Raw genomic sequence first — 71,852 nt, 5'->3', positions numbered from 1 at the left:
CTCATAGCTAAACATTTCAGTCAGGCTTTCAGGGTTGCTTTTGTTCTTTTTTTTTTTTCCCCCTCTAAAAACCTGCCAGGGAAATGCTGTGCTAACACGTTAGCCAGTGCTCGGCACATGAAGGGAGAAGGGGGGGAACATACAGGCACCGAAACCCAGAGGTCACCGCACCGATGAGGAGCACAGAACAGGCTTTGTGCAGATTTGCCCTGCCAGCTCCCTTCATTCTTGACTTGAAACACTTGCTGATAATCCACTCCTTGACCTCTCCTACACAGGATGCAGTGTCACTATATGGAAGCCATATGGAACAAAGGGATCGCTCTCAATACACGCTGAGCATAAAAAATAAAGTTTACAATGGCACCGTAACCACGGCAGCTGGGTCGGCTGTTTGCCAGCGTGCCCTCATGTTGGCAGCTGAAAGCTCGTGTGCCTGCTATGATAAAGCGTGGCATATCAAGCTTTATAACAGGCATTTCAGCCACAGGATGTGTTTGTACCTCTCTCTAACGAAGCTAGCTCCTGAATTTATTGTCCAGCTTTTTTCTCCCCCCCTTTGAATAATCATTAAAACTGTGAAATGCTTTCTAGAACATGAGAAACAGATATGATTCTTGATGTTCCTGTTCCTTTGAAGGAGGATACCTGGTTCCCATTAATAGCCTACGTGTTATGGGATGGAGCTATGGACAATTTGCTTTGTAGTGATTGCAGATTGGAGTACAAAGCTCAGGAATACTCAGAAAATACGTTGAGTTTCTGCTCCAAATGTTTTAAACATGCATGCATATCTCACGCCTAAAATTTGAAATACCCCGTGATTTGCCGACAGGATTTGAGCGACTCCCGCCAGGATAAAGGACCCACTTGTGTTTTGGGGGGAAGAAAGGGGAAATCAACTGAAAAGTCGCATTACTTTGCAAAGAAACGGTAAGACTCAAATTTTGCCCCTTCAGTACAGAAATGAGTATAAGGCTTCAAATAAGCCTGAGAAGGATGGAGCTCCATGTAAGGTTTTGACCTTCTTGTTCCATATTTCTTCACTAATCTGTCTCTAATAGCAGAAAAGATGTTCTGGCAGATGCAAAAGCCACCTGAGGACCAAATCTGAGCCCATGTTTCCATCTCACTTTTATCGACAAGGTGCTAGTCATAGCCTGCCCTGCTTTTCCAGTGCTTCTGGAGCAGATGGCTGGAGGCAGATTACAACCAGCGTCTTGTCTCTACACTTCTTTGCCTTTCAGGAAGGTTTTATTGGAAATCTCATCTCCTCCCATTGGTTTGGTCCCGTGCCAGCTCCAAATGAGAAATGGCCCATTTCCCGCTTCATTTCCCCTTCAAATTTCACAGGGAGTGCTTGGCGGTTTTCAAACCAAGCCCTGCCCAAAAAGCCCAGCACAGGCTAAATCTGTAACCAGCATCAAACCCCAGTCATTCAGCCCAGTGCTGCCGCACCGGCACCACTGCAGGGGAGACCGAGTTTTGCTTGTTTTCCGCATGTCTGGCAGAAACCCTCCTGCCCACGGCAGAAAGGAGCACACATACATTTTCCAGATCATCTAGATGTCTGATAGTGAGAAATTTCTCATCATATGGCAGGTCACAAGCAATGGCTTCCTCAGCAAGAAGAGCCAAACCCTCTCCAATTTTCAGCCAGGAAGAAAGGGGGGTTGGTTTTGGACCAATTATTCAATTATTAGGCTTAAGAGTTCAGTATCCCTTAGGAAAACGGTAGAGAAAAATGCGATGGGTTTGAAAGCAGAGATTGAATGACCTTCCTCGCACACAGATCCCAGCTTGCTACTCCACACTTTCGGGTGGCAAAAAAAAGGACAAAAATGTGTCTTTTCTTGTAAGCTAGCAGCTGACCTCAGCGTAGCCTGAGGGCATTTTAAACCTATCTCTGCCTTTATTATGTGTGTCATATGCTCCTATTCATCCTTTGTAGTTTAAAGCAAAAATGACCTTTTATAGCTATCTAAAGCGTAATTTTGCTCATGTTCTCCACTCTCACCATTTGTTTTGAGTTAAATATCAAACAGATGTGCACCCATTTTTTAAAAAAATGTTTAATATTAGAGAGCATGCCCTCATATAAGACTAGGAAAGCCTTTCAGGGAAATAAGCCTTTCAAATAAAAAGGCATATTAGTAAATTTTAAGGTGATTTTAACTGTATATTTTCAAGCATTAAAGGAAACAGATCCAGCAAGCCATAAAGTGACAAGTGGGAGGTGGGGAAAGATATACGGTACTGGTTTGAAAGAGGAATTAGACCTGGAACAGGGTGGAAAAATCCACCTACCCTGGAGCTACTTGGATTCATGGGGTTGGGGGTAGGGACGCTGGAGCAAGGGAGGGAGGGCTGAAGACTGGAAGGGGGCATCAGCTCCATCCTTCACCCCCTGGCAGGCACAGGATGCCAACCGTTAAAACCACACCCCAGAGAAGGTGGCAACATCCAGTCTCGTTTTATATCTCACGACGAAGAGGTAAACAGCAGAGAGGGCAGGTTTTTCAAAGCCCAAAGCCAGCTCTCAGTTTCAATATTGCACTGTGGCTTCAATGAAGGTATCAATCAGCTCAGTAACAGCTTTGCTCCGGTTCCCCTCCTGACTCTGCAGCGCTGATGGTGCAGGGCTGCATTAAACATTTCACATCCCCTAATGCTTCTTGGCATTGCACATATTTAAAGTTCAGAACTCAATTACCTGGCTCCCATGATCTGCAACAGCCATCTCCTCTGATGGCTAATGCTGAAATTAAAGTACTTCCATGTGGCTGCTTGAATTTCTTCTCCTGTAGGAAAGGACTTTCTCTGCTGACACATGCCTGCAAATTACATTTCCATTTGGCACCAAAGGCGGTTTGCGTAGCATTACTCTATTCTGGGGCTATTTCATTTGCAGTTTGTGGCACTGGGGAGGAGAGCTGATACCTCTGGTGTTTTACAAAACTCGGGTTGTGTCTGCTGGTACGGTCCAGGAAGATGTAACTGGTTATCACTCCATTAGCCTGCTGTAGCAGTACCTGAAACCCTGAATAATCTGAAGCCATTTTCCTCAATGACCGCTTAAAGGAAATTATCCTGTTTCCATCCACTTAGCTTTGACAATGCAACCAAGCGCAGGGGTCTGCAGGAATTGGAACTTTGAAGGCTTGGGGAAATAACTGTCTCGCTTGCTCTCTCTCTCTCTGTTTCTTTTACAAGCCCAGCTGCCAGCTTGCACACCCACAGCAGCCTCACGGATTCAGCTGTTTAGCTTCACTGCAGTAAATGAAATCTGCTTTCCTCAGCTTTGGGCAAAGGAAAGGCCATTTCTGTCTCTTTTAATCCCTTTATTTCTCACAAACAGCTGAAGTGGGAATGGAGCAAAATTTATTTTCAGAAGTATATCAAAGCTCTGGGAGGTTTATTCCTGACTCTGCCACTGCACTACTTTAATCCAGGCATATTTGTTTCTCTGTTCCCCTACGTAGTTAAATTATGAAGTCTACGACCACCACCTAGGCCCAGCACGGGGTCATCAGCCACTGAATTAATGCTAATTTTGATTGTGTTCATTCAGAAAAGAGCAGCCCAGCCCTTTAGAGGCCTTCCAACCTGATCCATCGCCCAGCAAGTCAGTGGAACTGAGGTTGGGTCCTTCATGATTTAATCTGGGAAGGAAAGCTAGCACAAGTGAGGCTGGAGAATGGGAGGAGCAGAGTACACGGCTGCATTATTAAGGCAACTCAACTCACAACCCAACAGAATTCAATACTGTTTTTTAAATTCAGTCCATTAAATCAGGACAACCCAATAAAACCAGCTTTTCACCCTAACTATTGAAAAAGAACAATGAAATTATCACTTCTTGCTGGACCTGTTACTCAGCTCAGTAGGATTTTCCCATCCTTCACTGAGAACGAATGCAGCGGCTGCCAGAATGTCAATGTGTGGTACTAAGCAATGAGAATCATTTAGATTCCAAACCATCGCATCCTAATCCTTGCCTCCCCACCAGCCGAGTTATTCGTCGGATAACCAGAAACACCTGGGTACAAGGAATTTCCTGCTGCAATTCAGCCTTAATTTCCTCAGATAGTAAAAACCTAAGGCTCGCAAAGGTGAAAGAAACCAGCAGTCAATCAAGTAAATCACCACCACCACCGCAGCAGTGATAGTACATTCTAAATTAAATTTTAATTCCCACCTGATGGTTCACCGGGAGTTACTTTTATACGAACCATTCATCTGACCCACCTTTGTATTTCAGGCGATTTGCTGGGGTCCCATTAGTTATTAACACCCATCCGAGTTCCAGAACAGCTTTTTTCTGTGTTTGTGATCAGAATCGAAACGAGAAGCAAAGAAGGCGAAGTCTGTAGGTATCACTGGACAGATACATTAAGGCGACCCAGACAATCTTACTGTGGAAAGCAACGAACAACAAAAATGCCAAGAAATCTCCCAAGTTCAGACATGAAGTATAAACAGGGCAGGTTTTATTTTATTTATTTTTGGGTTACCAAGTGGTTATAATGTTTACTGGGATCATGCCTAGAGATTAACTTTGCCACCTCTCCTCGTGCTCAACTGTCTCAGCAGCAAAAATATCTGAGAGTTTGGCACAAACTTTGTGATGTTAATCCTCAAAGAAGCTCTGACATGAATTAGAAAAGGTGATCAGGGCTGAGGCAAGTGGGCAGAGTTGTCTGGCGGAAGGCAAGAGAGGGCATTTCAGGCCAGCACTTTCAGCCTCTCAACACCTGGATTAATTAATTAAATAAATAAAAGTAAACCAAGTCTTTAAAGCCAGATTTTTAAGAGGGATATTCATGGAGTTTCCATTTTTACATGCTCAGCACGGCATCTGCAGTCATTCCTGTTTGCAGTTCTGCCAGATCAGTCAAAGCCACACGCACAATTAAGGGATGTTTTGGTAAAATTTACACCAAAAAAAAAAAAAAAAAAGTTAATTCAATAGAGGATTCACCCAAAACTGCTGACATTCCTTTTTTCTTCTCAGTAAATCTAAATATGAATATTCACAAATGCCTAGGAAAACTAGATTCTTTATCCTAAGAAGACACATTGCTACGCAGCTTCCTAACGCATTTGAGGACTATTGAGACCAGGAAGCTGGCTGTCTTTGCTAGGCAGGGTACAACAGCCTTACGGGCTGCGCTAACAGACAACTGTCAATGCCAAACGAGTGAGATCTCCCCAGTGAAGGTGCTGTTAGGTTTTATTGGCAGGACCCACAGACAGGCATTTCAACAACATGCATTGCAGCTCCAGCATCCCAGCCACCAAGAAACGTAACAGCACACTTCTGTGGTGGGAGGCCCTTTGCCTTCTGCGGGAGGAGAGAAATATAGCTTCCTTGATCAGTTCTGTAATTATTTTGAGCTAACAAATGTTGTGGTTATCAGTGTGAATGCAGTAGCACCTTTACGGAAGAAATTTGCTCTGACACATTGCAATGTGAGCCTTTTAAAGAAAATGTTATTTTAAAATAGTCATATTGTAAAAGCAAGAGCACGGCAGCTGGAACATCTATTTTCAGTGGCTCGGTAACAAATTTTATGCACCGGTTGCCTCTTACATCAAGATCAGTGCAAGGCAATCGAGATCTTTCAAAACCCTGAGCCGCTGCAATGAAGCAGATGTCGGTGCCTGCAGTAAAGGGCAGCGTCAAACCAAAAGTAAAAAGGGAAAAATGCCCCTACAACAAAGGCATAGGAAATTCTGCTACTGCAAACTAGGAAGCAGCATGGGATGTTATGGCAACAACTGAGTAGCGTTCTGCCAACTTGAAATTCATGTTGGAAGACCGGAATCCTGCACTCACAAGGAGAACACAAAGCAGACACCACGTTCAGGTCTTCATCCTTTCTGATTTCTGTCATGCTACAAAGCTGACCACAGCCAGCAAAGGCTCCCAGAGTCAATGTCACCATTGCATCTTATATGTACTGCTGGGACCTTCTGAAGGAGGAGGAAGGTCTTGAGCAGATGCCTCTGTAGGGCCCAGCTCCTCATGGATCAACTAACTCTTCAGGACCTTGTTCAAGTGAAGCCAACAGAAGACCCGTCAAAGTACAAGGGCAACATTTCAAATCCACTTGGTCCCCATTGCTCAGACCAAAACCCGCCAAAATGACAGGTCAAGATAAGCCCTGGTCTTGAAGGGGAGAACACCTGTAGTGAAGAACAGTTTCCACAGACCAACTTCCAGCCTATGACATGCCCATCTCCCAGGCAGAGTGTGCGTTTCATTACTGCTATAATGAAACACGTCTACACGGATGACCATGTCCAACAAACAGACTCTAAGAAGGGAAGGGTAATGTGTTGGCTGAACAAGGTCTGCATCAGGAGTAACAAACACAATCACATGAAAATAATTAGCGCTCTGTCTCAGGGGAGGAGATCTCTCTCCCCTTTTTCAAGCATTTCTGTATATCCCTCCCTTGCAGTTAGTCTGGGCAATTTTTTTAATTCATAAACTATATTCTGTAGGTGGGATTTTCCAGCCTCCTGGCTGTTTATAGCAATTAGGGTTGCCTCTGTAGTGATATCATGTCTATTTTAAAATGTTTATAACTCACTACTTTGACCAAATATCAAAGCATATCTCTGTTGCCCAGCAACAGAAAAAAGCCGGCTGCTGTTTCCTGAACAGAAAATTAGGAGTGTAATCACCTAATGTCATCCTGTTCACTGATAATTAAGCAAATTATGTTCAAGGAAATGCCTTATATTAAGGTTACAGCAGTGATTTTTGCTTCCACCTGCAGGATCAGATCTTGGCTCCTCCTCTGTGGTTTGCTGAGCAACCTGGAAAACTTAATGTTTGATGAAAAGTGTTACTCCTAAATCCTTGTCACTCAGGACAGCCTCAGAGCTGTAACTCCAACCAGGTCATGAGAGAGAGGGAGGAATCACTCTCAGACCTCTTGAAATTCATCCCAACGCCCCAACAACAACATGAGCCTATGAGAACTGTTTGCAGCTATTTTCTCCAGGTCTTCATTGTACTCGCTGCTTCCCATGGCCAGCAGACCTACGCCCGCAGCTCAGTGACACACCAGTAATGCTCCTTGAGGTCTGCCCTTCCCAATGGTCCTCTTGGCCTTAATTCAAGTGGATTGACTCCTACGTGTCGCCAGATGCAATGTGCTCCAGTAACAGCTATACATGGTCTTACGTGGCACTGATGATCCCAATGAAGCCTGGTCCCATTGTGCAAAAGATGACGAGAACTGGGTCCTCCAGTGCTCTCCTCAGTGCCCAGGAGAGGAAGCCAAGGACATCCTGAACAGCTTAGAGTCTTCATAAAATGAGAGCAATTAATTTTAATCCCCACTAGATGGTGCAGGAAGTCAATAAATGTCAACCGTCCTCTAACACTGGACTTGTCTTTCAAGCGCTTCCATATTCCACTGCAAATATCTCATCAGATGGTTTCTTTCATGAAGCCCTAAGCAGGGCTTGGACTGGAATCTGAACAGCACCTGAACTCCCTGCCATGCACCAGAAAGAGTTTTTAAACACCTTTTGGGGATAGTTCTTTGTGTTTGTACAGCACGTTATTATTTTGAAGACTAATAAAAACAATACTACTAATAATACCCATATAGGAATTATTTATAAGACGTAACAGAAATCTAGTTCTGCTGTCATTCAGAACTTCTCTATGGGATTTAATAGGCAATTGCATCCTTTTTCTATAATAGGATGGTTTAATGTATCAAAAGACAAGATCTGTTGTCTTATAATTAGATTATAAATGATTTGAAAGTACAGACTGTAGAGCTTCTAGTACAAATGGTCTAATTCATGGTTAAAGATCTCCAAGATGCTGGGATAATATAAAAATGTACGTAAAGATAATAAAATCCTGATGGATTTTATAATTATTTTTGTCTTGCAAGATTACAATAGCTTCATACCCCTATTTCAGTCTTCTGAATCTCACGCTATAAACCAGAGGGGTCTTTCAGGATCAATATGCAAGTTATTTAGAAGAGTGTTTGATGCACATATGACTTTCTGTAACACTGACACATGGCAGCATGTAGATCTAAAACCAACAACTAAACATGCACACGCTTGGGTAAGGATGAAAGAGCGAATGAACATGGCAGATGTTAGCTGGATCACATAATGCTTAGCTGGAAGGCACTCAGATACTCTTTGGCGATGAAGGTGGAATAACATCCTGTATAGATGAGAATGCAATTTACCCAGGGAACAACAAATAAAAAAACACTGCACCATACTCATGAAATGAGCCCTCTCTCTTCAGTCCTAAATTTTGCCATGAGGCAGTGCTCCCAAATATCTAAATCTATATAGGTTGGATGAGTTTCCAGCTCTCGGAACACAAATCAAAAACAAAGAGATAATGAGCCAAACAGAGACATTAATTATTTTTTATGTTGTCATTTATTTTGAGACATTTCATTAATGTCATAAAAATATATAATATACATTTTCAATAAAGAATTCAAAGTACCACAATCAAAGATCACATGACCTTACTTTCATTATGAGAAGTACCTGGATTCAATAAAAAGAGGACATAGCTTTATCCTAGACATAAATTTGGTTCAGGCAGCAATATTGAGAAAGGTTAAATGGTAAAGAAAACTAATCTCTTAAGGCAATATGAATCATAGGAAAAGAGGTTGTGGTAAAGCGATAATAAAAATCACAGCTGTAATTTGCTTCTTACAGAACCGATGCCTACTAGCTGATGTACAGCACTGCCGGTGCCTCCACACCACGGCGACGGACTCATAGACGTGACCGAGCGGGGACCGAACCTGCAGCGTTTGTAGGTCATGCATGGGAAGTGAAGGTAGGGGTAGATGCAATCTGCACCATATTAAGCATAGAAGACCTCCTTAACACGGCTGGCTTGCAACCTTCCAAGTGTCACTGGGGTAAAATACCATGACCACATCGTCTTCTGGTGTCAAAGGGTGCAGCAGCATCGTTTTGGTGGAGCTGTGCCAGTTTACCCCAATGGACAACTCCGTGCCAAGTATTTCCAATTAACGTAGTTGCTTGTTTATATTTTTGAAGCCCGTTTAGATTAATCAAAGACAGTTTAAGCCTTGTCCTTTACTCTTCACTGTTTATTCTCTTTGCTCTCAGCCTGAAAACGAGGCCACACCAAACAAAGGAAGTTGGTTTTATTGCCATTTGTACAACCGTTTCAGACCCTGATGTGTGCAAAATTTGAAGTCAAACTGCAAAGGCCCACCTCTTGGACAGCACATCGGGATTCTGGAGCATTAATTTACAGACACAGAGAGGAAGCCTTCACATTGTTCTGCTCTGCTTTTCAGTTGTTTCCATTATTGTAAACCTTGGCATGTTTTGGGTTTTTTAATAGTCTCTTTGAGGGGGGTCAAATTTGATCTGAAGAAATATAAAGTAACTCTTCCGCTAATGCTCAGACGCCATTCGGAGGCAGCTAATTTCTGCGTATGAGTGCTCGGCACGGTGGTACAGGCTTGCCACAAAAAGGCCTTTAATTGTTTGAAGTTGAAGCAACTCTAGCTCTCTGCTTTTTCTACAGGACATGATAAATGCTTCTAGGAAGGAATGAGCCAAAACATAAAAAGGAAAAACAATGTCCTTGCCCTCCAGATTTATTCTGGTTTACTTTAGTCTTCTTGAGTCTAAATTGGAAAAACACAATAATGCGCAGCAAGGCTGTCAACCCGCAGTGAAAACAAAGGCTGTGCTTGAAACCGCTGCTTCCCAAAGGGTGGAACTGCAACATGTCTTCACAGATTCACAAAGGAGATGACTCTCCTATTAGGAAAATGCAGTTTGGTTTCCCTCCTGGCATCAGAGGAAGACTTGCTTTAGACTACCATTCTGAATGACCGCGCTGCTGAGAGGTTTATGAAGAGAAGACTTGGAATAAATCTGCTTCTTTAACAAATCAGTTTGTCCCTGTATTTTCCTGATACCTATACAAAAATCTTTGCCACACATGCATTATCCTGCTATCAGCTGCCTAAAGCCATAATAAGCATCTCTGGGATGCCAAAGGCATAGCTCCATCTCGTATCTGAACCTCTTTGATAAAAACCTTAATTGCACAGGCTGGAACTGAGTTGGCTCATGAGGAAAGGCTGCTACTTCCCAGAAATAAAAATCCCACCTCTGTTACTCACCAGCTGGATGTGGACAGCTTCAGCTCATGTTCCTAATAATTTTCATATATGGGCATCAACCAGACTATGAAATGGATGAAACTCGAACCTCTGGCAGTGAGGCCTCTCCGGATTTGGTGCTCATACAGAAAAAGAGAAAGAGCTGAGTGGGACTCAACTGTTTGAAGCTCTTGAGCAAAGCAGAGACCTCCTGTCATGCTGGCTCTGCATGGGATGTGACCTTCTGTCATGCCACTCTCCTGCACCCTTAAACTTGCAGTAAAATATTGGACTTATTCATGATTTCTCTAACCCTCTGACTATTTATTGCCAGACCCTGCAGAAAGAGTTCCAGCATCCCTTCCTTCATTCCCATTTCCCTGGCAGCTCTGCAGCTACGTTCAGGATTTATTTCTTCTTGAAAGTACAGACTAAGTCCTAGACACAATCACTCTATATCACTGCCCTGCGCAGAGGTTGTCTTCACATTCTGCTACATTCCCTGCAAGTTTCTATATTATTCTAACACCGAATTTTTAATTACATTAACTCTGCTTTTATAGCTGTTAGCTCATCTGATAACCAAAATATGGTCATTGGGGTTGTACATTTAAGTGTTTTAATGTAGTACCATGCCTGCTGTACACCTTCTGGAGGAACAGACACAGCTAATGCTGTCTGGATACCAGGAGTCCAGGAGCCAGGGAGAACGCGGTACGCTGGGATGTTTTACACAATCCAGAGCACTGAATAAAGCAAAATAATAAATACCTCATGCAATACACAGCATGTACTGCCTAATAAGAAAATACACATCGTCAGGATGTATATCTGACAGAGGTCTTTATTCAATAAAATCAGCAAACTCTCTTCCGATGAATCCTCTTGCAGCCCCAATAGCTTAAATCTGCTCATTCCAGCTGCAACGTTATATCCGTTTGCTTCTCACGCTATAATCCCCCTTCTAAACAGTCTATGGCAATTCTTACATATTGCAAACTGATCACAACCTCCTCATTTTAACTTCAGTAGTTAACTCAGTCAGTAGCAAAACCTGGGGCTTCCCCTTGCCTTTTGAACAACCGCTTTTCCTGGCCGTTGAGCTATTTCCTGAATTTAAAGAAAGGAGCGCTGCAAAGCAGAGCTGCATTTGTATCACAGCAACCTACAGCACAGCCATCTGCAACGGAACGGCACACACGCACGCCGCAGCGACGGGAACAAACGCTGCTCTCTGCAGCAGGAGGTGAACATTTCACGAACACAGGTTGGGGAGAATAACCTAAAAAAAGCAATAGCCCTTGGTGACGAGCTACCACCGGTCTCCTGCACGATTAAAGCTACGTGATACAGGAGCACAAGCTTCTGCACAGAAACAAGGGCCCTTTAACAAGAAAAAACCCTGAGTTTCCTAGAAACCAAAGGTGATGATCTTCTATAATCCTCTCCCGTGGCCAGTTCCCCATCTTACATTCCTCCCTCCTCATTCCCTCTGACTAGTAAAAGTCAGCAGAGATGTGATAATTATAAAACACTCATTGTCTGCTTTGTCTTCAGATTGAGGTGACGGCACGGATCTCTGCGGAAAACAGAAACTCACTGCTGATGAAGTAATTTTAAAACCATCTGTTGTAATTTACTGACTAATGAAGTGAAGGCTTGCTCTCCCCAGCCTCGCTGCAATTTGCCATTTTTTCGGCACATACATAAAACGCCCCTGACCTCTTCTAGAAGCCTCCGGGTGCAATGGCACACAGCCACGTTGTAGTGTTTCAGCCCTACGAGGTGACCATCCAAACTCTCCTCACCCCTGGCAAATGTCAAATCCCCAAACTTAGTTTGACCCTCACTGAAAAACATCACAATAGAGCCAGTTTTGCAATACTCTATGAGTAAACCCTCTCCCAGCGGCTGGTATGCTGGCAGTAAAGGAGAAGATCACACAGAATATACAGCAAACCCAAGCAAAACTGCAGTTCATGGCAGAATTGATTGATGGAGGTTCAGATGCAACTCAAAAGGTAAAATCTTGTGTTACCTCAAAAGGTAAAATCATGTGCTACCTCACCATCCCTTCTTTTTTCTTATTTAGCAAATCGCCATACTTGATGTTTAATTCCTTCCCTCTTCTCTTTTTTTAATGCCTGTTCATTTCTTTTGATGTCTTGAAATAAAAATCAGTGTGCTGGAAATACTGCAGTTAATATGTGAGAATCCAAGCATCGCATTACTAGTGGGATCCCATCTGATTCCCCGTGCATCCCATTGATCTCATACCACATACGCTGGCAGCCAGATTTTGTTTAGAAGCTGAAGAAAACAATAAGAGAAAAGTTTATTTAATTAGAAAAAGAAATAGCCTGATCTTGGCAGTATTTCCCACTTATAGTTTAGGGAGGTTTATAGCTTGCCAGTAGTTGCAGCCTTCATCCTTTGCACATTTCTCTTCCTTTATGTCTGCAACTCCTTTCCATACTGGCAGGTATAACAACGTTGGGACTGTAAGCACTGAAGTACACAAGTGTGCTGACATCAGGCATGAAGCATTGCAGCGGAGGACTGGGAAGGCATTTTATAGCGTATCGTTTCAGGAGTGGAACGCCATATATTTCCTTTGCGTTCCGTAGCTTTTCTTTAAGAAGCCTTCATGGAGTGAGCTGCTGATTCAGCATTGCCTCCTGGCGAGCTATGAGAGCGTGACGATGTGAAACTGAAATGCTAGACCCGGGGCTGGAACAGATCCTTAGATCAGCAAAGCCAATCTGCTATGGCAGAAAGCACTTCATCCAGGCCTTTAGATTACTGAGGTTTTCTAGGGTGGCAAGCAAAATACCATTGATTTTTGCATCCAGTGAGACAGCAGGAATAAACCAGGACTCACTGAGACCACCCACGGAGGGATGGCCTGCTTCCTGAAATGCTTCCCGGCGTTATTTATGACCGCCTCCATGGCCATGGCGGCTCTCCTTCTCCAGCACCAATTGCCAACTTCCCTTTTTTTGGTGCTTACTATGGAGAAAATTCTTTTTGTCAGGTGAAATGTACTCACTGAGCTGAGGGTATTTAGTAGTAAATTCTTGCTAGGGCTTTGTTTAATGTTACTTGGGTCTAGCACAGTTTGTCCATCTGCTGCCTAGCTGCTGCATCCCTTATGGGTCCTGAGATGCTCGTTTTATAGCTCCTGTTATTTCCTTCTCTCTTCTAAGGCATTCTGCTGAGCAGGTGCCTGACCGATTTGTCTATATGAGTCTGTTTTCAGATGCAAGGATCTGAAAGACATTTCCGTTCCTCCAAACGCCTGGGCATTTCCCAGCAGTTTTTCTGCAGCCTGTGGCATCTGCTTTGAGCTTTTTGTGGTGCTTTGCATCTCTCCTTTAGGTCCTTTGTTACAGGTTTAGAGTCACCAGTTCAGGAACAGACCTGCTCTAGATTAAAGCAGTAGTTTTTCTGTAGCCTCTACAACTGAAAATTCAGCCTGTATATTCTCCTTCAGCATTCTGCCTGTAATTCACATTGTCTCTGCAGCAATCGGGTTGTGTCATCATGCGCTTTTAATGGCTGCCAATTCCCTTTCTCCTCCTGAATAGCTCGGAGGAAGTCAGGGTAACCTGGCAGGCCCTGATCTGCCCGTCTGCTTTGCTTTCCTTTTCCTCTTTGCATGCTCCTGCCTGTTTTTGTGTCCAGTATGACTTTACATTTTACAGACTGCATCTCCGTGAAGTTCTGCAAGCCATTCCCGTCAGGAAGGTGCGAAATTTCACCCTTCATATCACCACAGTATGGAGTAACCTTTTCTTTTTCTTCTTTTTTTTTTTTTTCCCTTGAAAACTGTGACATAAGGACTTCCCTGCATGCCAGTACTGCTTACATCTCTGTTAGCCAAGGCAAAACCCATCATTGTTTTTCTTCACAGTCTTACACACTTCTTACGCTGATTTCTGGATAACAGCAGAAACGGCCTCCAGAGCAGAATGCCTTATCATAGCAGCATTTATAAATCATGTCTCGTCTTTAACCTTAAGCCAGAACTCATAGTGTAAGATAAAGTGGTGCCAGACCACACAGTTCATCTCTAAGATGGAGGTATAAGCCTTGGAGTCTGGCTCCGTTCCCGGGCAGATGCCAGCCATAGCCGTATCCGGCTCAGAAGGGTCGGCCAGCTCTAGTTTCTCTTGCTTTGGCTGTTGTTCAGCACTAGATTCATAATAAAGCTTACTGACAGATGCAATAAACCCTTCTCTCATCTACCTCCCATTGCTACCAATGCAGCATTATGATTTTTGTCAGATATTTCTTGACCCTCTCATCTCTTTCAGTGCTTAATGTAGCTTCTAGTGAAGCATTGCCATCAAATCCTACCCTAATCCTATTTTTTTGCCATCAAGGCAAAAAAAAAGCTTAAATTGGGAATTCGGTTCATCTGAGTGCTCCTTCTCCCTTCAAGTCTGTTCAAGTATATATAAAATTGACAGCTGACTTTTTTTTTTGTTGTTAATTTACACATAGTGACAATTACCTAGCAGTCCTCCAGATTACTCCGAAGTCATTGCGAGCGAGTTAATAAACCACACGTGCCATCCTTGCACTAGCAGTGTGGCCTACATATAAATGGTCTGACAGCCGGTGGAAGCTTTAACAACCCAACGCTCTTCCAGAACTGTCAGTAAGAGGCATTTCCAGTAGCACAGTTCCAGCTAAGTCTTAATCAGAGTCTAAAGCTCTGCCGTTTAAATGCGATTTAAACTCCACCTGCTGGCTGAGCTCCTTAACGGCATCATGTCTTCACGTACAGATGGTAAAGGTGCTTAAAGATGCTCCCCTTTCAGTGGTAAGGGGCTTAAGAAAGATCTCATCATACATCCCACTAAGAAAACTACTAGGCCGAGACTTTCTAAAGTGATTCATGATCCCTATAGCTCTGTTTAACAGATACTTGTCTAAAAGATCTGATTTGCAAAATCACTAATCACATTTGGAAATGTTGGCCGCAACAGCCCAGAAATATTCTGACCCACAAGTGGGTCTGAGGAGAAGCAACAAACATCAGCTCAGTTAAAAAAAAAAAAGGAATATATTTCATGAAAAAGGCTTGAAATAGTGGTTTGAGTGACCGGATGTTGCTTTCTTTGCCAAATCCACTTCCCACAGATATATTTCAAGTAATTGTATAACACTGGACTTCACTAATTGTACGTACACGTGCAGAACACGATGCATGCGCGTGACGACAGGGGTAATGGGGTTGGTGCAGAAAGCTGACAGGGACTTCTGTTGGGACTCCTGCATGCCTACGTTTTTACAAAACTATACACCGAAATAAAATTAGGATTTTCTTTTCTTTTCTTTATTTTAGTACCTTAAATGCAACTTCATTGGAAAAACAATCTATAGTGCAGTTTAAGAATATGAGGTGCATTCAGGAGAAATGCTGTGCGTGAGTAAATGCTTCCATGTGCGATAAGGATAATTTAACATAAAACTACACATCTCTCATTTTCTCAAAACTAGCCAGACCTTAGAAAAATGTTATGATATTAATGAGACAGAAAACTCTGAGAATTCAGCATATAGCATATAGGGAAATCAAAAATTAATTTAAGAGGCATATCCCCAAGCTACAGGGGTTATTCACAATAATCAGTAGTCAGGAAGTCACCAAATACCAACTATTTTATTCTCAAAATAGTATATATAAAAATCTAGATTTTCATTTGGTTTCATATTCATATTACATATTCATTTATTATCCAATAAATAGTTTATGTGACCGTATTTCTATTGTATGAATTGTTTGGAAAGTATTCACCACAACTATCACCCAGAGAATGCTTGACTTTCCATAGTCCAATTTGTGGGACAGGCCAACGGACACTCGAGACTCATTCTGCTTGCCTGCTTGATCCGCAAGCTTCAGAATGTCTCTCTAAGCACTTCCAAACAAATATCCTGGCTATTTCTCACCAATATTCACCTCAGTGCTTTCCATAAGCTATTCTTTGTGCACAAAAATGTCACCAGATGAATTAACATGAGGCAAGTAAAAGGGAATAACATATCTCAAAAGGAATTGTAGGGCTTTATGTACATAAAGCCACAAGGAATACTTTTTCCACCAAAAAAAATATGTATTTTTATGTTAGAGGCACCTACTTATTCTCATTGTGTCTAGTGACATAATATGAAGATGACAAAAATAGTCTGTCTCACATCTCTAGACTTTTGCTTGGGCTCAGCACAGTGACATTTTCCTTGCTCTGTAATGGGTAAAACAACATGGTTCCGTCTTCTTCCAGGTACTACATGGAAGGCTGTGTCAAAGCACAGAAGGACGGACCTGTCTGCCCCATGATACACAGTTAGTTGATGCTGGTTACCCCACCAAAAGCAGCACGTGTAAGCACCATCATATTGCAAAGCCCGATGGGGTGGGGGGGGAAGGCCAAACCCAGCAACAATCATTGTGTTTCTCATTAACATGTGTAAACTCTTTAAAAGCACAAGTTCTGGGTAGTTGTCAAGAAACCAAGACTTTAGTTAGAAATAATTAGTTATGGTTCATACCCTCAGCATCTGTTCGCTGTCAGCCCCCACGGCCTATCTGGAATTAGCAGGAGCAGCTGACGAGGCCTGGCCCACCGGAGGGGTAGCCAGGGCTGCAGGAGATTTCAGCTGCCAAGAGCCTGGGGGTGCAATACGGGTGACTCCCGTAGAGGGAGATGTTGCTTTGTTTCCTCCTTATTTTAAAGTTTTTATCTGTCCGTGCCATGGGAAAAACTTCACGTGCTCCTGTCATCACGCAGCCACTTCTCAACAGGTAGGTTTTTAAGATGAGCAAAGCATGCACTAGAAGTTGTCATTCATGTCTATTACTCAATTTTTTTCCATTGTCCTCATACGCAGCTTTTCTTCAGATTTCTACTCCACAAAGACCTAAAGATAGACTGTTACAGAGTGACAGTAGTGTCTTGGCAAATCTTGGTGACCCAGCATTACTAAATTTACAATTCATGACTGTTTCTTTAACCTGTCCTTACAACATTTCCCAAAGGGGGATGGAGACAGAAACTGTCCTTATGAAGCGACATGGCTACTGCGTTCCCAGCGCTACCGAGCTTTGGGACCTTCAGCAAAGCCCAGCGTGAGCACGTCACCCGGCACTACTTTTGACACAAACACGCAAGCACAATTTGTATTTCTGTGTCCATCACAAATAAGCATCCAGCACCGTCGTTTCCTTATTTCGTCCCCTTCTCTCTGCACAGAGAACATACAGAAATAAACAGAAGAAACAATGGTCTCTCTGATATGACTGTATTTGTGAAGTTCAGTTTATACTGAGGACGTTAGCTTCTAGTAAGCTTTTGTTTGCTCTGACAGTTGGTGATCTTGCTGTCTGCAAGAGAAGTTTTGTTTAATTTAAAGAGTGGGGTTTGTCTCACGAGATGGATCTGAGAGCCCCTGATTTCATTGCTGCCTGGTATTACGGTGGGCTCTAATTCTCTTGACTCCTGCATGAACTATATTCTATATAATGTCTGTTGTCCAGCACAGGAGCTTTTTAAATTAATATTCCTCAGAGAGGTGATCTGATTTTGCTTTTGCAGGCAAAGAAATGGGTCCGCTTTAAAAATAACCTCTTATTTGAAATGATGTATCATAGTGCTCTCATGCAGAACAGCAGTTAGTAAAGTATTCCATAGCAACGGCCACATCTTAATAGAAGATCATCTCCTGGACATCTCCCTCTGCATTTCTGCAATTACCAACTATGTCTCCTACCACCTGCAATTATATAGAATCCCTCTGGCAACTATTGCTATTGCTTACATGGAAAATTAATGTTGGGGAAGCAATGGGATTTAATAACTAAAAATAAGAAATATGAGTTATTACTACAAGACGATACACCAAGCTTTTTCACCAGCTACCAGGAACCATCGAGCACATCATCATGAGATGTAATCTTGAATCCTCTGGCTTAATAATACAAATCATAGCTCTTAGATTTAATACTTCCTTTGCACAATAACACAAAACTTTCCCCAGCCACTTGACATTAAAAATGCAGCCATGCAAGAGGCCGTTTCGAATACCAGAAAAGAATGAACTGCTTTGCTTAATGCAGAGCCTGGACTCGGGTCGTGCTCAGAGCAGGAGGCTGGCTGCACGAGAGGCAGGCAAGGGTGCCTGTTCTCCGTGTGCTCCAGGGTGCTTCAGTTTTATTTTAGAGCACACTCCTTCCCTATTGCTGGGAAACAGGCATTTACGTTTCCTGATGTCACTGTGTCACACCGCTGTTGGGTTACTGCTTTTATAACTCAACACAGCATTTAGCTTTTATTTGGCAGAAGCAGGTTTTGAAGCGCATTATATCGGAGGGAAATATCCCTTATTTACAGATTAATTATGATCTTACAGATTAGGGCATTTTTTTGAGTCACAGCATCCATTAGCTGTATGAACGGTGTAACAGCCTGGGTTAAAAAGTGCAATTATTATAGTGGCTCTCATCTTCCAGATTTAAAATGGAAAATGTTTGCCTTACTTTAAAAAAAAAAAAAGGTGGCAATTTATTTAAAACATTTTCAATGCTATTAAGCATTTTTTTTCATAGGGGGCATAAGTATTGATAAAAATTTCCATAGCTGATATTTCTCTAGAAGAAAGGAATTAGTAAAATGGCATAGAAATTTGAAAAAATTGGTTGGCACAATTTTCATTTTTGGGAAAAACCAAAAGGTAGCTTGCTTACAAAAATTTGGAACAAAAGAAGTAAATTATCTGTACTAACTTATCTCTCTCTACCAGCCTGGGAAATGAATCCCAGACATCCACTTCTTGTGCTCTGAAAGTATTAATCTCACCATAACGTATTAGCACCAGTTGGCACTGCTGCTACACAACAACACGCCTGGCGATAATATAGAGTCGACAGTGCCTTGGGAATGTTGAGGCAGGAACAAATAATTGTTTCCTGTGTTCAGGAGAGGAGGAATATCCTCACAGTTGTCATGCCTTGGATGTCAAAGCAAAGAATGACTATCTGAAAATGGAATTAATTCTGTTCATCTGCGGTAGATAAAGGCTGAGCATAAAACAGCAGCTCACTATGACAAAGTCAGCTGTCAGTTTTTGAAGTGCGCTGGAAACCAAACTGCAGTTCTCTGTTTGTATAGATAATGAAGATAAAAAGAGATCATTACGATCAATGGCTCTGACCCTGCGCAAAACAGGTATCAAAACACCCCGTGGTTCCAGCATCAGTTTGTGGTCGATCTCCCTTGCAGAAGCTCCTGATCTGGATGGGCTGATTTCGAATAACGGGGAAGCTGCGTATCTTTGTGCTGGCTGGAAACCAGAGTGAAGTGAAAGAAAAGTAAAGACCGGTCCCACGCACACCCAAGTATTGTAGCGGGGAACTTCTCGATATGGTAACAACCACGGTGGATTACAGCAATCTGCTGGAAGGCCAGTGTCAGCCCTCTGGAAATCACAGTTAACGCTCCGCAGGGACAGATACTAGGTCTGTGGGCTGCATTATGAGCGTGATGAGCACCGAGTGGATTTGATACGAGGTCACTGTGCCCATCTGATGGAGAACACAAGAATGTCAACAGCATTACGCACGTTACAGGTACATGTACAGGTACATGTGACTGTCACCCGACTGTAAGGAGTTAACTGAAGCATGGATTAGCGGTATAGCCTGCAAAAAAGAGAGGAGGCTAAGCAGCTGAAGGAGGTTCAGATAGCCCCTTCAGAGAAGTAGGTCATGCCTGAGGAATCCGGACTTTCTTTTGACCATGTGAAGGTAGAAGGAAAACAGCAGGGATCTGCTGGCTGGGCACACCACATCCTGAAGAGGTATTTCAGCAAACTGAAGCAACCTAGGACAGGATTGCATCCTGAATATCCAATATGATAAACACACAATGACAAATAAACACCAATGACAAACGAGGTGACGCATTCAGAATTCAGATAGCTATCCCAAAGAGAAAACGCTTATCTAAGTTTAAGAGGATTACCATCAGCCACAACCCTTCCCACGCTGCTCTGCCCCCTCCCAAGCAATATTTCTTCTCCACCACCTATGCTGCATAAACAAGTTAGGTGTTTATATTCTCAATCACTCAGAACTATCTTCTGCAAATAGTACCCTGAGGTGGCTAAAATTGATTATAGAGTCAGGGTGTCAAAATGAAGTAAGAGTACAAGAATGTAAGAATATGAACTGTTTATATTAATCATAAAGACAGTGGAGCTCTGGAAAGGTGCTTTTTATCATTCTATATATAAATAAATACATCACTAAACTGGCAAAGGGAATAAAACCTAAGCCAAGGTTTGTTTTAGTGAGGTAGTTTATGGAGTGTAGTTTCACAGAGTTTTGTAGCAACGCTCCCTCCCAGACATTCGTGACACCCTGTGTGCTTTCAAAATGGGCACTCTTTGCAGCCCCAGTAGATGTTCAGTGTGATAAATTTGCGCTTTGGTGGGAGGTGAGACAGTCAACGTTAACGTTAAAATGATCAACAGCAGTCGCCCTGCTAGCACGCTATTCCATGGACAAATTGTTCAGACCCTCCGCAAACTCTGGCCACCCTCAGTCCAGAAATTCTCACCAATTGTGTGTTGAAGGCTTTCTTCAAAAGCAGAAAATCCAGAGACTCCCTGTAAAAAGCAGACAACATGAATTATGAAGAATTATGACGTAGAAGAGCATAGAAAGTGACCTATGCTGGTTCCCCAGATAACTCCTTCTATCTGCCCTTGCAGGTCAGCTCCCTTCACCTTGTAGCCTTGTATCAACCCCATTAGACGATGTTGTGGGTTCTTTAAATTCCACGTGGGCCTTTGCAGCTCATCATGTCAACAGAGATATTTGGGGGTTGTTTGGGGTTTTTTTAAATAAAATTTGTGTGGGTGACAGCAAAACGGAGTGGGAAGAGCCAGGCGTTGGAGGACCAGTTCTGCTCGGTGCTCTGCACAGCGCATGGGAAGGTTTGCTGCGTGGGTAGCACTACCCGCAAGGAAAAAGGGAGCGGAGCTCCGCTGTGGCGTGAACACGGAGGAAGCGAAGGTGGGAGGGAGATGGTGCGTGTGGATGGGAACACAGGGAAAGCAGAGTGTGTCCTCAGCTGTGTACCACAAGCCGTGGCAGATGGCCCAGTAAGTACTGTATCCACATCCTTGGGTGAGGGATATCAGGGACTGTAGGGTACTTTACCTAGCAGGGAGTCTTTGTTAGGCAAAACTGCGTGCCTGAATAGCATTCAGGTTACAATTAGCACCCGGGGAGCACAGCCACGCCAAGGATGTCTTTCACCGTGTGCTCTACAGAGAGCTAATGAGAAGTGTCATGGGAGACACAGAGTTTAGCTGCGTTAAAAACCAGACCACGCCTGGCCATTTATATGGATGAGAACACCACAATTATAATGCCTGAGCTTGGCTAGTGGAATTGCACACGACATTGATTTCGTAGGCCACGCGCACCGCAAGCAGCCCCGTGTGTACCATGTCTTCTCGCCCCTTATTTCAGAAACACTTTTTGAAGGGGTGTTTCTCAGCCCAGCCCACGTTTTATACAGGCCGTCCCCACTTCCCTGGTTTTCATTCTTCCTTTAAACCATTTTCTTCCTTCCTGCTTTCTGTTTTGTTTGACAATGGTACCGTGAGTATGTGCTAATGCTGAGCAAAATAAGCAGCACTGGAGCTCAGGGTGGTTGATGAGAAGAGCAGGAGAGAATCTCCTTGCCTCTACTAGCTGTTGGTACTTGCAATGACACTATGCCACAGTCACCTGCCATAGCTCTAGCCATGAAAGAACAGCAAGGGTCAGTGGGGAAGAGGCCTTGGACTGGCATCCTGCTTTGGGCACTGGAGACAGGGGGTGTTCTGTTCCAGTGGGAGGAGCAGAAGGGTCTGGGAGCATTGGTAAGTCAGAGGAGTCTTCCACAACATTCCTCTCCAGTTCCTCTAGTCCCACCATTCTAAACACAGAGGCAATCTGTTCCGACTTGTCTGTCCTGCAGCCAAGACCCTCTGCGGCAGCTGCCCTCTTCTGCTGGGAGCTGGTCAGGAAGGGAAGAAGAAGGGAAGGGAGGAGAAGAGGAAGAGGGAGATGGAGACGGAAGGGGAGAGGTGCACCCTCCATCCGTCAGCTGGGTGGGTGAGCAGGGGGCAGCAGCAACCCGTCTCTCCCAACCCAGCAAGGTGTGCTCAAGGGCATCCACGTCTCCCATGCGGAAATTTCTCTGAAAGCTCCACCTGGGGCCTTTACAAAATGGCAGCAAGCCATTTCTGTGCACCACAAGGAGAGTGGAGTAAGCCTGCATGTCCCGCGCCAGCCATAACAATCCCATTGCTCGTTCTCTTCCCTCCCCAGCCGAGAAGCTTCATTCGGGAGGGGAAAGCGGCCCTAACCCCCCGCTTTGCCCTCCCTCCCCGCTGAAGAGAGGAGCGAAGGCGGCCGTACACAATGGCCTGGCGAGGAGCGGCGAGAGGAGGGCCGGCAGCAGCTGTGGAGGCGGCCGGTGCCAAGGCCCAGCCCCACGCAAGGACGAGGCTCTTCAACAACGCCTCGCCGTGGCGAGGGTCCCCGCCACAGCCGGGGGAAAACAGCGGCAGCGGCGGGACCGGGCGGCGCTCCGCCACGGGAGGCCGAGGCGGCCGCCACGCCGCGCGCCGCCGTGAGGGGCGAGGGGCGGGGCCACGCGTGGGGCGGGGGGCGCGCGCGTGGGGCGGGGGGGAGGGATGTGACGTGCCGCGCGGGCGCGCGGGGCATTGTGGGAGTTCGCCGCCAGCCCGTCGAGCCGTTCCCCTCGGCCCCGCGGGCGGAGCGGAGCGGAGCGGAGGCAGCGGGAGCGGGGCCGCCGCCGGCCCACGGGAGACATCTTGCCGCCGGGGGCCGCGCCGTGAGTCACCGCCGCGGGGGGGCTCGCCGTGCGGGGAAAGCGGGGGAGTGGGGTCTGTGAGGGGGTCTGCCGCGGCGGGGTCGCACCGGCGGCCCCGAGCCGGCCGGGGAGGGGGTGTGAGGGAGGTGGGGTCCTGCTTTCCCCCCCCCCCCACCCCTTTCCCTGAGGGAAAAGCGGGAGCGCGGGCCGCGCCGGGGCGGTCTGTCGGTTCTACCTCTTCTTGTGCCTCGGGTGAGGGCAGGACATCCACCCCGCGCCTCGGCGAAATGGTGGCAGCGGGGTGTTATTTCTATTGAATCTTTGTCGGGGCTGCGATGGGGAGGCTGAGGGAGTGCGGGGGGCGCCCCGCCGGCCCTCGCCCCGGACGGGGGGTCGAGGAAGGGCCGAGCCGCGGTTCCTCACGTCTCTCTGCCTTTACACCCACGCACGGGCTCCTTTTTCCTCTTTCCCACCTCGGGTCATCGGGCAGGAGAAGATAATTTAGGGAGACTGCAAAAAGCGCAAGTGAAAAGCAGCAGAACGCCTTTTCAGTGCGTTTCATTTTGGGATGAAGAAACCGTGGCGTAAAAGTTACCTGCCGCATGCGAATGTCTGAATTAAAAAAAAAAAAAGAAAAAAAAAGCCAAACGACATTTTTAAAACCGTAAGCAAAGGCTTCCAAGAGCGGTAAAAATAAATATTCCGCTGGAAACGGGGGCCCCTTATTCTTTTAGAACTGTCACTTCTTGTATAGCCTGCAATATGTCTGCCTGCAGGATTTGAGCAACCTATACAGACTGTCTCTGGGTGTGGGTGTTTCTCGTAGGGGACTGCAAGCACTGCAGGACGCAGGTGAATGCAGGTTCCTAAGGCTCAGCACAAGGTATATGACAGGAGCGCCTGGATTTAGACTGAAGACTGACGTGTTTGTGTGTGTAGGAGACAGTAAGGGGAGCAAACTGTTTCTGTAACTTATATCTTCCTATAATCCTTTTGTTTTCTCTGTAATCTTTAAAAGTAAGTTGCAGCCAGTCCATGAATTTGCATCTGAAGCCGGCGGTTGGAACCAGCTGGTATGCAAGTGGGGTGGTGTAAAACTGAGGTTGCTTCATTTGTGTTGATGGAAGGAGACTGGTTGTTGAAATATATTTGGATGAGGCTTGTTATTTATCTCTTGACCATACAAACAAACGACCATTTTTTCCCCAGGACTGTGTGTGGCTGTCACTTAGCAACAGGTCTGTAGGGAACTTTACAGATCCACTGCCTCCCCCACTCCTAAGAGCAGAAGAAATAAATGAGCTAAGGAGCAAGTGAGCAATTAATAAAGACAGACCCTGTGTCTCTAGGCACAACGCAGGGTTAAAAGATTTAGGTGGGAACAAGACAATTACAGTTGCTTTGAAAAATATGTTTTAATGCAGTTGGGTACGAGACATTTTGTATCAAGTGATCCCTCAATAACTCCCTGGTGTGTTATGTGGTTTTGTTTTGGGTTTTTTTTTTTAAAGTGTTCTGAAAGAAAGGAATCACACTGTTGTTTACTTGGTCGTGGTTGCAGGTTATTCTGCTGTGTTATGTATCATAACCTTTCACAGGGAAATCTAGGCCTTCTGGGTTCCTAAAGAGTAACTTTGTGTGTAAGGCATACCCTTCTGATTGCCAGTTAAAGCAAAATGTTGGCAGTGTAGATCAAGCCATAACTGATAGAAAACTAGTAGTAAGACCAAAATTTGGCCTAATGACAGTAATGTAGGAAGAATGCTTAAGCACTGCTTATAGATCAGCATTAGCAAAAAGAAAAATCCACTACTGCAAACTTCCTCTTAAAATAAATCAGCATGTTTAAATTTGTCCTTTGCCTAGTTCTGCAAGTAAAATTCCAATACACAGCAATGAGCTTTGATAAAAGATATTCTCTTGATAATATAGGTGATGTAGTCACATTCCTGAAGAGTGGTCAAAATACTGCACTTTTAAAGAAATTCAGAAGTATTTTTGTATAACTCTGCCAATCAGGATCAAGGCCTGTTGTCAGTTCTGCATAAAAGATAGTCCTGCCCTAACAAGGTTATAAAGCCGGGATGAAGGAGCAGGAATCTAGAACTGATGCCACAGGAGGAAAAAAGTATCTCGGGAGAGGGAGTATTGACCCAGCGGGCAGTGCAGCGAGCATTAGTTTTTGTCAGCTCAGTGCTTCCTAGAGGTAAAATCGGAAAAGAAACATGCAGTATTTGTGGAAAGAGTGCAGTACTTGCTCACTTGTCAGGGAAAGAGGCTGTAGGCACAGAAAGAGGTTATAGTTCCTTACCCGGACCCGTCCTAAAGGGAGGATGGGCAGGATTCAGCTCGTGGTCCTTGCTCCAGAAGGAGGGATGCTAGAATTGCACCATTTGTGGCCCTCCAGTGGGTTGAGTTCTTGCACTCCTTTCCCTCAGCAGGATAGCGTCTATTTTAGATTTCGTTCTACATTGTGATTTTGCCTTGGAAGCATCCACGTGAATTCTTTATTGCGTTTTTGCTTTCTTCCAAAAATGTCAAGTGGCAAAGAAGTTTTTAAAACGTTCTTTAAAACAGTTTTTGTGAACATCAAATTCATAAATGGTCCAGTGACTTAAGGTTCTATGTCAGATTTTATGCTTCCTACCTGGTATAGAAAAAGCTATAATGTACAAATGGGCTTGATTCCATCCTAGTACTCCCAGCAGTGGTCAGTGAAGACAATTGTATTTATGTTTTCCTGACTATTGGTGGCAGGACGCCCAGCTAAAACTGTTGTCATGCTCCCAGTGCTGTTCGTAGTGGAGGTTTGCGCATTAAGGGGATACTTGTTTTGGGGTTTCAGACCCCTTGTGGGAGGGAGGGAGGGACTCCTCCCTCATGAATATGGTTATCCTGAATTGGTGAATATCGTGAATACGATCCACCTGAATTCAGGCAAATACAACTGTGCGACAGTACTTTGTTTTGCACCCAGATCTTGTGGAAATGTTGTTCCTCTTTTTCCCTACATTGTAGCTACGGGACTTCTAGTCTTGCTGATCTTTAATAGGAAGTACATCTACTGGGCATTCCTAGGTGAGGAATGTTCTCTCAGTTTTCCAAGGGAAAATAAATGTATGTATGGTGGTACCTTTTCAGATGAGAAATTGATGTAGTGCTGGGACAGCTGTTTCACAACTGGTTTCACTCCTCTCTCTGTTTCAGACCACAAGGAGTTACTGCTTTGATAAAACATTTAAGCTAAAATTTGAAATCGCATCAGATCAAATGATAATGGAGTGATTGGCTCTTCTTTTATTACTGTCATACCTAGAAACCACAGTCACAGACCGAGACACTGTTGTGCTAGGCAAGCATTAATAGAGACCATTTTATACCGACTGTATAAGCGTGCATCTTAAAATATGCCAAACTAGCTTCTGATTAGCCAAGAACAGAGCAAGTTAGTTGTCAAAGCAAATTCAAATGCACCTTTTCAAAAAGAGTTCAGTGAGCGGCTATTATTATAGTACTTAAATAGATTTAACACAGAATGGCAGCACTTACATTGTTAATCTTTTGAAACAGTGGAAACAAAATAGCATTGCAGTTAATCTCTTGTGATACAAAAAGGAACTTTCCAGCTTCGTCTTTGTACTGGAAAGAAGAGAAAAATAATTACTAAATCTTAGTAATTATCCTATTGTAGTAATGGTCTCCTGGAGTCCACTACACTTACTGATGTGATCATGTAGATCTAAATTTAATCATCTGTTTGCTGAGCACAGTTAATACACCTATGTGAGCCCGTGATCAGAACAGTCCCTGCCTGACAGCAGCAGCATTCATAGCAATTTAAGTCATTAAGAACCAGTACCTGAAAACTATTAGTAGCAAGGGGGTTTTATTACTACTGTTTGATGAAAGTATCAAATTGAGTGAGCTAATGAAGTACTGGTATTTGGAAATTAGGTATCACTTTACCAGGATGTGCAGGCTGTACTTTCAGAATTATGTGATGTTAAACCTTTCAGAAAAACAGATGCCTATACGCATTTTAGGAAGCTGGTATTTGAAAGTGTGGTTTAGTGGAATATCTGTCTTCACATGGAAAGATACAGCCAACCAGCGTTACGACAGCCAATTTCAAGCAGAAAAATGTTAATCATGCTGACTTCATTGCTACACCTTCACATTATTTTGTTTATTAGAAACTGTATTTCTGGCTCGCAAAGACCTGACAGCAGAGGAGCCTTGTAGCTTGAATCTTTACTGTGAGCCAAATTAATATACCATCAAATTCTGACTTCTGTGAATTCTGAGATGTTAGAAAACGGTATGAATCTTGCGATGGCCCTTAAGGGGTTTTGAAAAGGCAGTGAATCAGGTACTAAATTCTGCAACTAGGGCAATCCGTGTCCAAGCACAGCAGAGCCACTGAAGAATATAGCATTCAGGTTGAATCAAGTCAAAAGTGGACTTAGGTAAGTTGACTCCTCAGTGATATCCCCCGATTATCACAGTGATAACTTTGTGAACCGTCACATTGAAATGAAATCATTTTATTGCCAAATCGTTGAAGACTTTGCAATGTATTTGGTAAAGTTTCTCAGTAATTCCATTGCAAAGGCAGGAGAGGGGAAAGAAAGGAAGGACTGGCACATTGACTGTGATTTTTTTTTTTTTTAAATTATCCTGCTCAAATCTTGTCTGAACTATGGCATGTGATAAGGTTCCCTTTGGTTGCCTCCTTCATCTGTTGTCTAGCAGTGACTCAGCAAACAGCTCTGGTTCATTAATGTTGGCAGCATTCCAGAGTTTCTGGTGTTACAAAGATAAACCATTTGAGAACATGTAAGGCACACGGTTTTCTTTGGTTTTTGATCTGTTGCCATGATCTTCACATTTAACTTCAATGCATTATTATTTTTTTTTTGTGGCTGTTGCAAGTGAAATCTCTTTCCCTTCTCTTTTGCTGTGGAGAACTAGGAGTAGAGAAGCCACTTTTGACAGCTCGTTGGGCCATCCCTCAGCTCAAAGGCAGGGCAAACAGGTTCTGCAAAGTAATGAATCCATAATTAAGCCTGAAAAAGGTCTTCCATGGCAGGCTCTCTTTTCTCCCCTTCCAAATTACATGGTTGGCAAAATTGAAAGTGGTACTTGAAACTTAATTGGAATTTCCCTCCCTCCACCCCCAACATCTAAAGATACAGTGATTCACTACATGTTGTAGGAAAGGGATCCTTGAGACAGGAAGCTCTGAAATTTGTCTTTATCACATTTCACCTTTAATACTAAAAGTTCCAGAAGTGCTTGCTGTTTTCAATATGCAAGCCCCAAACCTTTCTGGTTCAGGCAAAATTTCTCCTCACAACTAAACTTACAGCTAGAAAGCTCTTCAACATACAGTGTAAGGGGGTGAGGTTAATTGTCAAGATAGGTCCAGGGTTATCCTCAGTATTGATGAGAGAAATGTGACCAGGAGTATAAAATAAAGGGGGAAGTTAACATCTAGAATTTGCAGAAGTGATAAAACAAGCTTATTGTGAAAGAAACAAATACTCAATTTTCTATATGGGTAAGTGTTAGATAGTCGCAGATGACAGGAGATTACAAGGTATTAAGTAGAAATAGTATGTTAAAGGGAAGAAGATCTTCTGAACGCCAGCTGAAAGAGGTTGGAAACTAACAGCAAAGTGTTTTGCTCAAGGGTGATATGGGGGCGGTTGATTTAGCATGACCGATGACAACTGGCAGTATGTAGCATCGCTTTGGATAGATGATATATATCCAGAGACAGCGACATACAGTACACATTTGTTTCAACATATGAAGGAACCACTTCCCTTATTTCTCTATGAATAGTCATTTTATTGGAACTAAAAATGAAAGGGCAGTGCCCTTTCTCTTTCTGTTACCAGCTACATCGTGGCCATCCATGTGTGTCTTCTATTTGGATTTTTAGTTTGGATGAGCTGTGTCTGCTCCAGGTCCTTCAAAGCCTCTTTGGCAGTAATTTGGTATTGCTCCGTGCTTTACTCATACTTTGATCCAAATGTTACAGCAGCTGATGGCTAGGTGACACTCTCCCGAAGAAAAAAACCCTAGCATCAGGAAATAAGGATTTCTGTGTTCTCCTCCAGCTATTCTCACTATCCCACAAATTTGTAAGCCAAATGGTTAATAGAAGTTTACTGCTTAAGGCTTGCAGGTTTTGCCTAGAAACATTGTTTTTCACCATTCACCTATCAGTTACAAACTGAAGGAATTACGGGGGAAGGTAGAAGCACAGGTATTTCTCATGCCCGCTTCCCCTGGTGTCTGATTCAATGAACGGCTTAACATTTGCGAGATTAGACATCTGTAGTGTTGATGAAAGTGGATTATGAGTTATGAAAATAAATTCTAGCAGAGAGTCCGTAGCCAACTCAGAGCCACACCCAGCCTTCCTGCTAACAAAGACAGAGCTAACTAGGTGAGAAAATGCAGTTAAATGGAAGGTTTTCGAAATCGGTTGTGAGCTCCAGTTAGGCAGTTTGTCAAGGCAAGAAAATGGGCTTTTGTCCTCTTTGCAGAATAATAGTTGTTACAGAACTGAGTTCACAGTGGAGGAAAGGAGAAGGAGCCCTTTTGATGGCTTCCCCCTTCCAAAGTTTCTGGCCTGTCTTTTGCATCAGTTTCATAAATCTAGTGTCTTTCATCTGAGCCACTAAAATGGGATTATTTTGTTTACCTTTAACAAGTAGTAAGCCCGTAGCATTTGTTTTAGTTAATGTGCCATGCAAGTATAGACTCTCTGTGGAATGGAGTGTGGAAGTGGAAAGGAAATGTTTGATACTTGTGTTTCTTTATCCCAAGTCTTCATTTGATAGTTACGTAGCCTAAATCTCAGTGACTCATTGAGATTTAGAAGATTGCAGGGCGTGTCAGAACAGAACAGAAGCTGCAAAACTTAGAAGTGGGGTGGTTAACATGTTTTGCCTAATTCTGAGCTCACTCATTTGTCATGGGTTCAGACATACGGCAAATACAGTTAGGTTCATAGGGACAAGGAGGGAATTCAGAATAAGCGAGAGAAAAACAAAAAGGGAAGCAGAGAAATGGTGTGATGGGAAAGCAGGCTTAAAGAGGTTTCATTGTGGAGTATATAAACACAGCAGCGAATTTGCATTTGTATTAAGTAGGATTTGTGCAGCAAGGAAAGAACTAGGATGCACAGAGGTATGTGTATCACTGATGCATACGGCTGGTTTCCCTAGAGTTCAGATGCGCGGGAGGGAGGGGGAGATGGGGACTCTCTCCTTCCCTCTGAGTTAATTTCAAAACCCAGTGCATTGACTAAACCTTCAAAGATACCTCAAGAGCCTGTAAACCCTCCACCTCTTTGGATTTGTCAGCTTCTATTTACAGCCTGAGCAGAAATCAAAGAGAGAATAAAAAAATATGTTTGACAGCTGTATCAGCAGTAGGTTTCTTCACTGAGATAAACTGAGATACAATTGTCAGATATCTGCTGGGTGTTCCGACCACTGTAAGGAAAGATGGCAGATTGAAGTTCATCAGATTCCTAGAGGGCATGCTGAAGCAGTACAGTCCTCGATGTGGAGATAGCTGGTTTCCGGTAGATTTAAATCTCAAGGGGTTCATTTCAGATCTTTCTAAAAATAGAATGTTTAGTGTACAGGAGATGTATTTTGCCATGCATAGGCCTTTGTTTTGTGTATTCACATATGCTTGAAAATCTACAAGGTGAATACACTTTTTGAAAGCTTTAGCGGATACAATTTTTCCTAGTTAGCAACATGGTTATTCAGAAGCAAAACAGCCCTACCACAGTTGTTCAAATGCTCACTCCAGAGTTTTTCCCGGAGAGCAGAGGGCTGTGTCAGTCTCCTTGAAGAAAGCATCCTCCGCTTTGATGCAGAAGCTCTGTTTTCCATTAGGTAGTTGTCACTCTTTGCTCCATTACAGGTACTGGGTTTAATCTGTTAGGAATTTCAGAAAAGTAATTCCAAAGCAGATTTGTAGGAAATAATTTCTCTCTTATATATTTACTGTATAAAATTATGCCAAGATTACAATGGCACGTGAACATTCTGTGGAACATTACTTTAGGTTCTTGTTGTATATACTCTAAAAAGGCAACTTGTCTGTGTGTTTCAAGCACCCAAACGCATTGCCTACCCCAAAATAGCGATTTGTCTTGAAATGCAGTATATGGTATTATAACATCAGTCCTTATTGATAACCTTTTATCTTTTTTTATTCCTCCTAATATACAGAGTGCTGTCCCAGACCCAGTGCAGACAAAATGTCCAGCAGGGGTGGAAAGAAGAAGTCGACCAAGACTTCCCGCTCCGCAAAGGCTGGGGTCATATTCCCTGTTGGAAGGATGCTACGTTACATTAAGAAAGGCCACCCGAAGTACAGAATTGGTGTTGGTGCTCCAGTGTACATGGCTGCTGTACTGGAATATCTGACTGGTAGGTTTTGCTGAACAATGTGAAATAGCAACAGTGAGAGTAATAATACAAACTGAATCTGCACAGGGGAAAAAAAAAAACCTCTGATGTATAGATGACTACAAAAGTTAAAGCTGAAGTGCTCTGCTGATCACACATCTAAGCCAAAATCAAGGTACCCCCACCCCTGCCTCTCAGCTTTGATGGCTTTTGTGCATTCCAGCACTGGAATTGCTTTGACCTCTTGTAAACACTCTTCTTCCCCATAGGCAGTCAGAAGGATTCCAGCTAACATCAATGCCTACGGTCTGGGCCGTGTTGCAGTCCTGCCTGCTCAGATTTTGTGCCCGATGGCTTTGTTTGGGTTCTAATTGTCTGTTAAGCGTATACATTCCTTTTAAATAGAGAGCTTGTCAGTGTTTACACAGGGCTGAGATCGCTTACAGCATTGTCTAAACATTTTTGTTGAATTTACAGATTATTTTAGAGACTACATATGCTGTTTGCAATTTGTTTAGCTGAGTCTGTGTATAAATGCACACCCTGTTCATCTGCCCTGGATCAACATAGCTTATTTGCTTACATTGGTAGTCCTTTCTCTGTTCCTCTTATCACATCAGAATGAGAACACCTTAAATAATTATCTCATCCTCACAGTGCCTTCTTGGAGGACAAAGTATTCCTTTTCCACCATTTAGAAAGAAGCTTCAAAGGAAGAAAATGCTTTGCTCAAAGACATACACAACTAGACGTGCAAGTAAAGAACTTCACATAGCAGTTCTCCTCTCAAATGAGACTTAAAACATTGCAGGTTTGCCCCACAAACAAGATTACAAAAGTAGTCTTCTAATGGAAGGTTAACCCCAACTATAATAGTGTCAACTATACAGGCTTTTCACATTATTGGGTTGCTTAAAATTAAACACATCTTAAAAAATTGATAAGAATAAACCACCAGTTCAGTCACACTTGTGTGGCTGGATTGACTTGCAAGGGATCTAGCAAAAAGCACAAGTGCTAGGTGGATTAGTGTTTGGAGACAGATTCTGTGAGCGTGACCAAGGAGAAGCTTGAATTGGATCTCATTTATCATAGCAGTGTTTCTTTTTAAAAGTGCATCTGTTTACGTCGGCGTTCTGGCTGCAGCAGATACAAGCCTTTCAAGGGACAATAGTCTTCAAGCTGTAAGGGTGCGCCGAGTCTCTGAGGAAGAGATGCGCTTCATTCTTTCTTTGACTTAAACACAAAGTAGCAAAGCATGTGGTTTAACTTTGCTGGGAGTATTTACAACTGAAGTGACCTGACTGTTAAGACAATTTTAGATACATCTTATAATGGATATTGACATTGAAGAACCAAAACAGGCTGATTTTTTTTCTGTAAAGTTTCTTCCTCCCTTAAAGATTGGTAATGTTAGGAATAATTAGAGTGCTTGTTTTCTGTGAGGTATTAAGGTATTCATATTACATTACTGAATTTTATCATCCATCAAATATCCTTCTTTTTTTTGTGTTGGTTTTGGTTTTTTTTGTTGTTACTTGTTCCCATTCAGAGTTTTCTTTATTTGGGCCTTTTCTTTAAAAGAATGCTTTTAAACTTCATAGATGGGCTTAAAAAATTTAACATTTCCTTCAGCTAGGTTCCTGCTTACAGCAATAACAACTCAAATAAAATGCTTCTTAGGGTGAAGGGTGCTTTGAATGCTGCCCTTTTAAAGAAACAGAACATTACAGGTGAGCTTAAGGCACTGCTAATGAGCAGCACATGTTACTGGTTAACTGTTTGGTTTAGTGTGTACTGAGGCAGTGATGGTGTAGGCAGCTAAGAATAGGCTGGGGAAATAAAGGTGTTTCTTTAACTGCTGTGCATCCTGGGAAACTGTCTGAGGAGATTAACAACTAAAAAAAGCCCCCAAAAAGTTGTACATGTCACTTCTCTAGGAGGAAGAAGAAAGGGAGGGAGGGGAAGGAGAGCTAAGGGGAAGTGTACCTTTTTTCTCCCTTTAAATATTTCTAAGCTGCTTTGTCCCCCCGCTTCTGAAGAGGACGTAGTCCTACTACCCCGTATCTCAGGGTTTTCTTTCATTCTTATACACAGATGCATCTCAAAAGCACAGATACTCTTTTCTTTCCTTACTGAGTTAGTAATAGTTTTGTGTTTTATGACTATTTCAGTTCGGTGGGGTTTTTTTCCCCTTCTCTTTCTGCAAGTTTTTCACACTCTATATAGTGTAATTTTTTTAGCCTTTAATGCTCAGTATGTTTTCTGAACTTCAGGTCATTCATTTTTTTTCAGTATAATTCAGAAACACTCCCTTGAAATGGGATGCTTGGAGATTTTTGGTTTGTGTTCTTTTTACCTCTTGGCAGTTGGTACTTCACAAAACCGGAGAAATCCTGACTTCTCTCCGGGAGAGTTTTTAAAGATGCTCATGTCAGCACATGATCTGAGACTCAATCAAAGCATTTCAACTATTTCAAAATAAAAGCAGGAAGATGACATAATAGGAAGGAGACATGTGAAGTGCCATGCTAATAAATTGGCGAAATCAGAAAAGCAATCCTGTGCATTCAGAAAGGAGAGGAAAAATGTAAAATATCAAAAGCAGTTGTAGGAAAGGAGAACTTCAGAAAAGACTAGGAGGGGAAATGGCAGAGATGTGACCTAACAGAGAAGAACCTACTAAGGTTTGAAAACTACTTCATGTGCGCAGAATATGGCACTGACTTTAATCCTTTAGAAGACGAGGTGCTTAATGCTGTTGGCCTTTGCTAAAGTGTAACTCTGATGTAAATCTGAAATGAGCCCCTAATGAGCTCAGATCTGGGATTTTGTTTTGGCTCAATTTGAGATCCGAACTTCTGTAGTGCTTCAAGCTTTTCAGACTTGGAGTTCTCTTCTGGATCCATTTGTAGTTGTGACTTTATCCACTTTGTACTTCGAAGGTAACTTACTGTTACCATGTATGTATGGCTACTCATCAGAAGGTAAAAAGACACATTCTATAATTTCTTGTAGTGTATGGGCCCATTTGTAATTTAAGCCCTTCTCCAGTCTGTGCCTGACGAAGTGCTTTTTCAGACTACATTTTTATTGTTCTGTACTTTTGTATTAGTGTGTTGATACAGGGTGCAGCTCCGCTAGCAGGAACACACACTGGTTTAGCACACAGGAATTAGTCTGGCTGCTTCAGCTGCTGTGAACTAAAAACAGTGCATCTTTGCTGTGCTGCTTTTTAGTCTCTTGGCTTCTGACAACTTCTTCTACAGGGGCTGGCTGTAGTACGTCTCTGTGTTGTCTGTTAGAGTACCTTTAAGAATAATAATAAAACTACTGTATTAGACGTACAATTTGTCTTCTGGTCTTCAGCTAATAAAGTGTTTTTCCTTATCTTATATGTCAATATACTTAACATAAATGGGTTGCAGAGCGAATATTCTCCTTCTCTTAGTCATTCGCTAAAGGTTCTTGTTATGTACAAGTAATACTAGAAAACAATTCTCTCATCAGCCCACCCAGTGTATGCGGTTTGGTTTCTTAAGCATACCACCTGCTTATACTTTCCTGCTTTTCATCTAAGGAAATAATGTGTAATGTCCGCTGTAAATGGGATGCAAGAGTGTGTTCATGGGTGAATGTGCAGAATGTACCTTTGAGTTTTCGGGGATATACTTCCTTTCTTTACTCTGGATGAATAGTGTGGATGCTGAAGAACTATAATGCATTGTTCTTACTTCTTTTCCTTCCTTGCAGTAGCAGTTCATGCAGTGCTGCCTATGTTGCAGGGAGTAGGCAGCATATTTGATTAATTTCTGCTTATGCTGCAGAACTAATTTTAAGCATTATCAACCGCTTTAAGCTGGCAGGAAGTTCAGTGTTAGTAATTCCTTTTGTCTTCTTTCCTTATTTTGGCACTTGGTTTACAGTGGTTCGTTGCCTATTTATCTTCCCTAACTGTACTTCAGAAAACTGCAATCTGCTCCTTAATTTCTCCGCAAAGTAGTACATCAAAATCGGCTTATGATTAAAACAAACAAAAAACTTAGGTCAGTTAGGAGGATGGGCATGGATTCATTTGGGCATTGCAGCCACTCAGATGGAGTTGGATGTTTGCGTTTGTCAGAACTGGTCCAGCCATACACAAAATCGGGTACGTTCCCTGCGGATGTATAGCTTGCACAAGTTACAAAATAGTCCAAACTTTTTTACTAACTGAAAAAGATACTCCTTTGCCCTTAAAAAAACCAGAAATCTCTTGAGCATATTTAAAGGCAGCAAGAACCGGGCCTGCAAGTGATTTCTGTTCCCCCTGCCCCCCTTCGTCTTCTCTACACTGTAAATAATTTTCAATTGCTAAAATGTCATAGCAAATGAGGAGAAGGAGAAGTTTATAAAACAGCAGGAGAACAGGAATACAGAAGAAATGAGACTTTGATTTATACTTGTTCTGTACATACTGAAGTAAAGGTAGGAGAAAATGTTAAATGTCTGTTTTCTCCATTACATTTTTTCTCAACTAGATTTTTATTGGCCATTGTGTACTGTTGATCATGGTTTGTTTTTTGTTTTTTTTTTTTAAATGTAAAATAAGCACCTTTTGAATCCCACGGTTAGAATTGCATCTGAAGCATTCTGGTGCTTACCTGAGTTTTTGTTTTCAGGCTTTGTGATGTCACCAGAATCCCTTAATGGAGGTTCATGTGCTGGAGCTCAGTTCGTTGCGTTTTCATCTTGATTAATTTTCGATGTGGAAAACTTTCTTAAGCCAGCTGCTGATTGGCTGCACAATGAAAGTCCTTCCTGAATGCAGTAAGTTTAACTGCCCACTTCAGATGCTCACTTTCCGACGTGCAAGCTGATCAACTTGAACTGCTGTTCACCTCTTGTGTTCTGCTTGCTGCTGAAAATTTTTACAGGGTCACAGAGGATAACAATTATTTGCCCTGTTTATCAAAGCAGATGTACTGCTGAACTTCGGCTTGGAAGCAGAGGAGAGCTCAGAGGGCTGCACTAAAAAAGGGTTACGTTAAAGGCAGATTCAGGTTCCAGGCATTCTGAGACTACCATAAATAACAGTCCTTTGGGAATAATGACATTTAAGAAGATAATTAATTGACAGTATCTTTTCGATGCCATTTAAACATGCATTTGCTACCCAGATACATTTCTTCTATTTAAACAAGCAGCTTTAGAAACACGAATCCCTACTACAGTGTTGTGCCACAAACTGTGTCCCAAAAGAGGTTTAAAATAAATTAGGGGCTTGTAGGACCTTGTGCCTTGCTTGAGCAAGCATGAAACTACCTCTTCAGATCCAGTGTGGTTTTAATATGGATTAATACTGGACCTAAAACACAGCAGGGCTGTTTACGGCAATAGCCTCACAAGCAGAGACCTTTGAAAATATCAGCATAGCAAAGATCCTTTGTAATAGTCCTCTTTTACGTAAGACTTGTGTCATGTTGGTCATGTTTGTAAGAGCAGTGAGATTGTCAGAATTTAAAATTGCTATATTTGTAACAAGTGCCTCTTCAGCTATAAAACTTGGCGTTGTTACTAATTGAATGATGAATTTTCTTTCTAAACTTATAAATGCATCAATCTGCTTCAAATGTATATAAATGAAGACTTTTCTTTCACTGGTAAGCCCTTCCTTGGCTCCAACCCTGTAAACACTTACATATGTGACTCTCTCATCTTGCAGTCCCATAAAGTTCAATGGATCTCCAGGTTACAAAAGCTAAGTCAATACAAAATTACTTCCCTGATTAGGGTCCTGATGTATTCTTCAAGCTACACAGATCAGATGTGGTGAAAAGCAATAAAAGCTAAAGCATGTTCTCATTACACCAGCCCTAACAGTGAATACCAATATGTCAATATAGGCACTTATTTCAGAGGGGTAAATGCATCAGAATTTGCATTGTGACGTGCACGTTATTGCCTTAATGTACAAAGTGCTGGGCTGGGTTGGTTTGTTTCTTACATCACGGTCAGCAAATTATTTTTCTCCCTTGAAAATGTTAAATTTTCATTATATTTTGATATTCTTAGATACAAGAATTAAACACTTTTCTTCTAGTAATAGGCGTTAAATCTATTTATTTGGCTAAGCTGCAACAAAGTAATGACTTCTGTGAATTGCTGTTCAATGTAATATTGGTATCACCCTCTGTTTTGAAGTGTTTTAAGTGAAGTGTAAAACAAAAATATGGTTGGTTTTTGCTACACAGGTTTTTTTTTTTTCCCTACCCTTACCTTTGTCTTAAGTTGTATCTCTTATTGAGAAGGACAAAAGAATCTATAAAGCTGAAGTCTTTTCTTCTTTGGCCCTTTATTCTTGGAACTGACAGTGGTAGCACAAATAGCTAGAAAGCAGGAAGACATCCTACCTTTCTAGAGTAGCATGCAGTTTCTTTCCTCATCATTAAGTATTGTAAGCATGATTTTTTTCCCCCTTTTCTTTTTTCCATAAGGATTATTTAAGAATGCCTGAGTTGAGATCATGCTAAGTGTTTGGTCTTCGGTCTTTTTTCCACACTACGTTTATCCCTGAATATCTTCTGGGGATGAAATTCTATGTGGATTCTTAGGTGCAGTCAGATGAAATCCTCCATCCTCAATGTAAACTTCCTTGGGGAAAAATAAATTTAGGGGGAATACAATGAAATACAATATTTAAAACAAACAGGAGGTACTTTTCCTCCAAATTGCAAAAATGCCTGTAATGTAGCGTGCCTTGTTGTTGCAGATGTTATGGATACCAAAAACGGATACCAAACCATTCTGAATGGTTTCAGAAAACAATTAGACACATCCATAGAAATAAAATCCATTGGCGGACTAAACAGGGTGGCATTTCTAAGTTGGGAAACTATTCAGCTGCACATAGCTGAAAGCAGAGGGAATGTTCTAGAAAAATAGTATTTTAAGTTTGCCTGTTCATTTAATCCTCCTGAGCATCTGCTCTTCGGCACTGGCTGGGGACAGTCAGGCTAGATGTGGTTTTTTGTTCCAATGAAGTTAGAGCAAGTCTGTACGTTCACCCAAAGTAATAGAATTTTTACATGCTTTGTTCTCCAGACGACTATATAGTCATTCCTATACTGCTTCTGTAAAGTAATGAGGAAAAACATTTGTAAATATTTTTTCTTCTAAATAATGACAGTTGTGTTTATCTGCAGATACTTGTATTTATTATGGCTTCCTTTGCTAACTTGATACAGAAAGACTTGGTGTGGGGGAAAGACTCTGAGACAACAGCAATTTAATGAGTCATAATATTTTCAGTAATAAACATTGAGTCCCACTTCCCTCCCTGTCTGAGGCAGTATCTAATAAAACCATTATCGCCATCTGCCAGATCACGTTGAAACGAGTGTGCTACAAAAATAAGAGTGCAACATGTATGGATTGCATCGGCTTTGGTCATTGTTTAGTGAAGTCTTTGGCACTGAGTTGTATTTCTTGTTCCTTTTTGTAGTGGCACGAGTACGGACACCCTTGATGCACATACCCATTTCCTCTTTCAAGCTCACTTCAGTAAAATCCAAAATTTCAATATGAAGTCCTCGCCTCTTTTTGTTAATAACGTTATAAATTTTCACTGAGTTTCAGTAGATGATTGGCATCTGCCACTTCTTTAATGTTTGGAAATGCAGGTTCCTAACATGTGCCTGCAAAGGTCAAAGACTAAACTAGGACCAAGTCTTAAGGCATGAGTGGTCTCCTGTACTCTGTAACAGCCAGACCAAAGAGTATGTGCTGCACTTGATCAGGTAACGTCTGGCAGCAGTTACATTAATCATGTTCGAGTGCATTTCTAAAACATATGTAAACTGTTAGGAGTAACAGCAAAGTGTAAAGTGCTATGTAGAGGAAGCTCCACTGAAAAAGAAAAAAAGGTTAATTTGAGGGAGATCAGGATTCTTTAAGTCAGTGGAGAAGAAATAGGCTATCGCTTTTTAAATTAGTGCTCGGCGTGTGACGGTTGTAGTAAATAACATTTGGGTTGAAATTTGCTTTCAGATTGCCCTGAAAAGTAGGCTCACATACCTTGAACAGATCAAGGGTTAACAAAAAATTTTAAAAGTTAGGAAGTTAAATAACATGGGATCTCTTACAAAAAAAATAATGGATGGTATTAAAGTGTAGACAAAAGCTGAAAAGAAGCGTGAGTCAGATCAGAAGGCTTTAAGTGGAAGTGGCTTTTGTGGCCTGAACTTGAGTTTGTATAAACAGCAGTCTGTCATCTGCCTCACAGAAATGCAAAACTTGGAGTAACTTGGCCACGTTAAGAGTTTCTCCTGTAAGGGGCCTAGTTGTGATACAGCTCAGACACTAAAGACTGAAAGGTTTGGGTTTTTTATCGCATCCTAAGAGAATGATTGCCCTCTTGAGGGTTGAGGTTTCATCAAGGCTAGTTCGAAGCAGTAAAATTTCTTGACTTGACTTTCACTGCATCAAATTTCCATGACTTTGAACCGAGGCTGAGAACTGTTTTACTGGAATGCACGAGGGGGAAAGTGTTGTTAAATGATTCTACCTTCGCTCTCACAACTGCAGATTCCAGGGGGATTGGGTGGAATACACACAGAGAAGAATGCAGGAAACTCTTTTAACAGTCTTGGCTGATTGGGGTTGATTGGGTTAAAACCTTCCGGAATCATGTAAAATGATTCTGAAGTCAATAAAATGCTGATGGAAGGATGATTAATTTAAAGTACAATAAACAGACTCCTTGTCATGTAGTTGGCTCTGTAGCAAATACATGTTTTCTCAGTGGAATTGTATCAACATTCATTTTTCTTTGATTTCTCAATTTTCTTTTGAGGAGGGGCTTCAAAATTTTTTAGAAATATCTGGCTTGTTCCTGTTGGAACTTGCGTGTTCAGAAATTGGCCTCATGTCAACACATCACCTGTTAGTTGTTAAGAGTTTAATTTTCAAAGCTATGATTTCATCTCCCTGAAGAGAAGGTGGACAAAGGGGTTCGATGCAACAGCAGTGTTTTAGCTTGAGCTGTAAACCAAAAAGGAAAAAAAAAAACCAAACCAAAACCCCCAACATTTTGGGGATGAACTCAGACCAAATTGAATTGAGTATTTACATTTAGAAAGTATTATATCCTGAAATGCATTACAAGCTAAAGGCCTTGTCATTTAGGCTTTAAAGGAGTTTTAGTCAGTAATGACCAGTAATATTTTGTTTGAAAAGTAGGATCAATGAACCAGAGCATTCTCCAGCAGTGGGAGAAGAATGCATTTGCTTTTGTTTCCATCCAGGTCTGCAGTTGCTACTGTGTCTGCTTTGTTTTGCTCTCATAGTAATTTGTTTCATTTTAACCTTGTGTTAAAATTATCCTTGTGTTCTTGTTCCAAAATTTGCAAGTGTTGTGAAACACCAGAGCAACAGATTCAAGGCAGAGCAGTCCCACTGTGAAACGGGGAAATGCAAATAACGAAATTGGGAACTTAGTGAGATGGCCAAGAGAAGACCAGAGATCGGAGTCTCTGCAAGTTAAGGATGCGGAACTGGCCCTGAAAACTTGCTTCAGGATGAGGTTTCTGTGGAGAATTCGAACACTTCTTGGTTGCGTTTGAGTAGGAAATGCCTTGAGAACAACTTTTCCTGTGGTCTTATCTCAGGCTTAAGTACAAAGATATACAACCTGTTTTCTTTTCTCCTTTAAAAATATTTAACTGAACTTTTAAAAACCTCAGCAGAAGAAAAGCAGTTTTGGTTCAAGCGCTGAGAACAGGCTTAGACCAGTTTTCACTACCCGTATCCATTTGCCTAGTTCTAAATATTACAAAGGATTTTTTTCAGTGGATATAAATGAGAACTACCTTTACGGTAAATTTTAAGAGAAAATTTCTTAACTTTTAGGACTTTCTCTTCCCACTTTAACCTTCTACTTTAATGATGACTGAAAAGAAGGAAACTATTAATCATAACTATGCCTTTTAAATCAAAGTAATTCTTTTTTTCTTTCCTAGTTACATACTTCTCTCAGCTTTTTTTCACGGGATTGTTTTATATCTGCAGTTAAAGTAATACATGTTTTGTTTTGGGTTTTTTTGTTGGAAATTATTCAAAAGCACAGAAATAGTAATTTCTGCAAATATAAAGAGTATCTCTTTATATTAACCTAAGATTTCTATATGTAGTAATTGAAGAATTATACCTTCAAAAGTTTATAATACTGAATAAATTGTATATTTTCCTCATTTTAAAAAATCAGATATTTTGGTGTTCAGTACTTCTGTGAAGTGTGTCTCAGAGTTGCCTTTTGCCTGAGTGGTGGTAGTGTAATTATTCTCTAGGGGGGAAATGCCTTGAGTAAATATATGAAAGGAATGGAATAGACATTATGCAACTTACATCCTTTCTGTGAGGCCTCATTTTTGTAAAGTGTTCTTGTTCTGGTCTTCTGGTGGGATAAATACAAGCTGAGTGAATCCTGATGTCATGGAAGCTCTTAACACTTTCTTTTGCCTCAACACTTACAAGCAGAGCTTTCTCTTTTGACCCTGTTCGGTTGCAGGAGTTGATTTTTGAATGTCTATTTTTTCCCACCATCGGAAGATTATCGTTAATGAAGCAGAACTCTTCAATGACTCAAACCTTTGAGCCTGGTAGAATGGCACTTCCAAAGATGGGTCTGACCTAAGAATTCACATCCAGTCTGAATTTTAAGTGCCTCTTCCCACCTACGACTCTTTCCAGCTCCACACCTAAATCCAGAGTGATTATTCTGGCAAGTTGGGTCAGCTCCCTTATAGAGAGAGCTAGATTTCCATCTAATTTAAAATTGGTTTAAAACATGGATGAAACACCATTTAAATCTTTAGTATTAAAGTAGCACAAAACAGATGTGAAAGTAAAGCTGGCTGCAAGCAAAATCCAGGCAAGTAATCCGGATCCCATCTGGATCCAGAAGGTCTTCATTTCTAGAATTTGTAAGTGCTCTGGTCTGTTGGGTTTGGATTAGGTTTGTCTCTGTCAGTGCTAAATCAAAAAATTGTTGCCTATATTGGCTTCAGCTCGAATACCTCCTAATTTTCTGTTTTTAAATAGGGGAGAGTCCCCCTTTGACCAGACTTGTGTGCATAGCTGACTTTTGCCATTCTCTGTGCTGTGGGTCTCTGCGTGCACAAGCAATGCGTGGTTATTATCGAAGAGCTGCGAAGGCGGCCAGAAGAAAAATTCCACCCTCCTCCTCCTCCTCCTCTCTCCCTCTCCCCAAGATCCTCTTTTGCGGTCCTCAACGCCAGTGCAAAGCGTTCTGTTCCTGAAAAGGAAGTGGGGTACCTCAACTTCCCTAAAGGACCATTAGAAAACTGTAATTTCAAAATGAGTTTCCTGTCCAAGGAAGAGGGCTTAGCACTTAGAAGAACAGTTCTCCACTGTACAAGGCAGACATTTGAGTTTTATGAGGAACAAATAAAACATTCCTCTGTGCTTTACAGGCATAACACTTTCTAAGACTCTTTAGTTACAAAATGACCTGTCTGCATAGTTACACTGATCGGTTGCAGAGAATAACACGGCCCAACTGTTTAGCAGTGCCTGATGCAGTAAAGAAGCGGAGGTGGGGAAGCAGAGGCAAACCTAAAAGTAGTCTGCTGTTTGCAGCAAATCCTTCCCAAGCTTTTCAGCCAGTAATAAAGTCTGAGATACAAACAAAACAATTCCTGATCTAGAGGGGTGGAGATGCTGGCATTGTTACAGTGAGACAGAATCTTGCTGAGGTCAGCGGGGATGCGCAGGGTGTAACCGAGAGCGCAGCTTGTCTGTTGGAGGTGGTGCAGGTCTTCTGTCACAACAGGCGGCTGTATGCAGTCCTGAACGCGAGCTAAACCTCACGTGTGAGCTGTGGCTTTTGAGAAGTATGTGAAAAGGATTATGCCAGCTTAACTGAGTTCTTTGGAGGTGTGGAAAGCATAGTCAGGTTGACCTTACCCCGCTAATCCTTCTTTAAAAATAAATTAAAGCAATTGTTGTCAGCATGAAACCTTGAGTTACTTTTGGGGGCTTAGACTTAATATTCTATCTTGCCCTATAATAAAGTTAATTGTGCGCTTTGAAGAACACAAACAGTGAAAGCCTACCAAAATCCTCGATGAAGCTTAACTGTAGAACATCCAGAAGCAGCTGTAAGTTTTCCAGTAAGTGTCAGAACTAGCTTATTAGGGGACTTACGGTGAAAAATAATTGAAGAATCATGTTAAATTCAGCTTAATGAAAAGCCATAGTATTACTTAAGATTTACTATGTGTTATGGTAAAGGCATGTGGTCACGTGAGCTTTGATTTTAGTCTCTTTCATTTCCAGATTAATGTCTTAATTCAGTTCAGTTTGCCTCTGAAGCCAGCTTATGGGAGAGTTTTCGCGGTATAGTCAGTTGTTAAACGTGAAATCAGTCTCATACCCTATCCTAGTGTTAAATGTTAATACATTAGTGTGTAATAGATGTTAAGAAGGCATTTTCATTTTCTTTTTTTCTCTTTTTCTCCACACATTACCAGGTTTGCAAAAGGAAATATACCAGAAGCAATAGTGAAACACAGTCTGTACAGAGGGAACTGAAAGGTTATGTATAATGGCAACAGCAAGAGCACATAATTGCAAAGTCAGATAAAACATGCTTTGTCATTTTCTTAATTGTTCCCCGGGCTTTAATTGCATTCTTTGCCTGAGGCTTGTTGAGTTGAAGACGGATAGGTTAGCAGGTGAATGCTCTAGCCTTTCACTTCCTAAGTCCTTGCAAGGGAGCAAGTTAATCTTTCCTAATTCCGATAAGAGCCATCTTATGCACAGCTCTTAAACATATTTTGTTGGGACTGGAAGTTTCTTCTAAGGAGATAATTTACTGGGAGCAAACAAACATGATTCATCAATTACTTTTTGTGGACGGAAACAACTTCTCAAAGAGAGGAAAAAAAATCATTAAGTCAGTGTAGCAGCAGAGTTTGTATTTTTAGTGTCCTGACTTGGATGTGTGCTTACATGCTTCCGTAATGTTAAAAATGAGAAGTTGAGCATAGCGTCTTTTCCAGTAATAAAAAAGTAGAAGTGTTGCAAGCCAGAACTCACATTTATGACAGGTTTGAGGGAAAAAACACTGTAGCATTTGTACATCTAGCACTCCATCACCTGACAGGAGATTGATGCTAGGAGGTGAACACAGATTAGCCTTGAGAAGAACACTGAAAAGTCGAGAATCTAGGGGAACTGCTTTACAAGGACAAAAACGTAAATAATGCTTAGACCAGAGGACTTCAAGTGTGCATTTGCCCTTCAGTGATTAGAGATATAAAAAGAAAATTATAATTTTAGGGTTAGATGTCTGCTGAGAGTATTCAGCGGTTAGGAACAACATGTTATAACTCAGATCTCTTTTTGCATGGATGCTAAATAACACATTGATTTTTCTTAATGATCACAATGTAATTAAAAGGGGCTTACTTCTTCCCCAGCGGAAATTCTTGAATTGGCTGGAAATGCAGCAAGAGACAATAAGAAGGGTCGAGTCACTCCTAGACACATCCTGTTGGCTGTAGCAAATGATGAAGAATTAAATCAGGTAAGAAAAAGCTCCATCGTGTGAGGGCCAGGATTTCCTTTAGGGCTTTTAAAATTGTCTTTCTGTATAGCTGAATTGTAACTCAGGAGCTTGGCTTATTGAGTAGCCCGCCAGGAAACAGCTCGTTCGCTCACTAGCACGCTGCCTGTGTAACTAACTAGAGCACTCAGCTTAATTTGGTGTTTCAGGACTCTTAAAATGTGTTAAAAATGCAAAGGAGATGTCATATGACATTCGCTCGCACTGCTACAACTGCTTCTGTTAGAGTGGGGCATTGTCATAAACTCTACAGAGACATGGGGAAAATCTGGTAGATGCTTTTGTTTGTTTGTTTTCCCCACGAAGCAGCTTAGGACTCAGTGGGACCTGTCCTGTTCCCATTGACATCTGTCATTTTGACCACAGAATTAAGAGGGTCTGGAAATCTTGCAAGTCTGTCCCCTTTGCAGATTTAGAGATGTCTTTACCTTAGCCAAAAAATATTTGGGCATCATCATTATTACAGCGTTGTGGTGTCAGCCAGAGGCGCTGGCTAGCATTAATGTCCCTTTGTGTGATGTGCTGTAAAAACACATCTGAAAAGATACTTTTCCAAACCTGTGTGTCATGATGGAGCAGGAAAAAAAAAAAAATCCCCAAATCAACCTCCTTCTGGCTTTGTCTGAAATTTGATCCTACTTTCCATTCATCATCCCTTTGTGAGTGTGGAGCCTCCCTGAGTTGTGGTTGGGGAGCAGCGAACACGAATCAGAAGGTGGGAGTACCTGAGGGACTTTGATGTCACCGTTTGTGTCCTCCCGAGTGGTGAATTAGTCCCAGTTAGATGTATAAAAAGTTACAAGTGGTTTTAAATACAGAACATGATATATTTCACCTCTGCTTTTAAAGGCTTGAATGAACTGCACACTTTTGAATAGTGATCTGCTTTTCTTCAACTACATAAAGATTTTTTTGAAGAAAGACTTCCAGGTATAGAGATTTGTATAAATGTTACCCTCATTTGAAGTTTCTTTTTCTTAAAAAAAGAAAAAAAATATCTGTTTTAAAAATGCCTTTTCAAGAAAATTCAACAACTGGGACATGTATTATGTTCTCCACAGTGTGGTACCCATTGCAGTCCTGTACCACAGACTTTGGGGTCCCATCCCTTGCGCAAGCTGCCCTGCAAAGCTCTCGTGTCCGTGGCCGGGGCTGTCCTGTTTTCCAGTAGCTGGGTAACAGTCTTCATGGCACGGCTTCGCGGAAACAGAACTTGTGTGAGCCCAAGAGAGATTGGCAGTAACGAGCATATATGCAAGAAGAATATGTAGTCCCTTTATAGTTAACATTTAGTACGTGATCAACTTCATTTCATACATTTCCTGTCTCACTTTAAAGATAATGGTTTGAGAAACATACAAGAACCAGTTAAAACTCAAGGCAGTGTACAAAGTTTGCAGGAAGTGCCATTGTCTGTTCATTGGTGAGTAAATGCTGAAATGTGTCGTTTACAACTTTTATTTTGATTAGCTATTGAAAGGGGTCACCATAGCCAGTGGTGGAGTGTTACCCAATATTCACCCAGAGCTGTTGGCAAAGAAGCGGGGATCAAAAGGAAAACTGGAAGCCATCATCACTCCTCCTCCAGCAAAGAAGGCAAAGTCTCCATCACAGAAAAAAACTGTATCAAAGAAAACAGGCGGCAAGAAAGGGGCAAGGAAATCCAAGGTAGAGTAATCTGTTTATTTTAAACCCAAACAAGCTTGCTAGCGGTAGCCGTAGGGAGCGTCGCGCAGGGCAGGCTTTCTGTTCCACGTGTTGCTAACCATAGTGATTGCAGTAGCAGCACAAGCAAAGGCTGGAGGAGGAGCGCTGCCCTCTCCCTAGCGCGGCTGGAGGTCTGAAGGCCCTCGCAAGTGGCAGAGTCTGCAGGGCAGGCAGGCAAGCTGTAAATGCTCTGTTCTAACAGCCGTTAGGCGGGCACAGGCTGGAGGCACCACGAGGCAGAAGGGGGCGGAGGGGGGCTATGCTGGTTATGCCTTGCTGGTGAGCAAGGGAGACCTTAGGTAGCAGCTGTTGGGGTAGCTTTGCTGTGACTGTGCAGGTGCCTGCGTTGGGCTAGGCACAGTAAACTTGCTTGTACTTTGTTCAAGGATTGATATTTGTCTGCAGGAAACGGGGAATCTGGCTATTTTTTTCAGAAGTGAAGTCACCCTAAAGCAGCATCTTGCAAATTTAAGTATTGCAGAAAAACAGCCTAAGTCACTTGCGCTGGACTAATGTCCCCAGCCATTAGCATGTCAGAGTCCTGTTTCCAAGTGTTGTATTTTTCTGGTCTGTGTTGGGGTTTTTTAATAGGTTTTTGTTTGTTCCAGCTTAGTATAAGATTCCTCTTAGTTGATTTGATGAAATCCAAAGAGTGTGAAATACTCTTTCTGAAATAGGATGCAATTTTGCTAGACCAGGTAACTGAGTCTCTTGCAGCATCAGAGAAACTGTGTTATGGCGACATAGAATTTCTTTGGCTGAGTTAAAGACCCACAAACGTCGCCCTCTGTTCTTAGTATGTTATAGATGAGACACTTCCACGTGTAGATTTGTTTCTTTACATTCCTAGTAATTAATTAAACTCATTTGAAATGCAGTGTGGAGGTGAGGGGAAGAATGAGAGGACCAAGATATGATTTTTCTTATACTGGGAAACTAAGAATAACATTGGTTTTTAAGTTAAGGAGAACATTCTTTCATTTCATTCCTTTTTTTAAATTTCACTTTGTAGGAGTAGGGAGTCTTTCTAAGGGTGTGTGTAACCAAGGATCTTTTTTTTAAATTCAAAACGACTACAGTCAAGCAATAGGTTATGAAAGTAGGAAGAAAAGTGCATTAATTTCACATGAACTGGGCAATGCACGTGAAAAGTCACCTTCTGGGTCAAACAAAGCTTCTGTATTCATTCTGCATGTCTTATTGTTTATTTGGTCACTCTTCTGATTATTTCACTTGTTTTTCAAACTGTTGAATACAGCTTTCTCTCTTAGAACACCTAGTAGCTGGCATTTCAAGTGCAGTGCTTCTAATAACCACGCACTAATAATTTCCCTAAATCTGGAATTTTTCTTCCCCTGCTTGATTACAAAAGCAGGAAGTCTGTTGTGGGGTTCTGTTTTTCTTCCACACAATAAACTGTATTGTCTGCTTACTCTGTTGGTATTTGGCTAACAGTAAACTCCTGGGGAATTGAAATAGGACCCATGAAAATCTAATTTTCAAAACATTTGTGTAAAGTAAAGCGTGGTTACAGCTTCTAGAAGCACCAGTATACCCTTGCATCAAAGCCATTATAGTTGCTCAGCCACAGATTTAGTTTATATACTTTGGAAAGGGACAATAGGAGAACAGTGGCTTGCTTAATATTCCCGGTGTGCTTTTTAGCTTCAGCATAGGAATTGCTGGGGCACCAAATATTTATATCAGATCATAAGTAATGATTTCATTGAAAAGATGAAATGATTTTTTGGCACCAAATGGGTTTATAACCACAGCAGTCAATTCACTGTCTTCATGAAGCAACCTTTTCAAAATGTTCCCAATTCTCATTTTCATTCATTCCTGAAACCTATCATTTTACTTCAGTAATACAGTTGGAAAAAAAAAAGGAATGGTGATTGAGGGGAACTCCTTCTCCCCCTACAGTTTTACTGGAGATAAAGGAAGGTGATCATGTTAAACAAGACAGAGAAAATTGTTCAGCCCATTTCCTACTACTAGTCAGGTGGAAAGTAGGTGTGTTGTTCTGACACTGGCTCTAAGGACAGCCAGATTTTACAGCAGTATTTCTAAAAAAGAAGTTTGTGAAATATGGGAGCACCTCCCTCCAAAGAGGCAAAATTTGAACTCTCACAAGTCCATTTTTACATTAGAATGAATGTCTGCCCACACATATAGATACGTACATTATCTTTTTGCACACAAGCTATTAGAAACCCTTTAAAAGTTGGGGTATTTTTTCCTGCAGCATTTAAGACAGCTGTCATCTGAATTGTGCATGGTCATAGGCAAGGACAGGCTTGTGTAGATACACAGACGTTGAGGTCATTTTTCCTATTGATTCCTTCAGCTGTAATCAGTCACTTCAGTTAGGCTAAAGGATAAAATCCTAATGCCAGTGTTTGCACTAGCATTTTATTGCCTGGTAAGCATTTATGGCATGTCCTATATCTTCCTGTTATTCGATGGTGGTGTTCTCTCAGCCTTGAGTTAACTAATTAACTGTATTTTTGGAAGAAGAAGCAGGGAGAAGTGAGCAAATCAGCCAGTGCTGACAGTACAACAGAGGGAACTCCGGCAGATGGCTTCACAGTCCTGTCCACCAAAAGTCTGTTCCTTGGCCAGAAGGTATGCTCCTGCATTGTTATAAATGAATACCTATTTTCCAGTGCTGCTTAGGGAATACCCCCTCCCACCACCCCCCTTTCCCCACACCGTCTAGGTACAATGGACATTTCCCCACTGAGCACTTGAGGAGGCGTATGATACTAGTTTTTGAGCAAAGAAGTTCTCTGAAACAACTTCTAGAACTTTTTAAAAATACGTAAATGAGTCTTCATATGGCTACATAATTAAATACTCATATAGAAAGAAAGCCTGTGTGCTTGTAATCTATCTTGCCTTATTCATAAACGGCATAATCGTTACAGCTAAGCTTCTGCCAAAGATGAAATTATTCTAAGAATAAAACGTTTTTTTTCCAGTGGGCAGCCCACTTCATTGCTCGTGTAAATGATTTACAGGTTTTTATCAAAACCTATTTTAGACATTTGTTCCTAATAGTGGTTTTATGTTTTGTTCTGCTTTGTTACTTACAAAAGTCAATGCTGTGTAATAATGAATGATGCTTTTATGAAAAGCTAGAAGTCAACGATCCTTTTTTCCCTGTGAATATGCTTTGGGACATGGGGTGGCTTAATACAAATACATACCTGCTTAGAGAGAGGATCCACTTAAAGAGACAATTCATTAAATTAATTCGTTCTTTTATTTTGAAACCTGCCTTTAGTTCGTGATACAAAATTTTGTTAAGTAAAACTGCATCTTTCTTCTATCATTCAGTAATCAGATCATTGTGTTCTAAGTCATAAGAGATGAGCCATTGTCCATTGTGGAATGTATCTCCTCTGACTCATTTTTATTTCATACTGAGGTTGTTCTCCATTTATCCTTCCACAGTTTGTTTGCAAACTTTAAAATGCATGAGAGTAACTTTATTTTTCGCAAAACTTTTAATTTTCCACATTTAATTTTACAGCTAGAGCTATATTGTTGGTTTGGTAGGGTTTTTTGTTATTTGACTACTACCAGGGGGGTGGTTTTGAACATATTTTTAAAAGTATTTTGATGACTAAATTAGAATCCAAAGTTTATAAACTACATTACTGTTTCAATAAAGCAAGTAATGTCAGATTTTCAGACCTGATTTTGAACTCCTTTTAGTTACCGTGGGAAGCCTGTAATAAGACCTAGTGTTGTGGTCCAACAAACTGACCCAGCAGATCAGTGAGGCTTTGCTGTGGGGCTCAGTGGAAGAGAATCAGGAACTCCAGGACTGCTTTAAGCTGTGGTGAGCAAAGCCAGTGTCTGTTGCAGAGCTTTCCAGTGAGTACCTTGTACTGGGAAATGGACTTTCTGGCTTTCTCATTCACTTGGAGTGCAGCCCCCTGAAAAAAATTACTGGTGGGACATGTCCATCCCCATCCTGGTTACCCTGCTGACGAGAGGGGCCAGGTGTTAGCCTTTATCTGTAACACAGTACACAAAATTAAAAGCAGATTAAAAGGAAAACAAAAACCCCATTTGTCTGCTGTGAGGGAACACTCCAAATGAAATGGATTCTTTGTGAGGGGTAGAGAATGCAGAAGTGCTGTCGATGGGTCTAGCACAGATTATATTTTGCTTTTGATTCCCAGTGGAACTGTCTTCAGAGGCAGTAAATGGTTAGTGTAAAAATCTAAGAGAAGCAGGCTATGTCTAACAAACATAAGAATTTTCTGTATCCTGTTATGGGTGAGTTAAAAATGAAATTCTTACGTCATTTGAGCTGATAATAATATATTAATGTCTTTGTTCTGATTTACCCCCAAAATAGCACATTTAGACCAACCTAAATTCTATTAAGCATTTGTGTTAAGACTGATAACGTGGAAAGCTTAAAATGCAAAACACCTTTGCACTGTTGTGATCAAAGAGATTTTATTTAGCATAAAAACAACAAAAAAACATATTATGCTGCCTTATTCCTAGAAATATTTTCAGACCATTCCCCAGAAGTTATTTTCAAAACATACATTTTTTTCAAAATTATAAAATAATTTTAACTTTCTTGTGATTAAAAAAAGGCAAATATAAAACTTTAGATCATGGAATCGGCGGGACTGGAATGTGCCCTCTCCCCTAAGCTCGAGGTGTGTTTTGCATGGGCCAGGAGGCTCCTGGTGCGACAGGATGTCTGCTGCTGCGTGCAGGTTTAGCAGCCTGCGATCTCATTGGTGGTGGTGGTTGTTAGTTATTTAGGTGACACACGGAAGCCTCAAATAATTGCTATTTATTTTGGAAATTTACAAATTAAATACACCAATTATCTATAAAAACTCCAGCAACTATGAATCAATTAAATGCTTCTGCTTAGCCATTTCTACATGCAATTGCTGTTTAAAAAGATATTGATTTTTAAAAAAATATTTATTGAAGTTTAAGTCTGAATATTAACAGAAAAACCCCCTGTTTTGTTATAGTTGTCTTAAATTAGTACCACATGGTATTCATAATCATAATGCACTAAGAATTTTCTTCAGGAGCGATGCTGGACAGTCGCGTTGCTGGACAGTCCGATTCCTTAGACTTCTGCATGTTGCTTATTTTCAAAGAGTGTGAGAGCAGAAGGTGTTTGCCTGTGCGGAGGAGGGCCTTTCTTCCATTCGGCACAGCCTCACTCTCCTTAAACAGCATTTCAAGGGAAGTAGGAATCTGCTGGTCTCTTGGGTAGGGAGGACAGTGTGCTTAGGTGGTTCAGCTGGAGGCCTGGAAACTGTGACTCCTGGCTTCTGGCTTTGGCTGATTCAGAGACACTGGACATCACCCCTTCTCTCTCTGTTGCCTTCCCCATTTGTGAAATGGAGATAAAGTTACACTCTTCACGTGGATGGTAGGAAAGCTTAATATGTTAAAATATTTTGAGCTTTTCCATTTGAAAATCAAAAATGTTAATCACAGTTGTTTGATTTTTCTTGGATTTGTACATACAGGTTTTCAATATACTTTCATGTTCTGTGTGTTCTTAATAAACTACAGTGCAAACACAGAAACCTGAGACCGAAAAACACAAACAAAAAATTGGTGTCTTTTGAATCTCCTGTGACATCCTTGAACCACCTTTACAAGTCTCCTTGGTCTGCAAAACCACTACCTGCTACGTCAGGAAATAATTTACTAGATGCAGAGAAGGAAGAAAATAATCCTGTTTTTAGTATCATGTAATTCATGTTTAACAGGAAAAATCTTTTTCTTGGCTCCATGTTTACAGAAGCAAAAGGGAAGGGTTTTATTTGCAAGAATGGTTCTTCATCCTTCTAATATTCCCAGATTCAATTACCGAAAACACAAATGAGAACGTTGCAAACCTGGGTGTTGTTCAGTTTTCAGAGTCCTGTTATTGCATTGAATCTTTAGGTAACGGCTGACACTCAGCTAGAAATTCGTAGAGGTCAGGAAGTGACCAAGAACCCTTCAGAACCCAAGAACCCTGCAGAAGTGTATTAGTGCTACACTAATTAAGTATTAAAATCTAGTTAATATGTCAATGATTGCACATCCTACGAGTGACATCCCAGTGGAAACGTGGTATTCAGCACATTAACTAGTTTGGTTTTTCCTGGGGCAATTATGGAGTAGGTAGAGGCAAAGTTGTAAGACCTCAAGCCTAAGCGTTAGGATTTGGACTTTCAGAGAGACCTCAGCTTGTTTGCAACAGGCGTCTTCAGTTCTCTGTATGAAACTCATACTAGAAAAAGTTCCAAGACTTTAAAGGTAATTTTGTCTGAAATAAGAAATGCAAGGCTTGGCTCAGAAAATACTCATGGATGTGCTAAGTGCCATCTGCATTTTATCTAACTAACATTTAAATGTTACCTGAAGTTATGTCCGTTCTTTGTTGCACATGTATATGCAAGTTGTGCCTGTTTATTTTTTTTAAAGTGGCCCTTTACGGGATCACTTCTTCTAATACATGCTTCATACTATTGGGTAGTAAAATTGAGCAATTACTCACTGGAGGATTTAACTCTACGGGAAAACTTCTGGGGTTTTTTTAATTGTTTTTGGCTATCAGATAGCTAACAGTGCACTGAACAGCAAATCCAAAGTTTAGCGGAATAATACTTAGCTCCCAACACATGCTGTCAGTGGTGGGCACCTTTTTAAGCATTTTGTTGTTGCTGTTAAATTGAAACTTTAATTACCAGCTGGTTGCTCTGTAAATTCCATATATGAGTAGGCACAGAGATAGATTAAAGGTCTGAAACCAAAATGGTCTGCAGCCAATAGATCTGGGGCAAAAGACTCTGGGAACAGAGTCACCTATCAAATGACCAAAATATGCTTAGGATCATACTAAAATCCCCACAAAACAGTCTTTTGGTGTGTGCATGTGTTTTGTTGGTTTTTTAATTTCAAAATTCATAAAGTTTCTTTAACATTTTGGTTTATTTGATTTCACTTTTTTTTTTTTAAACAGCAGTTGCTTGTAGTCAAACTCAAGACTCAAACTCAAGTATGAATAACTCACCACGTGGGAAGTATTAAAGGATTCGAAGCTATTTGGAAAGCAAGCCTTCTTAGATTTTATTACAAATTCCCAAACAGACCCGTACTTAAAACAGGGCTGAATTATGCTCATTTTTAGCCAAAATCACCCTATTTTGGGGGGGAACATGATTTACTCAAGCAACATATGCAAATTATACGGAATTGCAGGCTTTTCAAAAGAGAACAAGGTCAATTCATATAATCAGATGAATGAAATGGAAATAGGTTTTCATAAAAATTAGGTATATGGATGTCAGCCTCCTTAAATGACACTTGTATCAGTGACGTGGATCGGCTCATATTCCCTATTAATAAACTGACATACACAAGGCGAAGATTGGAAGTTTTAAGTTTACAGAATGCGGGTTACAAACCAAGAGACAAAATTCAGTTATCGACAAGATAAATTGCCATGCCTGATTGTATATGTTATGCTTCATAGGTTGAACCCAGCTGGTTCTGGATTAGAAGGAAAGCCAGGCTCAACAGCAGCTGGCTTCAGGACTTGCATAAATGAATGAGAACTTTCATAGCTGCTTTCTGTATTGCCTAATCAGCTACTGAAACGATCATTTTAAATGCATCTTGCAGATAAAAGCATAATTTATGATGTAGATAATGTATTTCCCCATACAAAAGAGTCTGGAAAATTGTGTGCACTTTTAAAAAATACTAGTTTTGAAGTACTTAAAATACTTCGGTTTTCGCAGTAGTAAACGTGGTGCCTGCGACATCTGACTTCCCCACACGGGCTACGAAGCCGCGTTACAAAGCCCTGGTTATAAGCCTCCTCCCGTTCCTGTCAGCGTGCTGCAGTTTTGACTTTTGCTGAGTTCGGCACCCGCATCAAATTGCCTCAGGTTACGGAGTTGTTTCTGTGGTGTGGGTCCCATACTCTGCCGGGACACCCGAGCTGTCAGTAGTAAGGAAACGGTGCTATCCCTTCACACCACTAAGCACTTCCAAAAAAACCTCCTCACTAGTACGGCGTGGCAGGATCAGTTTGTTACTGGTCTTTTCATTGACTTCTGATTTGAGATACTAGTTTGTAAGTCTTGCTCCAAATGCGTTGCTGGAAGTTGAAATGTGCACTTCCTCATGTTCCCTTAATTCTTTTTATTCTTTTAAGAGCACTTAGTGCAGATGGGAGGCTAATCTCTAGATACCTGTGCTAACTTCCTCACCTTACTGTATGCCCCTGAGAAAACCCTTCAGATTTTGTAGTGACTCAGACAGCAGTTGAGAAGCGTGCTTTAAATGTGTTAATGAGAGGAGTTAATGGGCATTGGTGGGTGGGGTTAAAATCTCTATGTTAATAAATGTCAAAAGGAAGTACAGCAAATAAAGTAAAACCTAGAAGCAAGTCGCACGTAACAGTGCCTGCTTACGGTGCTTCAGCAGCCGTTCACAAAGGCAGCAAGTGAGAAGTGAAATGCCTGCGATGCAGAATGGGGTGACCGCTAGTGAGGAAAGGGCAGGAAAGGTGGCCCCTGCTAGGATGGAGGAGTCGCTGCAGACAAGCGTGTGCTTTCTCAAAGATATGCTCTGGCTTGCTGGCTTAAAGAAGGAGGAGCAGCATCTTTTATCCAGTTTCGGGGCTGACCGGCCATGGCACACTCCTGTAATCGATGCTTAAGAAATGGTTAGGGTGTCCTTCACCTATGCTTCGAGGAGAAACAAATGCCCTCTTACAATACCAAAATAAGAATCCCAAATAGTGGTCAGCATAAAGCCAAAATAGAGCTTGTTAGTAGGTACATTCGTGCCCTTCCAGTGTGAACAATGTTTGAGTCTTGTGTTTGAATTTTTTTTTATAATAACCCCCCTTTATGACCTGCCTTTTATTTTGCATATTTGTTTGCAGTGATGCTATCTCCATCTGTGTTGCAAAGCTCACTTTTCTGCAGCTTCTCTGTGATTTCCCAGCTGTCCTGTTATTTCCCACCTCATGCTTTTCTTTTCAGCTGAACCTTATTCACAGTGAAATCAGTAATTTAGCCGGCTTCGAGGTGGAGGCCATTATCAATCCTACCAATGCTGACATTGACCTTAAAGATGACCTAGGTAAATGGGGCATGGGTTGACACAACTAACGGTCACATGGAAATTATGGAACCCAGAATTTACTCTCTAGGGCTTCATCCATTTAATAAGAGCAGAAATTCAAATCTCGCAGGTTCTGTTTTGTTGAAGAACTACATTCAAAAGACATTTTCACCAAATCTGAATACTTGCAGCTATTGCTAGTCTTCACATTGATTTCAGTTAAAACAAATCATTTAAATTCTTTTCCATAATGATCATATGTGACTGTTAGCTATTTTGGGGGGTTTCTTATTTGGATACTTTGAGGACTAAAATACTTTTTTGTCAGGTTGTTTTCAAAATAAGCAGTTTCTCCATTCTAACTGCAATCTCGTGTTTTTTCTGATACTCAGAGTAGGCATTAAATTTTGAAAGAGAGGCGATTAAATAATTAGCTATCCCCCAGTCTTTCCTACCTTGATTTCACGTTTAATTCAGTCAAATAATTGGTTTCCATTATGCTTCAATTACTCCCTGTCACTTTCACATTCAGCTGAAAACAAATACTGATATTGTACCAACAATGAATGTGTAGGTACTATCACGGATGATGCATCGCTTTTAAAGCTTCTGTCTTGTTCCAGATCAGAGGGGAAAAAATTGTACAAAAAAATCCTTCAGCAGAAGTCTGTTCTTCAGCATCAGTAAAAGAAAAATTAATTTTATGCATTCTGTACTGCATTCCCTTCTTATTTGAGTACACCTGCTGCTGTCTTTTTGATAAACTTCCTTAATGGAATACAGCCCATAATTCTTCTGCTACTGCATTTCCCGTGGGAATGTACACAAGTAATTTAACCAGAAAAAGATTTAAGAAGGCTAATTTTTAAATCAGCCTTTCTCAGAACTATGTATATTTTTACAAGTGTCTCAGCCATTCCAACACAGAAAATATGCCTTATCTTTAAAATACAAGAACGATGATTTATATTTTTAAAGCAAAATCAGTACAACCCTGTCTGCAAAGACACGGTTTCCTCCCTATGAAGGAGGCTGTCATTTTTAGAAACCGAATGATGCATCGCTATACCTATGAAGATTAGTGCCTGTCAGCTTATTGATGCTGACAAAATGGAGAAACTAATTATTTTGTTTGGCTTGATGATCCTGAATTTCTTTTTTTAAACAGATTCCATATTTTAGTGTCATGCTCTGTGGGGAACTGGTTGTTCTAGGTTTCTGCAAAGTGAAATGGGGTGTTAGCTGGTTTTAAAACTTTGGAAATGATCTCATGTGATTGCTCTGACTTGTCATTTTAACATTTATTTGATCATGTCATATTCAATATTCCTCCTCCTGTTCCCTACACCCCTTTCTCTACACACACCTGCACACACAACTCAGCATACTCCTTTGGCGCAAGGTTTGGAGATGTAAAGGTAGGAAAATATGGACGTTGGTACATGTGTAAATGTAGAGCCTGTGCTGGGTCTCTGTCCAACGTGGTTGATATACATCTGTTTACCTGTTGTAGTTGCAAGTTGTACAGGCTGACATTGCCACGATCGACAGTGATGCTGTCGTTCACCCGACAAACTCTGACTTCTACACCGGTGGTGAAGTAGGTAATGGAAAGTTCAGTGCTGCGGAGTTTGTATGTGTGTGCATGGTCAATCAGCAGCCACAAGCTTGTTGTAGCTATGCAGATTTGCATTCATTTCTCACTTCCAGCAGTCCTGACTGATAACGAAAAGAAATGAATAATTGCAAACTCAGTAGGCATTTTTGATTTTTATCGCCAAATCAGACTTTCAGAAGTAACAATGGAATGCACCACCAAAATTTGAAGTGCAGGAACAGGACGTTCAATGCAGGCATGAGACCACGGAGAACGAATTGCCGCATTGTTTGTTTGACATGTTAAATGCCTGTTTTGAATATAGCTTGAGCCTTGATCTTTAGATTTCTAACCAGGTCCAGTACACCCTCTCCATGCCAAGTTTCAGATGTTCACATCTGACATGCTGGGTCTAGCCCATCTGTGTTTTCCAAACTCTAAAGATTGGTTAGTTTTTTCCTATTTTACCTTACGGGCCGATTACCGTCACAGCCCAGCTCAACGGTCCTCATGCCCACAAGCACACGGCTAGTGACGCCCCGTATGTTTTCCAGGCGATCGGTCATCTAAGCTACACCGTTGAGAGAAGGCATGATAGAAAACAGGACAGACATCTTAATTCAGTGTCTTAAGTGTCCCCCGAGTAACTCTTATCTCAGTAACACCCCTCTCTGCGCACAGTATTTTGAAGGATTTTGTGAAAGGGTAGCAGTGCTTTAACTGAACTGCCGTGGTAATTTGAGAAGGCAAATCAGAATTTGGGCTGAACACAGAAGTTGCTGGTAGGGGTGGTGACCCACCACGCTTAAAAGTCTCGTGATGCCAACCTCTGTTCTGCATCTCGCCTTAACCTCATCGTCGCTATGCGAGTGGTCTCCCTCCGTGCCCGAGGCCGTGTTTCGGTACTGGCTCGGAGGGACACGCGTCCCGCTGCAGAGCTGGCGTGACCTACAACACCTGCTTTTTCGGAAGGGGCTACTTGCTCAGTAACACACAGGCAAGTGTAGCTCTGTATAGCCTGTTGGAGCAGGAACAGCTGCGACTTGGCTGGCTAAACATTATGCAGAGACATTAAAACAAAAGCGTCATAAGACCCTGTATCTGAAGAATATGCTTCTAAAGTCTGTCAGACTCATTTAGCTAATGTGCTTGTCTCCTACCCTTTGACAAAGAAATGCTTTGCTACCCTACAAAGGAAATTGTGTCTCGAAGCTGCACTGCTCATTCCTTAGTGTAGGTTCCTGTTGCCTCTGACTGCTGTAAGAAAGAATAGAAGTGCACAAATGCTTAGCTTCCGATGATTAACTTTTACCCATCTAAATTTTTGGTTTTATTTATTTTTGTTGTTTTTGTTTTTTTTCCCTAACAATTTAAATGTACTGGGGGCTTACCCGGAGAATTTTAGAGCCTAAATTTCTGCTAACGCTGTTTTCAACACTGATACCAATGCCTGCTTGGAAAGCATGAGATAATGATCTTATTCTCATGGGAGTGACACATATTTATGCCTGTGAGCAAATAAGCTACTAACCTTGGAGCTGTGAAGCAAGACTTCCATCAAGAAACTTGCTAACGTAGTGGAAAATGGTTAAATACAGTATGTCCTTTCCCAGATGAAGCTAATATACAACATAGTTCTGAAATATAATTTCAATCTAAACCCTCACTATTAATCAGAAGAACATAATTGAGGGGTAAATGCAGAAAACCTCACTGATTCGTACCGAATACTACTTTTGCTCTTCTTTGTACCAGATCTGCAAGAGGAGAGCTCAGTGAAATAAACCGACGGGGTTGTTCTTCGCTCTTAATTATAAATTAATTCCCAGTAGAACGGAAAAAGCTGATCCTTCTGGATTGAATTAAACCAAACTAGGCTAAATTCCATTAAATCTACAACAGCTTTGCAATGGCAAAGAAATGACCTACTTAATAGATCTTTTCTGTTCCTGGGTTCTGCACAAGGCTTAATTATGTTTTCCCTTGAAACAAGAGAAATTAAGGATTATGAATGTCATGGGTTTTAGGACTGATCCGAGTACATGACTCGAGGCAAATAAAAGTTGAATACATACAAATATAAATAGGAATGATATGGCAATACATACAACAAGAATATAACTAGGATGGAAGACTCTTTCTTTCCCTCCCCATCCCTTCTCTGTCAGGATGATTTCGTAAGAGCGTGGTGCCAGCCACGACTGCTAGGCTGCTTCGGCAACGGGCACGGTGTGTCCCGCTGTCTGGCACGTCACTGCCTTCGGAGGGCGGCGCGTTCCAAGCACCTCGGTGCTGGGGCAGGTCTCCTTTCCTGGCACGCTCCCCTAAAACACCTCGCTGCTACCAGTAAAGCCGTTACGGTCTTTTCTAAGAGATTTGTGAGATGGTGCCTTCCACTCAGTTGCACAGGGACAGGTAACTTTGAGTTTCAGAAAATTCTTAGTGAGGAGTTTGTCGGCATAAACTTAGACCGAAGTGTTTACATAAAAAAGCTTAAATAAGCACAAAGAGCAAATTACGCTCTGACCTACGCAGTCTGACCTTGCAATCTGGCTTTTGGCAAGCGCCCATTGTGAATTGGTTATGAAAAAGGCAAAAGAAAAGGCATATATTTTTTAATTGTCCTCAGCTTTTGTACCCCAAAAGCAATAAACTGCCAATAGCAAAATAGAGGCGGGGTCACAGAGTCAGTTTTAGAATGAACAATCAAATGCATTGTTTTCAACTTCTAATCTTCATTTTGGAAGATATTTAGCAATGGTGTCAAAACAAAAGCATCTTGTAGCCCTCTTAGTCCTTAGAGCTCTGGCCCTGTTTAGTAAACTGAGTCTTGGAGGAGGGGCTCTGCTTCCTTGAGCATACAGTATGTGCACTTCCATCAGAAAATGCGTTTTTTCTTTCTTCATCGGTGAAAGTAAGGGGTTTCACCAAATAAATGTCTAGATCATTAGAGATCCTAGTTCTGAATTTTTGGAAATCAGTTTTCAAAGTAATATCTCAAATCAGAGCTTTTATGATATCACTGCTTTTTACTTATCTACCTTTATAATTAAAATGCACAGTGAGAAATTATGTGGGATGCTTATGTAGTTAGGAAAATGCTTTCTTGGGCTGTTTTTTTTTTAATATATATATTAATATTTAAAACTAGAGCTGCAAAATAAGATCTAAACCATTTAGTGATGGACTGCCTTTGTAAACAGCATACCTTTTGGTTGCCCTGAAACACCGCACAGCTCTTCTCCTCCCAGAATGACTTTGTCCAGCTCCTTAGCTGTAGTTAGAGAAGTTCATTGGAGGAATATGTTCCTTAGAGATTCTCCTTATTTCTGAGGCTCTTCCTCTTGGTTAAAGGTGGCTCAACAAGCTGGGCAGTTACCAAGTAAAGCAGCCCGCTGCACTCACGAGACTGTTTCATTCCTGGTGCCACCTGTTGGGGTCAGGGACCAAGATCAGGTGAGTTTCAAATTCTTATTGTGGCAAATGGCTCTTTAAAACAATTTGTAAGAGAGAGGGGAAATGAATCTTAGGGGAAGGAATTGTGGACCTTCAACCGCTCTCGAGCTAGCGCATTCTTCTGGAACATTTCACACTAACGGATGCTCATGATAAGGAAGGAGGTAGGGATGTCATGTCAGATGCTTTGACTTTAAAATCGGAGTCTGAGAATGTTAGCAAGGGATACCGATGTGAGCTTTTTGGGTTGTTAGGGTTGTCTTTTTTGGTTTTTTCTTTTTGTTGTTGTTGTTGTTGTTTTTAATGACTAGCTAATTCTGAAGTCCCAAAAGGTTTAGATCTTACTTTGCAGTCCCCAAAAAATGTTTGGGCAGAAAACTCTAGAACGATGTAATAAAAAATAATGATGAGTCACATGTCTGCTGTGGAAACCTGGCATCAGAGGAGTAAAATAACAATTCTCTGTTCAGGGAGCACTTTGGAAAAGAAAGGCGGCAAGGAGTTTGTGGAAGCTGTCATTGAGCTTCGCAAAAAGAACGGGCCGTTGGACATAGCTGGAGGTGAGGTTCTGCGCTTCGGAAACCTGCAAACAAAGCACTGCGGGCACCGGCTGCGGCCTTCGTTGCAGTTGGCCGGCCGAGCTCCTTCGAGCACAACGCTTGGGTTCATGCTGTCTGCAGACGGCTTTTATGGGTTATGTGATATTTATATTCTCCAAAGATGAAATACGCACGTTCCATCTTAAGTAACCTTTACCAAAGCATCTGGGAAACGGTGTAGCGATGTAATATTGCAAGCAAAATCGGTCTGTTTGCAGGTACGCGCATACACGACGAACGTTGATTATTAAGGGCACGGTTCAGAAAAGCAATTAACTGGATGCCTATTTTTCAGAGTAGTTGAGTCCAGCTCTGTTAAACATCTGCTTTGCTGAAGTGCCGCTGACTTTCACTGAACTTAAGCACATGCTTAAAGTTAAGCATCTGCTTGGGGACTTTGTTTAATCAGTGCCAAAATCTTCACTATAAAAGCTTACGACTTTTTGATGCCTAGTTATCAAAATTTATGTAATATCTGAGAAAAATCTACTATATGAGTAATAAAGTTTGGTAATGACGATATATAATTTTACACCATCTGTGAAATTGCTGATACATGTTGTTCATATAGAAGGCTGATTCTGCCATCTGTGTTTATCCTATAAAAATAAATACAGTGTGCGCAGTTTTGTAAACGAATTCTGACTGAAGCTGAAGGGGAGATGTAAGACTTCAGCTCTGACAGGAAAAATTACAACTGTTTACTTCTGGTGCTTAATAGGGTGGGTTTTTTTATCCTCTTGCTTTTTAAAATTTTTAATAAGTTTTTCTTGGAATTCTTGTTCTGCAAAAATATGTACAATCAATTTCTCACTTTTTTTTTTCCTCTCTGCTTATTTCCGTGCTGTATTCTTTATCAGCCCAGACCACACTGCTTACAGCTAGATTGCAAGTTGGAGAGAAAAGGTGTTTTTCTCAGCCATGGGTGCATCCCTCAGATTTGAGGGCTGCTTGGCAGCCTTTACCCCGTGGGGAGCTCTGCGCTACACTGGCAGAAACTGGCTGCTAGGGACTTGTTGGAGGACTCTAGCGAAGAATTGGTACACATCAATTTCTCAATCATATCAAAATCCGGCTTTCAGATTTCTCAGTTGTGCGGGTATCCCTTTAACCTACCAGTAGCCAGGATCCTTGCCTGGAATATAACAGTAACTAGCACTGTCCCTGGGTCTGTCTTTTTCTACAGCAAAAGCATAACTTCCCCTTTCCGAGCATTTGCGTTTGAAGTAAGGGACAGCCACTCTTGGTAATTAACAGTTGTCCTCAACAGAATTTTAATGAGTTAATTAATGACTACCCTAGAAAACACTCATTGAGAAGTATTAAAGTTGGTGATGGGTATCAATACAGTATTTTATTCTTTCAGGATGAAGATATTATCCACATTTCACATCTGACTAGAGATATGTCAGCTGCTTTTAATAGATTTTTGTTGGATTTATGATGTATTCTGAATCTGCCAACATTTGAGTTGCACATTATGACAAATTAGCATTGCCTAACACTGAGGTTATTCCACATGTTGGGAACCTACAAACCCAGAAGAACATAAATGCTTGTGCTTCCATTGTCCTTCAAAGCGTACTCTTCTGGTCAGCCTCCAGTCAGAATGCCCTGTGACAAAGTCCATTTTCTCTTTCCTGCAGCAGCTACAGGATAGTATCCATATGTGATGATTCTGCTCCAAGAGTTATTTCTACTATACTTAAATAACAAAATACCTCATAAATATTGCAGAATGGGGTAGAGGATTTCTGGCCTCTAAGCACCTTTACAAACCCAATTCTTTAATTATTTTTTTTAAATTACTGGATTTTTATTATTGTTTTTGATGAGATAAGCTGCCATTTTATACCTACACTTTTGTGGCTGCGTATGGTTATACCCCAGAGCGCGCGTGTTAGGGGGCTGACTCTATGAAGCTTCAGTGTATGCTCTCATGAGATTTTGACTAGTTGTTCTTCTTCCCTCAGCTTGTGGTTAGGGTGGGTTTCTTCCCTCTTTTTTTTTTTTAAAAAAAAAAAAACAAAAAAACACCCAAACCAAAGTTACAAGTTTTTAATTGCAACCACAGACCTGTGGGTTCAGAAATGGCAGGGATCCTCTTACCCGTTTTCTGGCAGGCAGAGCACAGTCTCTTGTTGCTCTGTGATGGGAAGTGGTGAACCCAGAATTCTCCTGCTGAGAGAAGGCCTCTTCCCTGGAGAATCCTTGGCTGCCAGTAGTTTGTAGGCAGGCCACATCCTCTCAGGCTCCCCACGGCCGTGGTAGTATCGTGGCCATAACATACATTTAACATGGTAAAAATGCTTCTCTGTTTCTTTGTACGTACAAGGCCTTGCCTGTGGGTATATAAACGGTGTGAATCAAACATTGTAAATCTATAGATGCATCCTGGCCGCCAAGAATGGGTGAAAGTGATAAAGTCAACCTGGCGTTGTTTAAGTGGTACTGGATGACCCCCACACAAAAGAGCTCGAATGAGGCCAGTCTTGAAATTGCACAAAACGTCACCTTCGCAGTTACTCAGAAACAAAGCTGGAAATACAGCAAAAATCTTAATTCACCTCTTTTCTAGCCTTCCTTACCCGTTTGCAGAGCACTAACAGCTCTGAACTGATCCAGTCTGGGCTGCGGCATGATCAGAAGGTAGCTAAACAAACTGTGTATTTAGCAGGAGTAGCTGACATAACTCCAGAGTCGTAACTCCACAAGACTGTCTAGCATCCTGCTACTTACTGTAGCTCTGCGATAAACTGAACCAGGGCGAGAGCATCCCTTGAACGGGTTTGCATTCGAACAGATCACTTGCCTTTCTCCTTACGCATTACGCAAGTTTGCACAGTCCCCAGTATAAATGTGTTTCCTTTGATGTCAGCCGTGAATTCTTACTCTCTCTGAAATAAGCTCTATTATAGCTGTGATTTATAAATTACCACAGCAAAGTGCAGCTGGAAATGGAAAATACAAAGTCTCTGTAATCATGTTGTTATATTTTAAGGCTGTGTGATTTGTAATCTAAACCATTCACGGGGGCTAAAGGAATGTCTGTCAATTGTTTACTATTTTAATCACATGTGCACTTTTTTAATCCTAAGGAAAGGAAAGCAATTATGTTTCACTTTCGGTTCTTGCTAGCTGTTGTCAGCGCTGGCCATGGATTGCCCGCGAAATTTGTGATCCACTGTAATAGCCCAGGTTGGGGCTCAGACAAATGCGAGGAGCTGCTGGAAAAGACAGTGAAGAACTGCTTGGCTCTGGCCGATGAAAAGAAGCTGAAATCCATTGCGTTCCCTTCAATTGGCAGTGGCAGGTAAGGCGCTCAGACAAACCCAATGCCAAACAAGTCATGTTTTCCAAGTGCTGTCTCATATGTTCGGGTCCCTGCTCATGTACCAAACCCATCGCTACAATGCTGACTTTATTCTGGTTCGTTTAGATCAGTTCCCTGAATGAAATGTTTCTTCTAGGTTTGTTCAAGCTGGGCATGGAGCCTGCAGTATTCTCCTGAACATAGTTCAACTTTGGCAGGTCTAGTAGTGATCCCTGCAGGATCTTAAAGTGTGCAAATAGTTAAAGAGCATAAACCAAACTTTTTAAGAGGATATTAAAAGACGTTTTCAGACTATCAACTTGTTCATATAAATTGGGGATGTGGAGGAGAACAGGAAGAAGAGGGATACCTAGTTTTAGTTCATAATTAAATTTACTGAATACATGTCTTAGAATGGCCAGAGGACATGGCTTAGCGTTCGTTTAAGTAGCAAACCTGAAGTGGAATTCTCGGGATTTGCAGAGTCACTTAAAGCTTTCACCCAAAATCGTAAGCTGAATTCCATGCAGTTTACATCATGGGACTCTTTCAGAAAAAAAAATTAAAAAATAAAAAGGCCTTAAAAGCCTTTGCCAAGGTTTTTGAAAGCCAAAGTCTAAAGTTAAGGTCCTTTGGCTTTGTACAGATGCTCAGCGCCTTTGAATGCTGGATCACATTTTTAAAGAGTCTAAATACGGACTACGCTTTTAATCTGAGGCTCTTGGGTTTGGGGTGGGGAGAGAGGTTTGGAACACTTGGCCCTAACGATGGCTCAGCATGAAGACCAAGGGCCAAACCTAGGCTGAATTACACAGTTGTGTATTTAACCCTGAGCAGCTGCCCCTTTTGAATTTGTCATGAAAGAAGTTGGCCGATGCACAGCAAGAATATTCTTCCCATTGTGCCGTGTTGCAACACTGGATTAATTCCTGTGTATCCTGTGGGTTAGGGCAGGAAACGCTATTTGAGCTTTTGGGTGAATGACAATAAAGAAATAGAAGTTCCACTAGGATAATAAATTTAAGCGACTTGCATCAGACAAAGCTCCAAATAAGGTTAAATTTGCATGGGTGTCATTTTAAGGAGGTAACATGAACAAACCTTGTGGAACGGTAGAGAAATACAGCGGAGGGTTCACGCTAACCTGTTGATTTGGCTGCCAGGTTCACAGGCTAGTCAGGGCAAAGAGAAGGTCTGAATTGCTCTTTAGGAGAAGCCGTGTCCCTCCATGGGCTGTAGCGTGTCTGTGGAATCGGTCACGTAGGTGCCTAAAGCGAGGCTACGTAAAGTGTCCTCCGCAGCGCCCTTTCTCTTCTGGGTAGCTCCCAGCGAAGAACCGTTCCCAGCCCTTGTCATGAAGCAGATGATTGGTGTTGGAAGGTGGTGAAACCCTGAATAATCATGAGATTCACATTCTGTTATGAGATCTGGTTACTGAGAGGCAAGGCCTGTGGCTAAGTTCTCAGCTTGGCACATGCACGTCATCCTGACTCGAGCCAGCTGAAGTGGTGCTTTTAAAAGATGGAGAGGAATCAAGAGGCCTTGAGAATTATATGAGGTTGTGTATTTTCTCTTTTTTTCTCTTAATTAGAGGTATTCAAGCATAAATTAGTTTTGGAGAGAACAGAATATATTCTGACAATGCTCTTTACTTGTTTTTATGAAGTCAGAAGCGTTAAAAAAAAAATAAAAGTAAAGCTTTTAAAGACAACAAATGCCAAAGACACCACATGTCCGCAGCTATTCTAGTACAGACATCTGTCAAGCAGACATCACCCAATAAACCCACATAAACAGTTTCATTCTCTTTTATAGTTGAGGAATGGGATTACATGAGGGCAGTTCAAATAAATCACGGGGGGAAATAAAATAGCATGCTTGTAGCACTCAGCGGGCCAGATGCTCAGCCTGAGCCAACTTGTGGAGAGCACAAGCTGGGTGCCGTACAGAGGTAGCCTGGAGTTCAGTCTGGTAGGGCCAGGAGGAGAACAGGGAAAGGAGAGTTAGGGATTGAACGTACAATCATCCTCGGAGCAGGGATTTCATTCTGAGGCTCTGACTTTGATCTGAATTGACATGAGCGTGGCTGAAGTCTCAAACTGCCTTTTCACAAGAATTTAACTCAGACCAGCAGATTGAGGCAAGAGGCTTCTGTTTCCTGCAGCCCACCCGTGGCCGTTGGGTCAGCACCTTTCTTCTGATTTTTTCTACTCTCTCTCTTTTGGGAGAGTGGTCCTAAACAATTTACTTTAATCGGCTTCCCTTTGTGCATGCTTCCCTTTGACCGGGCTGCTCTTGTTTCGTTTGCCCGGTCGTGGCCACCTTGCTGGAGCACTGCTGAAGTGGAAGCTGTGCTCAGAGGCCCCTGTGAGCGCTTCAGAAGCGGTGTATACCCTGATTTTGATGCTGGCCTGCATGACAATTCCTGCTCAGGAGCAAAATTACTCAAAGATCTGTTCAATATATGCCAGATGCAGCATTCCTCAGTAACTAGCAAGTGATCAGATGTGGAGGCATGCTGAGTCTGTGTCTTTTTCTCTATGTCAGCTGACAGTGGGAAGTAGCTCCCATGTCAAAACTGTGCTTTCAGTTGATTAACTTGTCACGCAGCTGATTCTCCCCGATCAGCTCATTTGGCTTTGGAAGAACACAAGGTTTTTTCACAATGCTTTTTGCCTTTTTTTTTTTTTTTCCTTCTTCACTAAAAGAAAAAATTGGGCATTTTCAGAAAAGAAAAAAACCAGCATGAGCTATTTCATGTCACCATTTTTGAAATATCACAGGCATTATCTTCAGGCAGCACGTATAACAGCACGTTAAAGGCAGCACTGCCACAGAATTGCTCTCGGAGTATATTTTCTGGTAAGGTAGTGTGCAGTGAGCGGGCCACGGCACAGGCGGTTGCCTTCCTCATTTTGCATCTTGCAGCATGTAATGAGAGGGAGAGTACCACGGCGTTTTATTGCCAGAGTTCGGTGCTTCAGTGAGCGAATGCTAAGGGATGTTGCGCCTGTCAGCGCCAGAGGTGAATTTAGCCCAGCTCCTTCAGATTGCTGAGAAAACTCCTGAGGAACTCGGCCATCTCCATAATCTGTGAATTATTAGTGGTATCAGTAGTTCACACTTCATAACAGGGAGTATCGACCACTGTGTATCTGTAAGTGCACGTCAGGTGACGAGGTGACGTTCAACGGGCTCCTGCAAGTTCTGTTGGGGCCCTGCTCGTAGCAGAGCGATCACGTCCCGTCACTTCTGGCCGATGACTGCGATGCGCTTCCCTGCGGCTCGGGGAGCGCTCAGACTTCGGCTGGGGTGAAACCACAGCCTGGGTGGGTAGCCGTGCCCCAGGGCAAACGCCGCAGCGAGGCTTAGGCCACACTTGGAGTAGTTACCGGGTGTAATTTCAGGAGTTTGCCATGAGCTGTAAGACTCGCAGTTCAGGCTATGGCTTTGTTCAGACCGTTCTACTTGTGCTTGACCTGTTTTAAGATCAGATGAAACTTTTAGATAAGGGCTGCTAGATAAAAATGTGAAAAACGTGTAAGAAGGGTTCCCAGATTAGGCACTGGGCTTTGAAATTCAGCCATGCACGGTTTCATCAGCTGAGAAGGTGGCAAGGTTTGTTCTGTTTGTCTGTGGCTTCTCCAGAAGGAGGAGGCAGGAGCCCCCGCTTTAGGCTTTGCTAGAGGAGTAGGAAGGCCTCTGGTTCTTAGGTCTCTCTGGTTGATACCAAGCAGATCTCTGTCTTTCAAGATATTTTTCTTAGGGCTGTACTTACATTGAATCAGCCTGTAATTAAAAAGGATAGAAGCAGTGTTGGAAGTGCTGCTGAGCTTGGCTTAGAAGAGTCATCAAGTCCCTTAAGTCTGTGCTCAGCCCTGACGCAGCTACTTTGGCTTCCCAAGCCCAGTAAAGTTAGACTGACCCCGTCTGGACAAGGCTCGCCGTGACCCAGGAGCGCAGGCTCGCTCACCCCCGCTCAGCCTGCTTCCCTTTTTCTGCCACGTTTGACGGGGTCAGGGCGTTGCCAGTGCTGTTTGTCACCACCAAACCGCCTGGATCAAGTTCTCTCGCCCTTTTTACTTTTCTTTAACGGCTGGTTTGCTTTCAGGACGGGTTTGACGCTGCAACTCTTGACATATACGCTGCTTTCCTGACTGCTTCAGGCTGCCGGGCCGTGGGTTTACTTGTCTGTTAGATGAGAATAATTGACCCGTCAGTTATCGTACGGTTCAACCCACGAATGCGTGTGGACTCTGTATTCATATTTTGGGAATGCTTTTCTTCTCTTCGAACATTTAAAGTCTTGCCTAAACAAACGAGTTTGTAGCTTCTACTTCACACTGTAAACACTGGCGTTGTAGCTTTATTTACGGCGCTGCGGTAGCAAAAAGACTGAGCCTTCCCTGCGAGGTTTTACCATCGCAAGCTTGTTCAGCGGGTCTTGATTTGCTTGCTTTGTTTTTCTGTCTCTCCTCCTAGAAACGGCTTCCCAAAGCAAACGGCTGCCCAGCTGATCCTGAAAGCCATCTCCAGCTATTTTGTGTCAACAATGTCCTCTTCAATCAAGACGGTGTACTTCGTGCTCTTCGACAGTGAGAGTATAGGGATCTACGTGCAGGAAATGGCCAAACTAGATGCCAACTAAGCCTAGAAAGCTACAGTACCAGCCCCCTCTTCTGCCCATCGTCCTCCCCGAATCCTTAACTCGTCGTGAAGCAGAGCATCCCTTATTTTAAATTTTGCTCATCTAGGGGAATAAAGGTGGGGGTTTTGTTGTTCTTTTGTTTCGTTTGGGGGGTGGGGGGGTGGGTTTGTTCGTTTTGTTTTTACTTTCTCAAATGTTTTATGTTGGCACTGATAGTTGGCATTACTGCTGTTAATGCACTGTATACCAGGCATCGTCTGAACTTAGTGTAATCTAGGAGATTTTATAGTTTTATTTTAATGAAGTATGGATTGAAGCAGAAAGCCGTTAGGAGTATGTAGTCTTTTACTTGTGAAAGAAACAGGCCGACCCTATTTTGTAACTGTGTTGTGGTGCTTTATCAATACATCGAGTGGCGTTCCTTTCATTTTTTAAAAGAACAGATGCTATAAACCTAATTTGTGTTCGTTTATTGTCTTAATGATAAATCCGGAAGAAAAAAAAAATACAGAAACCCTGCTGTCCTTAATTATATTTACAATTTTGAAATTGTGTGAATTGATTTAGTAAAATGTTTGAACTGTTGCTCTTAGTGTACTTGAATTAATTTTTCCCATAAGCCTTCATTTTCTGACCTCCAACAAGTTGGCCTGGCGAGGGATGATAAAACGCCAGACCCGGGCCGGTGGCCTGGAAAGGCGTGTGGGGACGCTGGGCCTCCCGCCCGCGCCCGGGGACGCCCGCCAGCGGATCCTTTTGCAGCGAGCATCCAGGCTTTCCAGTTGGTGCTTCACATCTTCCTGTTCAGAATGGGACTTAATTGGCTGTTTATTTTGGGAGGTTGAAGCCCTTTAGATCAAGCAAGGCCTAGGATTTTTTTGAACTAGTTCCAGTCATTTAATATTGCCCTGTTTGAAGCCATTTTCTGTTTTTTCCAAATATTTATGAGCCCGGTTTGTATTGGTTGCCGTATCACTCGCACAGCCGAAACCCATACCGACATAAACCTTTACAGAAGCCACTTGGTTTTGTACTTTGAGAAAGACGACGTTACGGGTTCAAAAGCTATTGCAGATGAGGGCTCGCTCTGCAGAGGAAGCTCCCCCTTTGAAGTCTTTGGCCTACTTTCTAGCATACGTTTTCCATCCCTGTTGCTTTGCTGAGGAAAGTGTACTTCGCAGCCACGCTGGCCTGATCCAGGGCAACGAGCAGACCAAATCTGACAGGCTTTTCAGTAAGCTCAGGGCTACCAAGCATTAAAAAAGTGTAGCTTAAGCTCCTGCAAGAGTTTGCCTCTCTGTGCAGAAGTCTGGACACGTGCAGCTTTCAAGCCGGCTGCTGTAGGGGGCCAGCAGCAGCAAAACCAGAAGACAGAATTTAAACTAAGTGTTACTGTGAATGCGTACATGAAGTTAAAAGGAGGAAAAAGTAATTTTGTGCTTCAAATCCGTAAGGGCTTTGGCCATACTACAGGCTCAAACTTACAGTTTTGAAACTGCCAGAATGCATCTGGTATCGTGCGTCGGAGACGGGCGTTCGGGCGGCAGTAAATGAAAGAAGGGGCAGTACTTCAGCGTTTAATCGTGAAGTGTGTCTTACTGCAGTGGCTTCGATTCTTGCAGTTAAAGAAAACCGAAACTGCACTTTCCACAAATCTCACTAGGTGTCACTGAAAGGATTGAAAAACAGAAAAACCCGTGAATGAGCAGGTACCTGGGGAAGTGATTTCATGTGAGAAAGGCCTCATTTTTTCAGCACAGAAGGAATGTCTGCCACAGAAGGACCGTGCACACCGAAACGAGCCTGCACAGTACAGCTTCTTGCTCACTTTGCACTGCAGGATTTTTACCAAACTGGATAAAGTTTCACTTTTTTAAAAGTCTCAAAATTTTAGTGTCAGCAACAGGAAAAAAATACATTTGTCCACAAATATTTTTAAAGCAGTTAAAAGTGCAGCCTCCAGTAGCATTTAATGAACCTTTTCCACTGTTACACCGTGCTGGGAGAGCCAGCTTTTGTCTTTACAACTAGAAAATCCCAAAGCAAACTGTACTGTAGTTCACATCCCACAGACTTCCTTCTTCGGGCCTCGCGTCTCACCCGCTTATTCAGCCGCTGCCCCCATAATCGGCTCCGCTGATTCCGCCGGCGTTGCTCGCGAAGCGCCCTTTGCTTTGGTCAGCCAGGTCCTTTCGCACCCGATAAGAATCTGCGCTCTGGGCACCGCGTCCCAGCGTGACCGAAAACAGTTACTGAGGATT

At 42.0% G+C, this 71,852-nt stretch overlaps 1 protein-coding gene across 4 annotated transcripts; it reads left to right on the top strand.

The window, feature by feature from the left end:
* Positions 1-22,938: 22,938 nt before the first annotated feature.
* LOC104049619 (core histone macro-H2A.1) lies at positions 22,939-70,176 on the top strand. 4 transcript variants are annotated; one of them, XM_064458345.1, is made up of 9 exons: positions 22,939-23,086; positions 31,330-31,530; positions 44,991-45,097; positions 46,607-46,804; positions 49,364-49,471; positions 57,492-57,582; positions 61,502-61,591; positions 64,769-64,943; positions 69,426-70,176. In XM_064458345.1, the coding sequence occupies exons 2-9, from the start codon at positions 31,359-31,361 to the stop codon at positions 69,589-69,591; spliced, it is 1,107 nt and encodes a 368-aa protein (XP_064314415.1). In that variant the 5' UTR covers positions 22,939-23,086; positions 31,330-31,358; the 3' UTR covers positions 69,592-70,176. The 4 variants fall into 4 exon arrangements, with proteins under 4 accessions (XP_064314415.1, XP_064314413.1, XP_064314414.1 ...); XM_064458343.1 differs by lacking the exon at positions 57,492-57,582 and adding an exon at positions 55,897-55,996; XM_064458344.1 differs by having other exon boundaries at positions 49,361-49,471.
* Positions 70,177-71,852: the final 1,676 nt, after the last annotated feature.

Source organism: Phalacrocorax carbo, chromosome 8 (genome assembly GCF_963921805.1).
Source record: "Phalacrocorax carbo chromosome 8, bPhaCar2.1, whole genome shotgun sequence".
In the NCBI taxonomy this organism is placed as follows: domain Eukaryota; kingdom Metazoa; phylum Chordata; class Aves; order Suliformes; family Phalacrocoracidae; genus Phalacrocorax; species Phalacrocorax carbo.
Note: the sequence above shows the minus strand (reverse complement) of the source record. Positions and strands in the feature narration are given on the sequence as shown.

Coding starts and splice junctions, on each gene's coding strand:
- LOC104049619 (XM_064458342.1), top strand. CDS start 31,359: ATGTCCAGCAGGGGTGGAAAGAAGAAGTCGACCAAGACTTCCCGCTCC. Junction 45,098..46,606: donor ATGATGAAGAATTAAATCAG/GTAAGAAAAAGC, acceptor TATTTTGATTAG/CTATTGAAAGGGGTCACCAT. Junction 46,805..49,360: donor AAGGGGCAAGGAAATCCAAG/GTAGAGTAATCT, acceptor TATTTTTGGAAG/AAGAAGCAGGGAGAAGTGAG.